General features: G+C 34.1%; 1 non-coding gene across 1 annotated transcript; it reads right to left on the bottom strand.

The window, feature by feature from the left end:
• Positions 1–47,045: 47,045 nt before the first annotated feature.
• LOC141413047 (U1 spliceosomal RNA) lies at positions 47,046–47,209 on the bottom strand. Its single transcript, XR_012437884.1, has one exon. It is a non-coding gene; the product is annotated as a U1 spliceosomal RNA (small nuclear RNA).
• Positions 47,210–72,089: the final 24,880 nt, after the last annotated feature.

Below are 72,089 nucleotides of genomic sequence, written 5' to 3' on the forward strand. Positions count from 1 at the left end.
GTGTACCAAGTTCAAAGACTCACAATGCTACACATTGAGAGCACTGTCAAAATAAATTTATGCAACCTTGTTTGTGAAACTATAAACTGATAAATCCTTTCTGAAAAATATATTGCAGTTATGAATTTAATATATGGATGCCTATTCTAATCATTCAGTATTTCTGTACTAAGGTGGAAGGCCTTGGCAAAATCATCCATATATAAAATTGATAGCTATAAAATTGATCATGGAAATATTATTGGTAATATTGTAAAAATGGAATTATTCTAAATGTTATCAATAAGGAATGGGTATCATGGAAATTATACATAGAATATTATATAGCACAATAAAGTGCAGATCTATGCTACATACAATAAAACATACTCATTAATACTGTACAACATACTGTTCATTTTATTCAAACTTTAAATTGAATATATATTATTGGGGAATCCATTATATTGAAGAAAATTGTAATTGAAAATACACTATAGCTCAACTCAGACAATTATCGAAGGACATATGGAGAGAATAAAAATGTGCACAACTTAATTTGTTTAAGGAGTGACCTACTGAGATACAAGACAAAACAATTCAGATTACAGAAATAAAAAGTATGTTTTGCAAACCAATTCCAAAGAAGATATGTGAGAATTCACAGAGCAGATTTTATTGTTATTTATAAAAAGACTTCAATGAGAACTTAAAAGGTGAGCAGCTTTCAAAGCAAGGTAAAATTTAGGTAGAATTATACTGTACTTATACAATTTTAGGTAAATTTGGACATGTAATTTAAAGAAAATATACAGTAATTTGTACTTGTATTGCCTGTCAAAACAAGAGAAATACTGTGATCATTGATGTAAATAATTACCAAAATGCCTAAATCTATCAAACTCAATCCGAACATCTTAACTTCTATTCTCAATGTTTTCACATTATTTCTATATTGTTCTGTTCTCTCTTTCTCTCTAAATAAATATGTATATATATGCACATACATATTTATGCTTTATTAAACTTCATCTTTTATAGTCTGTACAGCATTTACATCAAATTACCATTGTTGATAAAATGATATACTTATAATGTTCTTCAGTAGATGGATAGATACATTTTTATGAAGTGGCATCATTTATTTTCATTTACTTATTTATTATTGCTATCATTTAATACCTTAACTTACAATGAGTTTTGAGTCAGGTTGGTTTTAAAGTTAAATGCATTTTACCTATATATAAAATATTTAAAGAGTATTATCATCTTTCTTGCATATTTAAACTAGGGGCCCTCTAATGTAAAAAGATATTTTTCTGATCCAATTCACCGTCTGAAAATTTTATTGTAGTACATTCATTTACTTTAATTCTTCTTATTATAATTTGCTACAAAATTCAATTGCTTTTTCCTATATTGAATTTCATTCAGTACATCTAATGAAATAACTGTCTTTATAATCAGAATATTTTAAAAATTTTACTCATTCTTACTATCATTTGTATGCAGATTCTTAACATACAATGCAAAATATTTTTAATTAAGTCATTTTAAGATTATAAAATGATGTTAACTACAACATAATCTTAAAGTTCATACTTCATGGTATTTTCCCTAAGAAAAAATTGTTTTAATTACCCAATAGTAAATATTAAATTAATCCTCCCTCCTTCCCAAAGTATACCTTTAATCACTGGGAAAGCTTCCTAAGTTAAAACTGAAATAATCTTTCTCATTTCCCTGCTTTTCTTGATGTGGTTTCTTAGCTAGAATCTTCCTTATCTCACCTCCCCTAAGGCAATGTTATAACAGATTCTGGTAGAATTTCAGTAATTGCTATGAGGTGCTTGATTCCCTCCTGCTGATTGTCACCGAAAACAATTGAACATCATTTCCTTGAATATATTAGTGCTACAAACTAGCTCTTTACTTTTGACAACACTCAGTTCCAAATCAGTGACTTTTCAATTATTCTTACTCCTCCAATTTTTAATTCTTTTCTGCTTCAAAGAATGTTTGTTGGTATCTCAATTGGTGCTTGGAATTTCTGTAATGTAGGTGAGTTTATTTTGAGGAAGATTTCACAGAAATCTCTCACCTTGACTGTGCTTTGACTACATGCAATGCTAACTATGGATACTCGATTAAAAGTGTATGTGTGGGGCAGGATCTTACTTATACTTTTTAGTATGATGAATGACAAATACTGACTTTAAAAATATGCAATTTAGAATCACATATTCAATGCCTAAGTCTTCCAGTGCAGGAATCTACTCAAATTTGTTTCACAATGCATTTCACAGATTTGTATGTCTATTTGTTTATATATTGCTGGCTATTACCATCTGACAGAATTGACAGGCTGCTTAGGAAACAGGAGTTTCAAAAGTAGTTGATTCTGAGCCAAATATGAGTGACTGTGGTCCAGTTTTGTGTGGCATGTTCTGCCATGGAATAGGTTATGTTGCTGAATTCTGTACAACTAACCATTCTACTGAATACCTGGGTGACAGACATTTGTGGAAAGATGCAGATTTATTTCAGGCCAGTCCTGAAGGAGAAAGGTGAGACTGTCCATCTCAGATCTTTATCTCAGGAGTTCCTGGGGTATAAAGGGCTTTTGGAGGACATATGGGGTTGCAGAAGACAATGGGCAGCAAACCTCTACTCATGCTAGCACCCTTCTCTCCAGGTTGCCACCTCCTTCTTTTCTTGACAGTAGATCTGGATCTTGATCTCCAGCAATTCTATTTCCTTTTTCAAATAAACACATTATTTTCTGTAAGTCAGAGAGGAAGGGGGATTCCAGATGATATCATTTGATAAAGATTAGAAAAAGGATTAAGAGGAAAGGAAAAATAAATGATTAGTGAAAAGATTGGAAGGAGACACAAACTGTAAACTTCCCAGTTTATCACACTAATCCCAGTCCAGGTCTTCTCCCTCACAATAACTGATTTAATGAGTTTGTTTTTCTGTATGTGACATTTACTCTTACATTCTCAATATAAATATGGTTTCTGCATGTGCTATTATATTCCTCACTGCAAATCCTCCATTCCATTTCCATGGGATATGGGTTGGCTCTCCTCTCTCTGCTTCATGATGACCGGAAGACAAACAGGAGGTTTCTGGAATGGAAGGTCAGGGCATGATGTGACTGTCCAGGCAGCATGTAAAGGGAGACCAGAAGTGTCTTCCTTTGACAGTAATATCTCAATGATATTGGCCTTACTTAGCTAGTTAATTAAAAACCTAAAGATTACTTTTTACAGGAAAAAAAAAGTTAGGAAGAGTTAGAAAGCAAAAGGAAGGAAGGGAGTGATGGATAATTTCAAATGAACCCCTGTGAAGTTGCATGAAATTTTACAGCTAGATATCTCTCCACAACACAATGTTCTGCTCAGTCAAGGTCAAACAGCCTTTAATACAGATAATGGCTTCTGCAGAGAACATCTGCTTCACACTATAGTATTATACAAGAGGAGATTGTTAGGACATACCAATAACAGAAAGCTCAGGAATAATAAGTAAAAGTGGTAAACAAATCAAAGATGTCATTTCAAGAAAGTAAGTCTTATAACAGACAAAATTAAATGCTAGTAGTGTAGAAGGGAAAAATATTATGGGACAGTACAATATGTGGTTTATACAGAAGATTAAGTATTTAAGTCAAGTAGAATACAACAACTGAAAAACTATGCCTAATTCTCTATTAAGGAAAATTTGTCATGAAATGTATTTATATAAGCTACGTATTTATATAAGGTATAAATATAGTATTTATATAAGGTATGTCTTTTGATGAACCTTAAATGGCTAAGCTTACAGTGAGGAAGAGAAACACATGTATTAGAAAATATCAAATGTCTAGACTGATTTAATGTAGCTCAGTGACTCTTGGATTTAAAGAAATCACCTATCTGTACATGAATAAAGACTTCTAAGAAATTCTAATGAGAGATGCCAATATTGGTTACCATTTATTAAAGAAACTGGCTTTTAAGAAACTATGCCATTAGGAGGTATTAAGGATAATATTTAATTGTTCAATTTGTACCTAAAATTTTTTAAGCAATCTCATGTAACGTTTTATGATAGATAAAGAAATCAATGTGATTCTTTTTCTTTTTGTTGTTTCCTGAGTATGTCTATCCAGTTTGTTAGATTTAGTGCGGGGAAAAGTGTGTGTGTGTGTGTGTGTGTGTATGTGTATCATTTATACAAAAATAATAAAGATAATGAAGCAGCTAAAAGTCCTATAAGGTGTTTCCTTCTTAATTTAGACATTTAAGTTTTCTATCTTTCTGCACAAATAGATTAGTATGAAAGTAGATGTCACTGTCTAAGAAGAAATCCCAGGTAATGTAATATCCTAATTCTCTTGAATATAATGAGGATATTGTACAGCAAAGCAAAAGAAACTGAATATGAGTTGAAAAGTCATGAAGGAGAATCAAAATCTCAAAGTGAAGAATTCAGTTTTGCTTATCTTTTTGTGCATACATAAAAGGGTCCCTGGGAAAACAGATATGCTTAGCATTCTATTACTAAAATCTGTTTTGATAAGTCTAAATACATACATAAATGATTAAGAAAAATAATTATTATACATATTAAAGTAATTCTGCTATAGTTTGTCATTTTTTTCTTTTAATGAAATACAAAATAACATTATTATCTTAAAATTAAAGATGTCATAGATCCAATGAAATGGAGTAATTGTTTAATGAATGTCCATTGAATTTAATGGACATCCACTAAATAGATATGTTTAATCAGGCTCACCCTTGATTTTTCCCCTAGTTGAATGTCCAAGTAATTTTTGGATTATTCATATCGAAAAGATTTTCTTAAGAGAATGAAAATTTTCGATAAACAACTTTATTTTCCTTCATTTAAAATAAATATGCTGCTAAAATATGATTGTTATTTTTATTCATTTAAATTAAAGTTCTAAGATGTTGATTTTAATAGTAATGTGACACAAATTTTATACTTACTCAAAAGTATGATATACAAATGTAGGAAATAGCTTCAAATTTATTATTAATTAAAGTTTTAAAATATCCTGCATAAAATAAATTTGGAAATGTTTAAAAATATATACATCTAAAAAGGTAGAAGTTCAATAATGAAACAATATAAATTTGGGGATAAGTATTCCTTTTTTTTCAAATTCCATTTGTTCCAACCCCTAAGTATGTATATGTATGTTAGGGATAATATAACAACAAGGGAAAACTTAAGTTAACCTATTCCTCTACTGAGGGAAATCTCGGTTTCTTCCAAGTTCTGGCAATTATGAATCAAGCTTCTACACATAAAAAATATTTAGACTACTAAATTTAGAATCATCTATAAAGACAATAAATTGTTATTTACAAAAGACTAGGAATATAGTGCCTGTTGTTATCTGCATACTATTTTGTATACAAATTTCTTAAACTTTGTCTGAACATCAATGTTTAAATTTCTTAGCTAACCAAAATAATCCAGGTCCATTTTTGGAATGATATTTAAAATGAAGAATAAATACTGAAAGAGATTGATCCAGAAGCATCCTGTATCAATTATATCTGTAAATATCATTGGCAATAAGGGACATAGCTAACCTTCTGGGGATGATTTTAGGGGCAAAACAATATAGTTAATGGCTTTTCAGCCCAGCACTAATGAGGTTGTTTAAGGCTTTCTTAATTTTTAATGGGATTTTAATTTTTAAAGGAACAATGCCAAGGTTTAATGATATTCTTTGCCCTGATGGGCGGTTTTCATCCACGGATATAGCAGTATCTACAAGTACTGTTGTTCTTTTTTTTATAGGCAGACAGGAAATTAAACCCGGAGAAGTGCTAAGTAACTAGCTAGAGGTCATAGAACTCATCGGCGGAATGCCTGTGAAGGTAACTGAGCCACAGATGTCTTTTCTAAGCCTGTCTACCAACTCAAGAAAATTTCCATTCTTGAACTGACTTGTTTTCTCAAACAGTAAGAACAGTGTTCAAAACCTGAGTTAAACAGAAATCTTTATATCTCAGTGAAGTTTTCTTAACAATTTCTCTTTTGTAAGCAAGCTAGTTTCTTATGAACAATTGTTAAAATTCTTTTATATTTAGAATTTTATTAATTCAGAGTGGTATAATACCTGTGTACTCAGTATTGATTCCTTTTAGACTGAATCGTGCAGGCAATGCCCTATCCTATGTCCTTGAATCAGTATTGCAAAAATCCAATTGCCCTACCCTTAACCTTTTTCACAAAGGCTGATTTTAGTTATTGTGTGTGTGAGGCCTGTAAAATAGCTATGTCCCTTTGGGAATCATGATAATGGAAATTAAACAAACAGGATACTGAAGCAAGCTTAATTCAATGTCACAAGCAGAAATATATGTGCAGCTCTAAATTTTGTCACAATTAACTTCCCCCTGTTTGTTTGTCTTATGCTTTAACTTTCAATGTGAAAATTACAGTTCTCCATATTTCCCTTCAAAAATTGTTAGTGATCTATTATCTACTTGCCATGAAAACTTGTAATATTGATTAAAATTGCTTGACAGAAAGCATGTAAGCTAATATGTTGCCAAAGGATCCCAAAAGCAATAGATGATTTTTCTATTGATTTCCCAACCTTAGAAAAGACAAGGAGTTTTCAAACATGCTCTGAAAAATAGTCCTTAGAGAGAAGACTATATCTGTGTTCATACTATTTTAAAAATAATATTAAAGTCCTTTTGTGTTCTACATTGACATTAAATTTATTTCAAACCTTAGAATGCAAGAAGATAGTAGCCTTTTACCATAAATCTACATTAAGTATGTTTAGAGTTGTGTATATATTTTGATACCTCAGAATATGATTAATTTCTCACATGAAACAGGGGACCCCTGCTACTGTTTTCATTAAAATTACATAGTCTGTTGCTTACTTTTCTCAAGATGTAAATTTCTCTTCAATTTATTTCTACTGCCTTTGACGTTTGATAGAGTTACTTTTAATGCTTAAGGCCCAACAGAATAGGACTAAAATCTCTATCTCACTGAGCCAACATAAGCAGCTAGGTCTCAAGGAAAGAAGATCTTATTTTAAAAGGTGAAATTATGTTCTTTTACACAATCATCTGTCTGCTTTTCCTCTTAAAATATTTGCTGAGAAACTGAACGCTATGATGCTGCTAAGAGGTAGAGAAATTGTCAGAGTTTTACGCATCCTTCCAGGGTTGAGAGGAAAAAAAAAGATGAGGTTTCAGGATGCTAAGAGTGGATCCCAGGTCCTTAATAAAAGAGAACAGAAGGGTGCATCTGAATTCAGCATCTACTTTCCCTGGGGGCATTTGCACATTATTCTGTACAGGCCTAGAAGGTAAAGTGCCAAGTTAAAAGAAGCTGAAAAGCATAGCAGTTTTCCAAAGTCTCATGGTACCAAGGAGCCTAAAGTTGGATTTCAGGAAGAAACAATGTGAGGCCTAAGGAACAGTGACCCCTATACTCAGTTATGACCATTGTAGGGTTATTGTGAGCAGCTTTTCAAGAAAGACTGAAGTTGGCAACCAATGAGAAACAGCCTCAGTGTATGGTTGGATTTCAGTAATTTACTCCACACCTCAGCCTCATAAAAGTTAATTCAGATCTTCTCAAGAGGGAGATAACATCAAAGTAGCAGATGCTGTCAGTCCCCACCTCAGACTTAACCAGCTTACTTTATGTCAATCGTATTTTCAAATGGCAAAACCTGAGGACTTTCTATGTCTGCCAGATCCCAGTGGTCCATGATTACCCTGGCTGACCAGCAATAGTAGGAAATTTTTCATTCCCTACTGCACCTAGTTACAGAAACACCAGATCCTTGCCCCTTTGTGAAATATCTCAGATGTGCATGTTGTGAACTCTTTTCCAAACCTTCTCAGTGAGAATAAGCTGCATTTTCTCACAGTAGTGAGGGATCTTGTAATACATCTCTTTTTTTTTTTTTTCTCTTTCTCTTCCCTTCTCCACTTTCCTCAGCATATTATTTGGCATTTTCAGGATCTTTAAAATAAACCGTGCTGAAATCCTTGTTCCAGGTTTATTTGTGGAGAAACCCAAATTAACACAGCAATTCAATGCTGCTCATACTTTATTTGCTGTCTAATTTTCAGTAAAAAGAAAATAACTGAACAACGAAACAGAAAAAAGAAGGAACAATAAAGTTGAAACAGATCAACCTGTGACCATAGATGCTAGATTTTAAAATAAAATCTTTAAAATAACTGTGAACTTTATGTTCATTAGGTCAATAAAACATATATTTATAAATGGGAGATTTATGGGAAATAGTAATCAATCCATTACACATTTTATAATTCCTTTATGTTCAATACTGGGATTGTATAATTATGGAGACATAAAGGTTTTTTTTTGTTTCAAACTAGTGAATTTCCAAGTATGAAGATACCTGAATGTTTTAGCCTTGATTTTGTTTATTTTCACTATTACTTAACTCTCCTAACTTCACACCTATATTACCGTTATTAAACTGTTTCTAAAATGAATGGCATATACACAGACTACTTAGGTATTCTTTTTATGATAAAAAACTTAGGGGCTTTTATGTTCTTAGTACCTCTCTCATTACACCATCCCTCCTCCCTTTCTTCCCAGTGTGTTGAAGAGCAATTGAAATCTCTCATTCAAGAGTAGTGAAAATCTGTCCAATTTATAATATATAATGGATATGGTTTTAATTTATAAATTCCACATTTTGAGAATTCTCAAAGTCCCTACTCTCATCTTACTGTGCTTAGTGATTTATAAGCACTTGATAGATATTTTATTGTACCAGTTCAGCCCCCGTCTCTTGGACATGATGCTCTGTGCCCTGATTTACTTCTCACTATATTTTCTCTCATAAAAACTTTCTTTCAAACACAAAAATTCCATAGAACTAGATATGGAGAGATGAAAGAAAACCTTTCCCATTCAAAGGATAGCCTAGTTTAAATAATTTTAATATCAATGTGAGTGATATCAAGGGCTATTTAAATTTCTTCATTTACCTTAAATTCATGCAGATTTTTTTCTTCCCTCATATGAAAATGTAAAGATAAATTGCTTTAAAAATATACATTTTAATGAATCTAACACCCACACTAAAGTATGTTTTGAACATATTGAATTTGGAATGTATGTGTCAAAGTATTTTTGGACATGTAATTTTGTTTGACTGTTACTTAGGAAATAATTGGAGAATTTTAAAACTTTATTAAATAATAATTAGAAAAAATATGTTTTGTATTGAAATTGACATGCAACTAAAAACTGATTTTGTAAAATAAACTATGTTTATTAAACATAATAATTCATTCTTCTTCCACTATATTTTGTTTCTTCCTATTTTATGTAGGAAATTACTAATAAAGTGATTAATGTATATGAAGGCTTATGAGTTTGTTTCTAAAGAATATGAAAGAAAGCATATTATATAGGCTTTATTTATTCCACTACCAAGACCCTTTAATTTATTACACAAAATCATCTGGCCTGAGAAGAAGGAGAATTAGGGAAGAATTCAAATAGTCCACTTCTGGGTTTATTACAAATCCTAAGAACTGACAAAAGAAAAGGAAAAAATATTACTACATTAAAGCTTCAAGGAGAAGAAATAGGAGATGCTAAAAGCTCCGTTGGAATTGTCTAAAATATCCAATGGTATGTGTAGGATTTTGTTTTCTTTTTCACCTTCGCCACATGCCCTGTGACATTTCAAACTGCTAACCTGATGGGATCTGGAGACACATCTCCTTGACTGACTCCTTAACTTCTTCACTTCCTCTTATCTTACTCTGTACATAGTGCGAACTCTAATAAATATTTGATGGAGAAAGATTTAGGAGCAAGGAAAGCATCCTGCAAGAAGTAAAAAGTCAAATTTATAGAATAGTAATTAGGAAGAAACTCCTTGTTAAATGTACACCCCAGCAAAACCCTAAGGAAAAAGCTTAAAAGAGATTTGAAGTAAACTTTCTCAGATAACAAACCGTGACCTAGTTAAGACTGTAAACAATGGTATAAAATTGGTCCTGTAGAATGTGTTGGTCCATTTACCAAAAATATTTTATGTGACCAATAAAAGCATATGAAAAAAATGAAGTGGAAAATGTTTATACTTGGTATAATATTTTTCTTTTTCTCCCCATAATTGAAACAATTTTCAATGCTCATGCTTACTAACATGAGCATCCACTCGGATCTGTCCCTATGCTCTTCTTCTGTGTTCAGAAACATGTTTGTCCCAAGATTTCCTTCAACCTTTGCTGCACAATAATAAACCTAACATGTTTCATTCTACCCAGACATAATCAAGTGGATTTTTTCTTTGATAAAAATGATTCCATATTTTATACATGAGGGATGCTTCAATCCCACTTTTCATATATTCATAATTTGTTTTGTGTGCAACAAATTCAAATGATTAGATAATAGATATAGATAGATAAATGATACATAAACAATATATGCATTCTTCTAGTTGAATTCTCATTTAACTCCACCCTCAAAATGCAGAGAATAAACTGGAAAGTTGAGTTCTGAGGAAAAACTGATTATATGCGACTACAGCACACATTTTTCTCTGTTCTTCAATGCCAGAAGTCTCTACCTGTTCCTAAATCTGTTAAATTTCAAATTGCAGGGCTAGGAATATATATGCCCTCCAACATATTGGTTATCGGAAAGAAAAGCGGCAATTTTGCCACCATATGTTAGATGTTATCTCTCAGTAAATTCATTACGTATGTTGCATATGAGATTGCCAATGATGTGTTGACCTTTAAAACAAACCTAGATAATAGTACTTCCTAGTAGAAAAAAAGCCTTTTATAATACCTACATTATATTGTTGGTATAAGGAAACAGAGCCTGAGACAAACCAAAAGCTGTTTTCCATACTGACATGAACATATTACTCTAATCAAATCATTTCTAAATCGATCAAATATTTCTGAGCCATACAGTAACACAAAAATTGTTGTTGGCAAAACTTGTTTTTGAAAAACTTGAACCACACTGTTTGCTATCCAATAATTGCCTTCACTTAAGTGTAGTCTTCCAAGCTGTGATATGTTCACATTCTAAACCCAAAGCCTCTTAGACATCTCAGATGAGGACATATGCTTTGTATTTTAATCAAGCCTGAGTTTTAAATTTAAAACCCCTGAGGTTTTCATAAGAAGGATATCATATGATTAATAAAGAACAATTATGGCAGAGGCACTCAAAAAGCATTAATACAGTCCATATAATTATTACACTAATGAGGAAATAAACATCTACTGATCTGTGGTGAACAATGTCAAAAGAATTGATTATTTTATACAGAGTCCTAAGGTTTGAATTCATTGTTGAAATCAGAATGTATTGGCAAACCTTGATTTTTCTTCTATGCTTACATTAAATTCATTTATTCTTATGAAATGTATACTACATTTTATCAGTGAACTCAGGAAGACCAAGGCTACCATACAAAAAGCAATGAACAATATAGAACTGTGTTCAACTTTAAATCACAGGCCCCACAATTTCTAATTTTGTAACCCAGGAAAATGAATAGTTATTTGTCTATATCTTCTAAGATCTACCATTCACTTAAATGAATTTTCCCAATCTTGAATTATGCTAAATATAACATTATTATCTAAGTGACATGAGATAAGTTTAGTATACCATTCAGAATTGCAATCTCATGTGGATTTAAAATATTAAGTAGTTACTTGTGGTACCTTGACTGATAGAGGCTACTTATGATCATATAGATTATACTGCTTAAGACTTTCCATTAAAGTTACAATTTAAGTATATATGTATATATATATGTATATATTAAGTAAATATATATGTATAATACTTCTCAAGTTATTTAGATTATGATGTTATTAGGGGCTTATTTCCTCCTTTGATAATTCAAATTTATAATTGAAAAAGACACACATTTAGACAGTATTTTATTTATACAATATTTTTTTCATTTATTTGTGTGAATCCACATTATATTTAAATATCTGGGAACAGTTGTTCATGATCACCAGTTTGAGAAACTGCAATCTATAGCACGGTGAGATACATATGATATACGAGATTAAATAAATTTAAAGTAAATCTTTCCTTATAAAATATGAATCTCTGACTCTTAATAATAAATAATGTTCCTTTAAGTGTTATAATTTTATTTTTACAAATAGCATTTATGCAAGTGAAACAGCTTTCAGAAGAACCAGGATTTTATACAATCATATGGCAAAGCTAAGATATTCAGATATTAATTCCCCTTAGTAGAAAAAAATTACCACTAATAAAAATCCACTAATAGAGTATAGCAGATGATGGGAGATCAAAGAAGAAAAAGAGATTAAGGAAATCAAATGGAATTTTACTGTGAACAAATCCCAAGTGTTTCCATTGAAATACACATATTTTATCTATAATAATAACATCTAGTGAATTATGAATTCAAATTTTAATTCCACCGAGGTTGTTCTATTTTAAAAAATCTTTCATTTAATGGCATGTGTCTGTCCTAATCTATATAATATTTCTTATCAGGTAATTTGTCTGAATGTAATTTTTGTTAAAATATCCAAAAAGAAATTTAAATAATACTGAGAATAGTAGGAATGTAATCACCATGAATGCAGTGACCTGATTTTAAACATATATTTTAAAATTAATAGTTTAAGGAAAATTTGAAGTTTTATAAAAATAGGGATTTTTCCCCCTAGTCATCTGTGTAATATGTCATTGTCAAACAATGAATTCAGGAAGACAAAAGTTGCATGTTTTTTTCTCATATGTGAAAGATAGATCCAAATATAAGTGCAAGCATTATCATCTATCTATTCATCTATCTATCTATCTATCAATCTATTTATCTGTCTATATACAGAACATGTGTCTAACAGTGGGACTGTTAGAGGAGACAAGGGGAGGAGCAAAGGAAGAAGAGACTGATAGAGTGAATAATATTGAAATAAATTGCATCTGTGTATGAACAAGACACTGAAAACTGTTGAACAGTATGGATAGTGGGAAAGGAAGATTATGGAGTAAGGAAGAGAAATAGGTTTAAACTGACTAAATTGCAATATATTTACAGTTAAAATACCAAGGCAGAAGCCTGCTGAACAATGACCAGACAATTCATGAAGAGCAAAAATGTAAATCAGGTTATGTTGAAGGGAGTGTACTAGCAGGAGGAAGAGGGTAAATGAAGAGAGTAAAGGAGGGTATATATGGTTGATATATTTTCTACACATGTATGAATATGGAAAATCAAAACCTGTCATAAGTCATTGTAAGAGGAAGGAAGAACAGGGAGAATAATGGATGGTATGAACCAAATCAGGGTACATTATACACATATATAGAAGTGTCAAAACAAAACCTCTGTACAACTATTATATACTAATAAAATGGTTAAAAATGCAACTTATTAGCTCAAAATATTTTAATATATTTTCTTGTCATTATCATTTTAATGTTTTAAAATGTGTTCATATTGAAAATTATTTCAGTTACTTAGATAATGATAATTGACCAGTTGTAAATTATTAGCTTTTACTTGTTGTTTCTGACAGCACTGAGAAAAAAAAAATATATGTGCATTTAACATAAGTATAAGCATGTTTTCCTTAAATTCTTTCAAAATATTTGTAATTGACATATGTGGTTATTTATCTGATAAAACTATCCTCTATGTTCAGAGAGAGTGGTTCAATTTACCAAAGATCGTTCAATGGTTCATATACTCTTTTGTTATTGCTATGATGGACTTGGGGTACATTGTGGCATTTACAAAAGTTCTTACAATGTATCAAATATATGTGAATTCACTCCCTCTGCCACTCTCCTTTATCTCTGCTTCTGACCCTTCCTGGAACAGTTTCAACAGTTATCAGTTTTGCATTTACATACATGTTTCACAGTTTTTGCAACCTCTTCACTCACCCTCCTACTCCCTTTCCCCACCACCTCTCCCCTCTCACTAGTTCCGATCCATTCCACTACCCCCTTCCCAGGACCTGTTCCATGCTCCTGTTCTCTGATTTTGTACAAGGAAAAAGAAAAATAGCAATTTTGCTTGCTTGAGATAAAGGTAGCTACACATGGGGCTTCCTTTATATATGTATTTTAACCTCAATTGGTTCATCTCCCCTGTTTTTCTTCATTCTACCTTAGTTCTTTTTTTGTGTAAATTGATTAAAAATTCTATATTCGTTCTTGTATAGAGAGTACATCAACGATATTCATCTTCTTTGTTTCCTTCTATGACCCTACCCCTCTCATGTGTAACCTCCCCTCAGTGTGAACTGTTTTTCATAATACTGCTATATTTGTGTTAGGTCTCATATACTCTTTTTTTTGAAAGTGACTTATCTGGACTCAGATCTGGATTCTATGGCTACATTTCCTCTTCCTGTATCCCCACGGCTGTTTCTACTTAGTGTTTATATTCTTCTATCTTTTTACCTTAATGGCAAAGGATCAGTGCTGAATTCTGTAGTATAATCTTCAGGCAGTGATTTGGACACATAGGGTTCCAACACCCATGCCTGCAAATTGGCTCCTCTTCTGAGTTTTGACCATTCATCAAATTTGCACACTCTGCATTATTTGCCAAGCTCTCTTAAGCATGTGTGCTATTTCCCAGTAATTAGGTGTGTGTGGAAAGCCTTCATTTACCCACTCTATGACTCTTCTAGTTTAGGATCTTCTGTCAAATCTATGGCTGGTTTGTACTCACCTGGATCAAAATCATGGTCTCAGGCTAGAAAGTTACAATTTTTGCCCTCTGTATTTGATCAAGTTCAGTACCAGCAGTTACAAGGATTTGCTGTGCTATACCTGAATCCATGAATAAGAACCAGCCACACTGTAGGATCAACTGTGGGGAAACAGGTGAGGACAATGCTGCCTTTCAGTAAGGTTTATTGGATTTCCATGAGTCAATGCTTCCCAAATTGCTGTCTGCCTTGAGTCTCTTTCTAGAACACTGAAATTATAGTTTTTGTCAGTTTATCCAGTTTTTTGAAAAGATTTCACCAAGCTCTTCCCATTACTACAGTTGGAAGCTTCTTGAATGGAACAGTAATTCCACTGAAACCGGACTTGAAATGCATGTGCTTCCTTTCTCTTCTCAGTGCCCTCATACCAAAAAGCAAAAGGACAGTAAGTCAATGGAAAATTATCAAGAGCTTCAGAGTGTGTTTAGTGGTTGGGATAGGTGAATTTTTACCTTAGATTGAGATCACCTGTGCAAATTTGTATTATCATTAATGACCTTCATGGTACAGAAGGAAACATAAGGAATTATCTTTGCCAGCAGACTTTATAGTCACTGCTTGCTACCAAATTTGTACCTTATAATATATGTGGAAGAATGTCCACTGGTCTGAAAATTCAGATGGTATACTCATTTTCTTCTTGGTCTCTAGATTTTGGCAAAATCATGTCATCACACTATTGAGCAGTACCATGGGGAAGTGGAATTCATCACACCTGTTGAAACACTCATACTTTCTCCAACCCTAATGCAGTCAATTACTGTCATCCTTGCTGCTGTTTTCAGGACTGCTGGTGAAGTTAAAGTTTAATGAGCTCTGTTCCTCTGAATAAATTGCCCAGAATAACTCACTAATATATTTGAAAAGTTAAATGAGATAATTTGCTCATCCTGGATTTATTGCATTAAATTTTATTTCTTCAAAACTTGGCCTGAAAATTTTGTGTATCTTCGGGCTAATGCCTATAATCCCATCCATCCTGGAGGTGGAGAGAAGGAAGATAATGGTTCAAGTCCACTGCAAACCAAAAGTTAGTGAGACCCATTGCAATTAATAAGTAGGGTGTGACCCAACTAAGCAGGAAGCCATAGGTATGAGGATTGGTGTCTGAGGTCATGCCAAAGCAAAAATAAGAGACCCTCTCCAAAAAATAAAGTAAAAAAGGATTGGAAGCATGAATCAAGTGGTAGAGTGCCTGCTTAGCAAGTACAATGCCTTGAGTTTAAAAAGGAAGCCTCTTACACTGCTGGTGGGAATGTAAACTAGTACAACCACTCTGGAAAAAATTTGGAGGCTACTTAAAAATCTAAACATTGATCTACCATATGATCCAGTAATACCACTCTTGGGGATATACCCAAAAGAATGTGACACAGGTTACTCCAGAGGCACCTGCACACCCATGTTTATTGCAGCACTATTCACAATAGCCAAGTTATGGAAACAGCCAAGATGCCCCACTACTGATGAATGGATTAAGAAAATGTGGTATTTATACACAATGGAATTTTATGCAGCTATGAAGAAGAACAAAATGCTATCATTCGCAGGTAAATGAATGGAATTGGAGAACATCATTCTGAGTGAGGTTAGCCTGGCCCTAAAGACCAAAAATCATATGTTCTCCCTCATGTGAGGACATTAGATCAAGGGCAAACACACAAGGGGATTGGACACATGATAAATCGAGAGCACACAAGGAAGTTATGAGGATAGGTAAGATACCCAAAATCTAGATAGCATTTGTTGCCCTCAAAGCAGAGAAACTAAAGCAGATACTTTAAAGAAACTAAGGTCAATAGGAGAAGGAGACCAGGAACTAGAGAAAAGGTTAGTTCGAGAAGAATTAACTTAGTAGGTAACACACATGTACAGGAAATCCATGCATGTCAACTCCCTGTATAGCTATCCTTATCTCAACTAGCAAAAACCCTTGGTCCTTCCTATTATTGCGTATACTCTCTCTTCAACAAAATTAGAGATATGGGCAGAATAGTTTCTGCCAGGTAGTGAGGCATAAGGGGGGCTAAGGGAGGGAGTGAGGCATAAGGGGGGCTAAGGGAGGGAGCAGGAGGGGGGTAGAAATGACCCAAACATTGTATGCACATATGCATAAAATAAAAATTTTAAAAATAATAATAAATTAATACAACTGACCAAAAAAATAAAAAAATATACCTCATTATAACTAAAATAATGCTGCTTATCTTTGCTAGGCACGGTGGTAACATGTCTACAATTACAGCTAATCAAAAGGATGAAGTAGGAGGATAATGAGTTCAAGATCAGCCCAGAGTTAGGGAAATCCTCTCTTAAAAACAAAACAAAAGCAAAAAGACTGAGAGCAGAGACTGAATGATAGGGTATTTCCCTGATGTGTTCAAGGTCTTGAGTTCAATCCTCATTAACTCCCTCCCAAAAAATTGCTTATCATGATTGCTGAGTTTCGTGACAAAACTTTAAAATTTTCAAGCCAGGTGAGTGGTTCACTTGCCTCATTCTAGTCCTGTCCCTTTTGTAACAGCAAAGACTCTACTATTAACTTCATCTCTTATTTGTTTACATTTTACTATGCTCTATTTTATTAACTTTTTTAAAAGATATCAGTGGTGATTTCTATAACATCTTAAGTCTAATTTTTACCATTTCTTGAATGCTCTTAATTCCAAGGTACAAAAGATGAATTTCACGAAAATTTCTGAAAGTAAAACTGATGGCATTTATGAAGAGTCATTCAACTTCTTGCCTTTCTTTAGTTCTTTCCTAATTATGCCCTTAAGTTTCCATACATTTGTTTCATCTCTTCATTTTCCAACTGCACCATATAGTTTCAGGTGAGTCCACTTTATTGATTGTGATTGGTAATGAACATTCATTCTTACATTTGTTCATTTAGCTCCTGTCTTTATATATCATTCTAAACGTAGTTCCCTGTTAAGAAGATTGGTTATGCATTTTCCTATAATTTTCCAGAAGTTAAAAATAACATTTTATTTTCTCCTCTTTTATGTGTTCATCTCCATTTATTTCCAAACTGTGAATTAAATTTGTTTAAATGTCTCCCTTTGATTTAAATTGGAACAAGTCGAACGCTAGTCTTATCACTTGCTTACAAACCTACCTTCATCCATACTAGCCTGGCAACTTGCTTCTCAGCTGGGATTCAGACTGTCATTTGTGTTAGTCCTGAGGTGGATCTCTGGATTTCTTTTTTAAACACAGATTTGTTTCTTCTTTCTTGGATTATTTCACACATTTTCAGGAACAGCTCATTTGTTTTCATGAAAATGAAAAAAATCAAGTTTTGATAAGCTAACATTTAAAATGATCTTTATTCTGCTGTGCACCATGACTCATGCCTATAGTCCTAGCTACTCAGGAGGCAGGGATCAGGAGGCCATGGTGTGAGGCCATCTCAGGCAAAAAAAAATTGCAAGGCCCCATCTGAATTTATAAGCGGGGTATGGTGGTGTACATTGTAATCTCAGCTACTTGGGTGGCTGTAGGGAGGAGTAACTCAGTCCATGGCCAGTCTGAGATAGAAACACAAGACCCTACTTGAAAAAAAAATGAAACCAAAAAGGGTTTTGTGTGTGCGTGAGACACAAGTGGCAGGTGTGTACCTAGCAAGTGTAAGGCCCTAAGTACTGCTAATTAGTTAACTGATTATTCAGCCTTTATTCTGTTTTCCTTTGTGTGGCTGTGGGATTCTTAATTGAAAATCATGTTTCCTTGGATTTCTGAAGACTTCATTCCATTTCCCAGTTTACCTTTTTGCTTTCCTAATTTTATTTTCCATTTCCAGGAATATTTTACCATTTCATTCTTAATCTATTGTTTCTAAAATTTCTCAGAAATTTAATAAGGTTATAATACAATAATGAAGCTGCCAGAAATTCGATGGGCTTCATCGAAACCTGAAATCTCATGTCTTTTAGGTCTGTAGTATTGTCACATTTTTGACAAGTTACTTGTAGTTTTTCAAATTTCTCATTTCCCAGATTATGGTAATTGGGATCTCTATAATTTTCTTGTCTGTTTCATTTTCGGGTTTTTGATTGTTTGTATTTTGGGGCTCAGTTTTAGTAACTTTGCTGTTAATTTTTCATCCTGGGAGTTTTTATAAAATTTGAATATTTATGATAAATTGTTTTTTAAATAAATTCTAGGATTCATTCTTACTCTGATGATTCTTTTTAAATATCATATTCAATTTTAATTTATTATTAATGTCCCTTGTTTTCTCTTTCCTCCTAGTCTAACATTCTACTTACTTTGCTCTTTGCCATTCACATACTGACTTTCTACTTATGGCTTATGGGTTTGGAGCTTGCTGTCATTGACTAGCTTGGAGCCATCCATTAGCCCCTGCTATTTGTAGGCTGTGTCTTTGGGATTCTTCACCACCAGATAAGAGTACACAGTCCTGCCTAGGGTAATGTGCTGTGTGCTTAGCATAGAGATAAATATTGAACTATATAAAGGAAGCCAATGTAGACATTTACTTAATAACATTGATTTTGCTTTTGTTTTCTCAGTTACTGAATTAAGGGTTTATCTGTGGATTTAGAGTTAATTTTCACTATTGATTTGTATCCTAAATCTCCACACCAGTCATAAGAGGAAACAGGCACAGTTGCCAAAAATATGAATGTAGCTCTGTGACCAATCTTCCCATTTTTGTGTGTTCATAGTTGCTCTTCTCAATTGCTCCTGATGTAACTTTATCTGACATGTCACATGTGCTATGACACAAAGGAAAGAAGAAAAGAAAGGATAAGAAAAAATGTGGAAAGAAGGGAGAAGATATAAATATTTCCAATGAGTCTAAACTTCTACAGACATTATGTTTATCAGTAAATTGTGATTTTATAAAAGAACAATGCTATTATTTATATTTAAATAAAAATCTTTTAAATTCAATTTTTACATGTCACCACTTTGTATGTGTACAAGGGGAACATCTGGATCTTGGATTTTGAACATGTTTTGTCTGCTATGAGATTCTGTATAGAATTTGCATTGCTGTAGAGAAAAAAGGTGAGGTAAATAACTATTTAACTGAAAGTTAACAAACCAATTTTAAAGGTTCTAGATTTAAGGTCGTTACAAAAGCCTATTATCCTTGATTTTCAACTTTTGCTTTTCACTTGATATTAGAACAAATAGAAGAATTTTGTTTCTTAGATAATTCACTTGCTTTAAGAACTTATTTCTTCTAAGGCACCAGAATGTAATTTTTCTTTAACTTTGTTCTCCTTTAATCTCATTGAGGCAGGCAAATTTACCACTGTGATTACTTTCCACAGAGCATATGGTTATGAAACATTGCAACTAATATTTTTATATAACTGAGATAAGTCTAAGTAGTCAAGACTGAATTTTCTCATTTCCATCCTCATTCAGTGTCTTGTCTGTTACTTTTCCATGTAATTTATCAAAAATATGGTACACACTAAATCACTATAAAACCTTGTTAATAATTAAATATAAATCAGGAATTATTTTAATTATTTAATTACTTTGATACTATTTTATTTTCAGTTTTATGGCCAAAGAACTCAAGTTCTAATTTTTGGTCTGGTGTAATCTTGCATTCACTTTCTAATTATAATTAACAAATTTATGAACAGTTTTAATTATTTGGAATTATCATTCTCTTAAAATGCTCCTTAGTTTAAATACTTAATTTCAAAGGTATATGGCTTTATAAAACCATGGTTCTCATAGTGACAATCTCTGTAATTATTTTATGCTAAGAGTGGTGAGATAAATAATTGATTCATTATATAGAGTAGTTAATACTATACTCAAACACATTCAAGTGCATAGTATTCATAGTTTGCCATTTGAACTTCATATTATTTCCAACAAACATGATGATCTCATGAGGACACTCTTGAAGCTGTTAGAATTAGCAGTTTAGAGCTATCACTTAGACACATTTTTATCTTTTTTATAGTGTAAATTGTATACTGTACACTAATAAAAACACCAGTTATAAGATGAGGCCCATCATTCATATTTTTTGATTGTTCTTCAGAAATCAATTCTCTGTGCTTTAAATAATACTATCTTTGTAATGTAAAATTAAAATAGAATTATACTATAAGAGATCTTGAAGACTGTAGCAATTAGTATGTGAAATTAATACTGTTGTGGGTCTATATTTGCTAGGTGTCCTTATTGGTAGAAAAGTCATTACATTTCTTTACACTTTTATTGTCTTAAGATAAGAAGACATTTATTGTTAAGTGATGAAGTTTATCTAGTGAAGGACAGATAAACATACATTGACAAATGTTGAGGCGTTATTATAAAATGAATTACTCATAATTGAATTTTTTAGCATCTTTTGCCTTTATTTTCTTACTAGTCTTTTATAAAGCACTATTAAAAAGTCAAACATTTCTTTATACCAAATAATTTTTTAAGTATTTTGACTATGATGCACTTCTGCATTTCTATGCATTCATTTCAGTGAGGAAAAAAATAGAACCCCTTTTAATTCCCACTCCAGCTTTCCAGGTAACTTAGCTAACTTATATGGTTGAATCCATCCTGTTGAACTTTTGATTGATGATACTTTTCCTGGGAACCAATTATACAGTATAAGATGCTCTGAAAATAAATTCATTCATCAAAAACTAAGAAATATTGGAATATTTTTATCTAAAATGTGGAAATAATATTAATTAAAATTTTATCATTTATAGTAAAATGCAAGCCTAAAACATTCTAATAGTAGTTTATTAGTGTTACTTTAGGCCAAATTAAACTGTTAGTCAGTCACATTCTACCTATTAGTGTAACAGGAAGGCAGAGAGAGGGATGGAAGATTAATGAGTGCTATAGTGAAACAAAGAAAAACCAGAGTTGGGGAATGTTACCTGGAGACCAGAGAAGGGTCAACTCAGAGGTTAAAGCAGCCAGTGAAATAACATGTGGTTATGTATGGGACAAGCTGTACCCCCTCATTTCTATAACGTGCTCTAAACGATACATAAGGATAGCCCCCTATGTTCTCAGGGCTCAGCTTTTGGACTTGAGTCTGCTGAGTCACCACCAGCTTGCTTAATAAGCTTGCTTCCTGAAAGTTTGGTGCTATCCCAGTTCTTGTATGAGCTCTCCTGCAACATTTCTGGGTGACTGCCCAGGATTTGGAGGGTTGTGTTTCCACCTCCTTGTCACTGGCTCAATGTCCACAGCTGGCAGACATGCTGCCCTGCTAGGCACAACTGGATCATGTTGATCTAGGGAAGGCAGCCTCTCCCTGGCAAGCCAGGAAGTTGACTTCCAGTTGCACAAAGGAATCCAGAAAGGCTCATGAACCAACCTGGGAGCCCTGCTCATTAAACTGATAAGGACCCTGGTTCAACTTCAGGCCTGCCACAGGAGGCAGAAGGAGAGTTTGATCAACTCTTAAGGACACCCTAGTAACTACCCGTTTTGTGGTGAAACTGTGTCTTCAGGATCAGGGAGTGGGGTGGAAGTACTGTGGTACTGTGCTGTGTGAGAGTGTGCGAAAGTGCGAGCCTGGAACATAGCCTCGTTATGAAGCAAGTGCAAGTGTGGAGTCCCAATCTATGGGTCCATGAAGAACTCATATGGTATAGGGTGAGCCTTAACAGGCCTCCAGTGAGGGGTTTATATGGACTCACTACGGCCAAGAGATGCCTAAATCTCCAAGAGGTGAAAGGCCAGTGATGGTCAAAGTTAGTGGTGTCATTTGTTTTCCCCTGTGTCCCAGAAAGGAGGACCCCTTACATCCTCTCCACAGCCTTCATCCCTTCTGTCTTTGTCTCTGTCTAAAAGTCTGGGTATACTGGAGAAATGGGAGGAGGTCAGAGTAAGAACATCCCCTAGAAGACCTGTTTAAGAACTTTAAGAGGGGATTTAATGGAGGTTTTTGGGTCAAACTGACTCCTGGCAAGTTTAGGACATTCTGTAAAATAGACTGGCCTGCTTTTAGTGTAGGATGGCCCTCAGAGGGTTCATTATATAAGGTTATAGTTAATAGAGTTTTTAAAGTGGTTGTAGGGGATCCAGAAATACCCAGATGCTTCTTTATATTGACTGCTGGCAGGATGCAGTCCTCAGTCAGCCCACATGGCTAAAGCCCCACTTAGAGAAAGCATGCAGGGTTATGGTAGCTAGGGAAGCAGTAGCTTCCAGGTACAGGGAAAAAATTTAAAAGCTAGAGAAACCCATATTAGTGGGGGACCCTGAGGAGTCTCCACCCCCTTATGTGCCACTGTACAGATTAGAGAATTTCTAGGAATTGCAGGTTTCTGCCAGATCTGGATCCCCAATTACTCTTTCTTGACAAAACCTCTTTATGAAGTCACCAAGGAGGGAGAATGTAAACCCATGGTATGGGGAGAGGAAAAAAGGGCTTTAAAAAATTAAAAAGACACTCACAAAAGCCCATGCTCTGGACTTGTCAGATGTAATAAAGCCCTTCTTCCTATATGTACAGAAAAGCCTCAGGACAGCTGTAGGAGTTTTGATCCAGTTGCTAAGTTCCTGGCACTGCCCAGTGTCCTATTTATCAAAGGAACTTGATACACTATCCTGAAGCTGGCTGCCCTGCTTGTGCACCCTTACAACCACTGCTGCCTTGGTGACTGAAGCAGACAAACTTTCTTTGGGAAAAGAAATCACAGTCTGAGTTCCCCACTGTGTTTTGACTCACATGGAATATAAAGAAAATTATTGGATAACAAACTCCTAAATGGTCAAATATCAAAGCATGTTATGTAAAGATGCACATGTCCTGCTAGAGGTTGTTAAGACTCTGAATCCATCCACCCTATTATTCAGGCCCACCAGAGCATGACTGCTCAGAAATTATGAATGAGGTGTTCTCCAGCCTGTCAGACTTGACCAACTAGCCCTTTAGTCTTCCAAAGATTGAATATTTCACAGATGGCAGCAGCTTTGTCCAGGATAACACACCTTTGCAGGATACACAATAGTGACTCTAGATACTGTCATTGAAACATGACCACTGCCAGTTGGGACTTCTAACTTGGGATAAAAAGTCTTAAATATAGACAAAAAATTCTAAAATTACTAAAAACTGTATGGACTCCTAAGTGAAGAGCAGTCATGCACTGCTGAAGGCACTAGAAGGTGGAGATGTCAGTTGTTTGGGCAAACCAAGAGACTGATAAAAAAGCCAAGTGAGCAGCCCTTACAGGAGGACAAACTTCAGCTTCACTGACAGCTGCCTTGTTCCAATACCCCTTATCTGAGTGGGACCCATGGTATATGTCACAAGAACAAGCTTGGCTTGAGACTGAAAGGGGATATTTTCTACAGGATGAATGGTGAAAGTTTACTGATGGCTGGATTGCCATAGCTGAGTCACTGGCTCCCACATTTGCAAAGAGTTCCAGGAAGGAACTCACTCTCGACAAATAACTCCCAAGACCACCTTAGCCCATCATTGCTATGTCCCCAATCTCTCCACCATAAGTAAGACAGTATGTGAATGGTAAAGTCTGTGTGCCAGAAACAATCCCCAATATTTGCTGGTGTTCGTCTGCACCTTCTCAGGATGGATAAAAGCTTTCCCACTTGGACAGAGAAAGCTCCAAAAGTGGCCAGGTGGCTTTAAAGGAAATCATCCCTCAATTCAAAATACCTGTATCAATTAGGTCAGATGTGGGGCTGTACTTTGTGGCTGAGATTGTACAGTTGATGGCTAAGAGATGAAAAATAACTTAAAAGTTACACATGGTTTACTTCCCCCAGAGTTCAGGAAAACTGAAACATATAAACAAGACTCTAAAACTACAATTACAAAACTATGCCAGGAGACCCAACTACACAGAGATCAATTACTGCTCATAGCCTTGCTCAGGATTAGGTTAAGACCCACCAAATGGACAGGTTTCTCCCCTTTTGAAATTCTTTTTGCGTGTCCACCCCCTTTAGTCAAGGGTCTGCAAGGAGACCTTAAAAAATCGGTGACCTCATCCTAAGACAGCACATTGGGTTGACTCTCTCAAAAATCAATGACTGAGTAAGAGATAGATTCCCCATTAGCCTGGCAACTCCCACACACCCTTATAAGCCAGGGGATGCTGTTTGGGTAAAGGAATGAAATGTTCAACCACTAAAGCCTCACTGGAGAGGCCCTTTTCTATTGGTCCACCCCCACTGCAGTTAATATAGTAGAGATCATTCTCTAGATATACCACAGCCAAGTGGTCAGCTTCCCTTGAATGGGAGTGCATACATGACCCAGCCTCACTATACAAGATCACCCTTCAAAACACCCGCACCCTTCCCTGACAGGACCCTAGTTCACAGGAGACAACAGGAGACCACAAATGATGAGCTGTCAGCCTTGCTGTAGCCACTCTGGAAGCTATGACTACTCTATGAGTGGTAGAAGCTTGAGGAGTTGCACATTTCACCTTTGAGGATGAGTCCATTCTGTGTATTCTTCTTGCTAATCTTGGTTAACTCTCTTACCTCAGGATTTGGACTGTGACTCATGTGTGTACACTACCTGAGCAAAGAATGCTATTATTAAAACTCTGATTTTCCATGCTTATTATTCTTTCCAGGCACCATTGTTGTATCATGCTTTCACAACCATACTGCCTACTCATTGTGCTTTCATGATTATCAGTATATCTGTTTTAACCCCATCTATCACCTTTGCAAGCAATGGCAAGCAGTCCAAAGTTTCACCAGCACTGGAAAGCTCATTAACCACACCCGGGTTAATGACCTCGACAAACCTATGTCCATATAGTTTGATATGTGTACTACAATAGATGAAAACACTGGGCCTTAGAAAACTCTGGGGGCTAATCTGGGAAGGAACCTATAGGTTAAATGACAAATATATATGCCCAAAAGATGACAGTGAGACATCCGTTTGTGCTTACTATGAACAATTCTAATTCCCTTATTGGAGTTGTGAAAGGTGGGCAACTTGGTTTGAAGGGAAAGTCCAGACAGCACATGTAACTGTCACTTTTTTACAAAATGAGGAAGCAAGCCCCAACTGCACTCTTGGTGCATGTAACCCTGTAAATTTCACTATTTTCAACCTGGGAAGTTGAAAAAGTTTGAAATTTTAATCTATGAAAAAATAAAAAAACACACCCCAGTGCTTTGCTACACTTGAAACTCATCATGATCTCTCATGAGAGCTTCTCATACCAGGTCTTTCACTCTTTTTTTCAAGGAGATACAAAGTGAATTTCCCATCTCAGTTATAACCAAAAACTTGTTCCTCTCATTACCTGAGTCCATACACAAACTCTAAATGTAAATTCATGTTATGTTTATGGGAGACCAGTGGCCACGGGAGACAAAAAAGCTAAGACCACAGAGCACTTTAATAAAACAACTCTCACTATCCATGGTGAAAGCATTTGGCTCCTAAAAATCTCTATTATTAAAAATTTCTGTCTTTCCCAAAAGGCCAATTCTCTACCCTGGTAGGGGACTTGATCTGCTTGGGACAAAAGTTTTACAGTGATGCTACTCAGAAAATTCAATGGTAGGGGGCTCCCAATCACAGAGAGCCCCAACCTCACCTGCTGGCTAACTTCCCTAAACTTGCAGGAGCCTGAAATAATCTCAATCTGATTGATGATGAGGGAAAGATATTTAAAGAGATTGCCCACAAAATAAAGGAGCTTGCCCATGTCCCTATACAGACCTGAAAGGGATGGAGTCCCAGTGACCTCTTCAGGGGTTGGTTCTCAATTCTAGGTGGGTTCAATACCTTTTTTTTTTTTCATTTTTCTTTTATTATTCATATGTGCATACAAGGCTTGGGTCATTTCTCCCCCCTGCCCCCACCACCTCCCTTACCACCCACTCCGCCCCCTCCCTCTCCCCCCCACTCAATACCCAGCAGAAACTATTTTGCCCTTATTTCTAATTTTGTTGTAGAGAGAGTATAAGCTATAATAGGAAGGAACAAGGGTTTTTGCTGGTTGAGATAAGGATAGCTATACAGGGCATTGACTCACATTGATTTCCTGTGCGTGGGTGTTACCTTCTAGGTTAATTCTGTTTGATCTAACCTTTTCTCTAGTACCTGTTCCCCTTTTCCTATTGGCCTCAGTTGCTTTAAGGTATCTGCTTTAGTTTCTCTGCATTAAGGGCAACAAATGCTAGCTAGTTTTTTAGGTGTCTTACCTATCCTCACCCCTTCCTTGTGTGCTCTCACTTTTATCATGTGCTCATAGTCCAATCCCCTTGTTGTGTTTGCCCTTGATCTAATGTCCACATATGAGGGAGAACATACGATTTTTGGTTTTTTGAGCCAGGCTAACCTCACTCAGAATGATATTCTCCAATTCCATCCATTTACCAGCAAATGATAACATTTCGTTCTTCTTCATGGCTGCATAAAATTCCATTGTGTATAGATACCACATTTTCTTAATCCATTCGTCAGTGGTGGGGCATCTTGGCTGTTTCCATAACTTGGCTATTGTGAATAGTGCCGCAATAAACATGGATGTGCAGGTGCCTCTGGAGTAACAGTCTTTTGGGTATATCCCCAGGAGTGGTATTGCTGGATCAAATGGTAGATCGATGTCCAGCTTTTTAAGTAGCCTCCAAATTTTTTTCCAGAGTGGTTGTAGTAGTCTACATTCCCACCAACAGTGTAAGAGGGTTCCTTTTTCCCCGCATCCTCGCCAACACCTGTTGTTGGTGGTGTTGCTGATGATGGCTATTCTAACAGGGGTGAGGTGGAATCTTAGTGTGGTTTTAATTTGCATTTCCTTTATTGCTAGAGATGGTGAGCATTTTTTCATGTGTTTTCTGGCCATTTGAATTTCTTCTTTTGAGAAAGTTCTGTTTAGTTCATTTGCCCATTTCTTTATTGGTTCATTAGTTTTGGAAGAATTTAGTTTTTTAAGTTCCCTGTATATTCTGGTTATCAGTCCTTTGTCTGATGTATAGTTGGCAAATATTTTCTCCCACTCTGTGGGTGTTCTCTTCAGTTTAGAGACCATTTCTTTTGATGAACAGAAGCTTTTTAGTTTTATGAGGTCCCATTTATCTATGCTATCTCTTAGTTGCTGTGCTGCTGGGGTTTCATTGAGAAAGTTCTTACCTATACCTACTAACTCCAGAGTATTTCCTACTCTTTCCTGTATCAACTTAAGAGTTTGGGGTCTGATATTAAGATCCTTGATCCATTTTGAGTTAATCTTGGTATAGGGTGATATACATGGATCTAGTTTCAGTTTTTTGCAGACTGCTAACCAGTTTTCCCAGCAGTTTTTGTTGAAGAGGCTGCTATTTCTCCATTGTATATTTTTAGCTCCTTTGTCAAAGATAAGTTGCTTATAGTTGTGCGGCTTCATATCTGGGTCCTCTATTCTGTTCCACTGGTCTTCATGTCTGTTTTTGTGCCAGTACCATGCCATTTTTATTGTTATTGCTTTGTAATATAGTTTGAAATCAGGTATTATGATACCTCCTGCATTGTTCTTTTGACTGAGTATTGCCTTGGCTATTCGTGGCCTCTTGTGTTTCCATATAAATGTAACAGTAGATTTTTCAATCTCTTTAATGAATGTCATTGGAATTTTGATGGGAATTGCATTAAACATGTAGATTACTTTTGGGAGTATCGACATTTTTACTATGTTGATTCTACCAATCCATGAGCATGGGAGATCTCTCCACTTTCTATACTCTTCCTCAATCTCTTTCTTCAGAAATGTATAGTTTTCCTTGTAGAGGTCTTTCACATCTTTTGTTAGGTTTATACCTAGGTATTTGATTTTGTTTGAGGCTATTGTAAATGGAATTGTTTTCATACATTCTTTTTCCGTTTGCTCATTGTTAGTGTATAGAAATGCTAATGATTTTTCTATGTTGATTTTATATCTTGCTACCTTGCTATAGCTATTGATGATGTCTAGAAGCTTCTGAGTAGAGTTTTTTGGGTCTTTAAGGTATAGGATCATGTCATCTACAAATAGGGATATTTTGACAGTTTCTTTACCTATTTGTATTCCTTTTATTCCTTCTTCTTGCCTAATTGCTCTGGCTAGGAATTCCAGTACTATGTTGAATAGGAATGGAGATAGTGGGCATCCCTGTCTGGTTCCTGATTTTAGAGGGAATGGTTTTAATTTTTCTCCGTTAAGTATAATGCTGGCTGTGGGTTTGTCATATATAGCTTTTATAATGTTGAGGAACTTTCCTTCTATTCCTAGTTTTCTTAGAGCTTTTATCATGAAATGATGTTGGATCTTATCAAAGGCTTTTTCTGCATCTATTGAGATGATCAAGTGGTTTTTGTCTTTGCTTCTGTTAATGTGGTTTATTACGTTTATTGATTTTCGTATGTTGAACCACCCCTGCATCCCTGGGATGAAGCCTACTTGGTCGTGGTGAATAATCTTTTTGATGTGTTGCTGAATTCAGTTTGCCATTATTTTCTTGAGGATTTTTGCATCAATGTTCATTAAGGAGATTGGCCTATAGTTCTCCTTTTTGGAGGTGTCTTTGCCTGGTTTTGGGATAAGTGTAATCCTGGCTTCATAAAATGTGTTTGGCAGTTTTCCTTCCCTTTCTATTTCATGGAACAGTTTAAGGAGGGTTGGTATCAGTTCTTCTTTAAAGGTCTGATAGAATTCAGCAGAGAATCCCTCAGGTCCTGGACTTTTCTTTTTGGGGAGACTCTTGATTGCTGCTTCAATTTCATTTTGTGTTATAGATCTATTCAGGTGATTAATTTCCTCTTGGTTCAGTTTTGGATGATCATATGTATCTAGAAATCTCTCCATTTCTTTTAGATTTTCAAATTTATTTGAATATAGGTTCTCAAAGTAGTCTCTGATGATTTCCTGGACTTCCATGGTGTTTGTTGTTATCTCCCCTTTTGCATTCCTAATTCTACTAATTTGGGTTTTTTCTCTCCTCATTTTAGTCAGGTTTGCCAGGGGTCTATCGATCTTGTTTATTTTTTCAAAGAACCAACTTTTTGCTTCATTAATTCTTTGTATGGTTTTTTTGGTTTCTATTTCATTGATTTCAGCTCTTATTTTTATTATTTCTCTCCTTCTATTTGTTTTGGGATTTGCTTGTTCTTGTTTTTCTAGTACTTTGAGATGTATCATTAGGTCATTGATTTGGGATCTTTCAGTCTTTTTAATATATGCACTCATGCGTATAAACTTACTTCTCAAGACTGCCTTAGCTGTGTCCCATAGGTTCCAGTAGGTTGTGTTTTCATTTTCATTGACTTCCAGGAACTGTTTAATTTCCTCTTTTATTGCATCGATGATCCACTCTTCATTAAGTAATGTGTTATTTAGTTTCCAGCTGTTTGCATGTTTTTTGTCTTTACTTTTGTTGTTGAGTTCTACTTTTACTGCATTGTGGTCAGATAGTATGCACGGTATTATTTCTATTTTCTTATATTTGCTGAGGCTTGCTTTGTGCCCTAGGATATGATCTATTTTGGAGAAGGTTCCATGGGCTGCTGAGAAGAATGTATATTGTGTAGAGGTTGGATGAAATGTTCTGTAGACATCTACTAGGTCCACTTGATCTATTGCATATTTTAGATCTTGGATTTCTTTATTGAGTTTTTGTTTAGATGACAAAAACTCAGATCTCAAACTTTAGATAATGGAGTGTTAAAATCTCCCACAACCACTGTGTTGGAGTTTATATTTGCTTTTAGGTCTTTCAGGGTATGTTTGATGAAATTGGGTGCATTGACATTGGGTGCGTACAGATTGATGATTATTATTTCCTTTTGGTCTATTTCCCCTTTTATTAGTATGGAATGTCCTTCTTTATCTCATTTGATCAATGTAGGTTTGAAGTCTACTTTGTCAGAGATAAGTATTGCTACTCCTGCTTGTTTTCGGGGGCCATTGGCTTGGTAAATCTTCTTCCAGCCTTTCAGCCTAAGCATATGCTTATTTCTGTCGGTGAGATGAGTCTCCTGTAAGCAACAAATTGTTGGATCTTCTTTTTTAATCCATTTTGTCAAACGGTGTCTTTTGATGGGTGAATTAAGTCCATTAACATTAAGCATTAGTACTGATAGGTATGTGGTGATTCCTGCCATTTAGTTATCTTAGTTGTTTGAAGGTTTGATTGTGTGTACCTAATTTGATGTTACTCTCTACTGTCTTGCTTTTTCTTATCCTGTGGTTTGGTGCTGCCTGCCTTTTCATGGTTAAGTTGGGTGTCACTTTCTGTGTGCAGGATCCCTTGCAGAATCTTTGGTAATGGTGGCTTTGTAGTCACATATTGTTTTAGTTTCTGCTTATCATGGAAGACTTTTATTGCTCCATCTATTTTGAATGATAGCTTTGCTTGGTAGACTATCCTGGTGTTGAAGTTATTTTCATTCAGTGCCCGGAAGATCTCACCCCACACTCTTCTTGCTTTTAATGTTTCTGTTGAGAAGTCTGCTGTGATTTTGATGGGTTTACCTTTGTATATTACTTGTTTTTTCTCTCTTACAGCCTTCAATATTCTTTCCTTAGTTTCTGAACTTGTTGTTTTAATGATGATATGTCATGGAGTAGTTCTATTTTGATCTGGTCTGTTTGGTGTCCTGGAGGCCTCTTGCATTTGTATGGGAATATCTTTCTCTAGATTTGGGAAATTTTCCGTTATTATTTTGTTGAATATATTACGCATTCCCTTCACTTGCACCTCTTCTCCTTCTTCGATGCCCATGATTCTCAAGTTTGGTCTTTTGATGGAGTCAGTGAGTTCTTGCATTTTCTTTTCACAGGTCTTGAGTTGTTTAATTAATAGTTCTTTGGTTTTTCCTTTAATTATCATTTCATCTTCAAGTTCTGAGATTCTGTCTTCTGTTTGTTCTATTCTGCTGGATTGGCCTTCCGTTTTGTTTTGCAGTTCTGTTTTGTTCTTTTTTCTGAGGTTTTCCATATCCTGGTTGTTTTCTTCTTTATTGTTGTCTATTTTTGTCCTGAGTTCATTTATCCATTTATTCATTGTGTTCTCTCTTTCACTTTGGTGTTTATAGAGTGCTTCTATGGTTTCCTTTATTTCTTCTTTTGCTTTTTCAAATTCTCTATTTTTATTGTCTTAGAATTTCTTGAGTGTCTCCTGTACACTTTGGTTGACCCTATCCAGTATCATCGCTATAAAATTCTCATTGAGTACTTGTAGTATGTCTTCTTTTAAATTATTCTTGTGGGCTTCATTGGGTCCTTTGGCATAGTTTGTCTTCATTTTGTTGGAGTCTGGATCTGAGTTTCTGTTCTCTTCATTCCCCTCTGGTTCCTGTACTAATTTTTTGCTGTGGGGAAATTGGTTTCCCTGTTTTTTCTGTCTTCCCGGGTTCAATACCTTAATAGGGACAATGTTCCTTGTCTTAAGACCATGCTGGATATCACCCTGCCTAATTGCCCTGGTATTATGGTCTTTATCAAGATGATGCTCTTTGACCCAGAAGTGGTCTGAGAATTCAAGAGGGGAATGTGACAAGAAGTCAGGGAGAAGGAGGGGAAATTAATGAGTGTTACAGTGAAACAAAGCAAAAACAGAGTTGGGGAGTGTTATCTGGAGACCAAAGAAGGGTCACCTTGCCCCAGAGGTTAAATAGCCAATAAAATAACATGTGGTTTTGTATGGGACAAGCTGTTCCCCCCATTTCTGTAACATGCTCTAAATGCTATATAAGAAAAGCCCCCTTTGTTTTCAGGGCTCAGCCTTTGGACTCAAGTCCACTGACTTGCTGCTGGCTTGTTTAATAAACTTGTTTCCTGAAAGCTTTGGTACTGTCTCAGTCTCTGTCTGAGCCCTCCTGCAACATAAGTACAGTAAAATATGTTTATTACAAATTCCAAAAGAACCATCATTGATATCTAGCCACTAAGTGGGACACACCTGAAATCCTAGCAATCAGGATATTGAAGGATAAATAATGTGAGTTTGAGGCCAACCTGGGCTGCATTGTGAGACCATCTTTCAAAAAACTAAGAGTGTGTAACTACTTTCACATTTTCTACAAAAGAAGGATCAAACAAACTTTAAAGTAGGAGGGTGCAGGGTAATCTACTTGCCATCATCTTCTAGCACTGTATTATACTTGGTCAAATTCAGTAATATGAGTGTTACACTTTATGCAGAAATATATCTGTCTACTGGAAAACTAAGCTAAGCCATAGTCCCAAGATTTATCAACCAGCTTCTGTCCTACTTGTATTTTAATATCTAAATTTTCTGATTCTTTCTTTTCAAGGAAGAAGTTACCCTATTAATGTTGCTGCAGTACATCCAGTTAGTCTTAAGAGCTATCAAGTCTAATTATTGGCCCACTAGATTGTTACAGTATGACATTAAATAGAAATATCTCCTCTTCAAAACTGTGATATGTCCTGGAGGCTATTTCATATAAATGGAAATGGTTCTTGTTTGTTATAAATGCCAACCAAGTTTATCTGTAATCTTATTGTACATTATTTCCCATGCTGTGTATGGTTGATGCTATTAGGCACATCAGTTGCTTTAATCTTCAGTCTTATGCTCCTAGCCTCCATGTACCAACTATCGTTCTTATGTTCAGATGACATGGTGGAATTAGAAAAGAAGTTAGTGAGAGCCAAAGCTGTCACTTTTATGATTACCTTGATCATAACAGTGACCTCTTACTACTTCCTAGATTTCTGTATTCTGTGCTTTTATTACAGAGAAGAGAAGAGGAAGTTTCACAAATTCACATTTAAAATACCCAATTAAAACTGAGTGAAGGGTAGACTTAGCTTAAGTCCAATTAGAAAATAATAAAGACAGACTCCTCATTTTCTATATAGTAGCCACCTCAGTTAGAACTCTGGCTAGGCAACACAATCTCAGATGATTTTTCTCCAGTGACATTTTCCAATTTATAAATTAATTAAAAATGTGTCATTACCCAACACAGTATTACTGTATACTGTAAGCTAAAGTACCCCTTCATCTTAATCAGTGAATATTGACAGCCCTATCTTGTAATTACTAATGCCCTCAGGTCTATATCATTAAAAAGGGCCTTGGATGTCACAGCAAGGTGTTGACTGAGGCCATTCCAGTCTTTCATTCAGTTGTTTTACATTCCCATGATTTTCAATGAGGTGGTAATTAAGCTTAATTTTCAATTATTTTTCACTTCAAGTTTAAATCTGCATAACTATATGGAATATCTCTAAATTTGAGCTGACTTTCCAAAATTGTGAGTCTTTTAGAGGTCATAGTGTTACCCACTATGCTTTCAATTTGTTCTTTCCCTGTTCCCTTTTTTGAAACCTACATAACCATGTCCAATTATCAATTTTACTAAAATCTTGTCTTCTTGGAATTTTTTATTTTTCCATTTTACAATATCTTTAGATATGAATCTATTTTCTCCAAATTTCATTGTTGTGTTTTATTTGATATAGTATTTTTAAGAATTTTTGCAACTTTATGCCAAGAGCAAGGAGGAAGACATTATTTTGTTCTATTGCCTTTCATCCATCCACCTGTCCACAAAACAATTCATGCTATAGGTTCCATAGGAGTAAAAGACAGTAATAAAGCTTCCATCAATAAATAATGTTAAAAAGATCAAACTGTTTTTAAAAAATCACTTGAATTATATTAATTATCCAACAAGAAAATGTAGCTATCCACAAAATAAGTAGTCAATAACAATCAAACAACAGAAACCAATACCAGACAGGAATATGGTAGATGGTAATCTTTTCTGGAGGAGACCTGAGAGTCTAGACATAGGCTCTCAATTCTCTTTCTCTACAACTATGAGAAGAGTTTATATGTAACAGGTGATCAGTCACTATTGAAGGAAACATTTTACATCATCTCAGGGTAAGTAATTCAGTGTTGGGCAGTCTCAGTTTTTTATACCTGGTTGGGCATACAGTAGGAAAAGAAGAGAAAATATGGCTAATTTATGCTTTTCAAATATATGCCAGATATCCACAAATCCCAGAAATATTTACAGTAACCATTCAAAATATTATATTAGTTTCATGTTACAGCATTTTTGAAAAAGAAACTTCTGGGTTATCTACCAGGTAGTAAATGTCATTGGAGTGTTTACTAAGGGATCTAGACATTGTAAACTGTCTACTAAGCTATATGTATCAGCTATCCAAAATTCTAAAATTCAAAGGAGTTTAAACTCCACAACAACGAGTTGAGTTATGTGCTGTCTATATATTGCAATATTATTTCAATACCTTAAAAGCTGTGATTTGTGTAGCATTTCTTTCTTACCACTGGAAGGGAACATAGAATGGACTTAATTATTTTTAACATAATCAAAGAAAATTACTTAAATACAGATGTTTCTTCATCAGTTTATGTTTACTTTAGAAGCCATAACCTAATAGAAATAAAAGTCATTATGAAGCCAGAGAAAATAGTAGAATATGTATTTCACATAACATGTGAAATACATTAGGGAGTAGTCACAGCTATGTCAAACAATTATAAATAAACTATAGAATAATAAAAATATAATTACTGTGTAAGTTTTCTGAGACAGAACAGAATATTGCAGTCTGAGTAGCTTAAATAATCAAAAATTGTTTTCACATTAATAGAGGTTAGAATTCTAAGATTAAGTTATTGGGGGTTGGGTTTCTTCTGAGGCATTTCCCTTTGCTTCTCCTTAGGTCCTCACATGTTACATCCCTCAGGTGAACGTCTGGTGCCAACTTGTATGTCCAATCTCCTCATTATTTAAGTACATCAGTCAGATTGGATCAAGATGCCCTGTAATGTCCTTGGTTCAGTTTAATTACCATTTTAAGATCTCTTGTCTCCATATAGGATCACATACTGAAGTGTTGGATTTTAGTACTTCAACATGTGATTTTTTTTTATTGTTGTGCTGCTTGAGGGAACATTGTGACATTTAGAAAAGTTCTTACAAAATATCAGATATATCTTAGATTCACTCCCTCCACCATTCTTCTTTATCTCTTCTACCCCCATTCCTGGAATAGTTTCAACAGCTTTAATTTTTCCATTTACATACATGTGTGCACAGTATTTGCACAATATTCCACATGTGAATTTTGAGAAAACACAATTTAGCCAATAGCAGCTATTTTATCCTATCCAAGCATACCAAACCCAGTTATAACATATCCACATACAACTATGAGACTATTTGAATTTCTGTTCCTCTGGTGCAAATATTATGAGATCAATGTTATTCTTAATCTTGGAGTAGAGTTCATTAATAATGTAATTTATGTAAATCATAAAAAAATTTTAATGCATCTCTTTGGAGCTAAAATCATGAAGGTGTTACTTTGCCTTTCTTTCTAAAAAATTACTTTTGTTATCAATTTTTGTGCTATTTAAACACTATTTCAATAAATTCTGATTATAGTCATATGAAGTAATGAGTTTTGGCTTTCCTATTAACTCCATTGTACCAGAAAATGCCTTTGACTAAAATGATGACACTTGATACAAAATACCACTAAATAAGAATTATTCAAAATTAGCATTAACACTTTAGTGTTTTATTTCTGAATACTAGTTGACGTTATAATGTACAACATGTTTCATTTAATCCTTTTGTTTATATCAATGTACCTTTGCATGACTAGCGTGAATAGAGATAGTGATGTTAATAGATTTAAGATGTGGTTTTAATGAGGTGGTACTGAGAATGATGCAGATGAAGGAAACAATGATAGAAAAGGCAGATGATAGAATTTATTATAATAACTGTAAAATATTATTTGTTTATAGAGACACATTAATTCAGGGTGTATCATAATACTTCAATCAAAATTTTAATAATTATTTCATTTTGACAAAAAGAGACTTGTCTGATTCCTCTAAATATCTCCTTACAAAAATGTATAGATAACTAAAACTTGCCTATTTCCATATTGAAGTTTGAAAGTTTATAGTTTTATTTCTGAATCTCCATTTTTGTAGTACTGGAGTTTGGCATTTGGTATTTCTTTCTGTGCATTTCAATACTAACACTAAATTTTATGTTTATGCTTCATTAACTTTAAAATTGGCTATTTCATATACAGAAAATATATAATCATAGAACCTTGTGTCAGCTACTCAGATTAGAATAGATTATAACATTAGTCTCTTCAATTCTCTGTTTCCCTTAGATAGTTCTGTGAAGAACCAAAAGTGTGTCCCATTCAGTTGAAGTCTTTTGCTCTCTCTCATCTCAGTAGTCTGTTTCAGATGTCTCTGTGCTTTTTTGCCATCATTTAGAAATACTTTTTATCAACAATGCATGTGTACATACATGTTTTAAATTATCTATACATAATGCAATTTTTCCTGAAAGTTGAAAGCGTTTTTAGACATATCCATGCTCATAAATGATTAATCAGTTAATTCTGTATAATTGCTATTTAATACTGTGTGGTATAATTGATGACTGGCCCATATATAACTAAAAGACAACATTTATCATTGCTAAGTTTTTACTGCATAGAATTCATCCACTAGCTCATTATAATTTAACATGAGACACCAAATAATAACACCCATCCCATCCACATTGAAATGTGCATATTCTGTAGATGATAAAACTGCAAAGCACTCTACAACCCAAGCTTGTGATTGGGAGTTACTCCCTAAACATCAGCATTGTCTTTCAATAGATACTTTTAGTTTGTTCACTGGTCTATATTTGCTGGTTTCTTTTCTACAGAAACAATTGACATCACATATTTCTAACATTTTATACACAGTGCTCTAGTTTTATTAGATTTTTACAGACAGATCTATTTATTAAATAGTTTAAAAAGAAATCTCTGTGAAAGAAAAAATTTTAAAATGTGTTGTCCTTTTCTTCCATGCAGAATGTTAAAGGTTTTCTTTCAAAAATTGTGTCATTGTTATATAAACAATTCCTTGACAAGTTGCAAATTATCACAGATGTGGAAATACTATCATATTTGATTATCTGATCTGAAGCTATACTCAATTGTCTTTAAATTGTCATAGACCATTTTTTTGTCTATTTTCCATGATTTAATTTGTGAATCTAACCTAGGATTTCTTCTATGCAGAGTGGAGAAGTAGTCCCTAAACACAATTTGTGGTGCAATAAAAATTATGTATTTATTTAATCTACTTGATCCAGACTTTCTTATTCTCTAAAAAAGTAATACTTTTGAGTAAGTATATATTTAGTAAAGACTACTGTAGTGAAATCATAGTGGTTCACTGTCATTTAGAAATGAAGTCATCAGGATTTAAACTTTTCAAATAAATCTTTTTCTATACCACCATAAAATATTTTTTCTGGTCAACCGTATATATATATATATATATATATATATATATACATCTTAATTCTCATTAATTTTTGTAACTGAAATTTTAAGTCTTAAGCCAAGCTCCAGGGATTCACATGTCAGATCCAGCCACAAAACCCAACACACCAAATACAGAGAAGACTAATGTTAAAGGGCAGAGAAAGAAGGCTTTTCATGGGCATGCCACAGGAAGAAGCTAATTAAGCACTTCATCCCATCCTGGAATGCAGGCATGAACTTTAGGTTTAAATAGAGAAGTAATTGGAGCAGATGACAAATTCAATGAATAATTATTAAACAATCCTGGTCAATGTATGGCATGGTTGATCATTATTGAGGGTTCTGGAGAAGTTTTTTCTGCTGTTATCACTTGAGGCAAGCAATCTGGTTAGGATGAGCAAGTCAATGTTGTTTGGAGGGCGGTCTGTTCTGTTAAGGCTCTGCTGCTCCATTCTTTGGGAGAAAAACCATGACTCTTCTACATACCCTTCCCAAGCAGCTGGAGTTAACCAGCACATGCTATCATGCCTGATTATTCAAAGTTCTAATAACTAAACTGCGATCTTTATTTAGGCTTCACTTTTGTCTGTTTTAGCATCCAACTTAGGCTATAATATCTTCTTAAGTGTCTTTAACAATTCATTGAGCTGTACAATTGTAAATTTTCCTATGTAAATCATGCATTAAAAATTCTTCAAAGTCTGATTGTAAATATATTTAGAACGAACAAAACAAGAGATATGATTTCACTATAAGAATGCTTTATCCCCATAAGAGTTACATCATTCTTTTACCCTGGTAGATTGATGAGACCCATGATCATGGAGTCCATTTAGACTTCTCATTAAATCAGTGAAATCATACATTTCCTCTTCTTTCTTTTCAATTATATTAAGGTGAAATGCTCAGCCAGCAACTGTAAAATATGCACTGTCTTATAAGTAGCTGCAAATTTTTCAGAGACAAATATGTGGATATAGATACAAATACTGGTATTAATACATAAAGTCAGAAATTGCAGAAATATAGTAGAGATAATAATTTGCAATGAAAATTCCAGTGAAGAAAATCTATACTTAAATTACCATATACCCTACCAAACCCACATTTTAGGAAAGAATACTTTAAAACAAACTGAACTTTTCTCCTCTAAAGCATTAGAGATTTAGAGCAAGAATCACAGATATTATGCCTTGTTTTTTCTAAAAACTAATTTTTACAAGTGGCTTAACTACTAAATTATAATAAGGATATAATTGTATCATTCTCATATATTAAAGGAGTCCTGAAATACCACTAGCTATATCATATGCATAAAAATTATTACTTTTAAAACCAATATTAAAAAGTGTTACTTTGAAATGAAATGAGTTTTCCATGTTTGGGGTATTCACATAGGACTCTCGCCACCTGCTAGAGTCTACTCTTCTTGTACATATTCCATTTCTCTTGTCACCTTAGATTTCTCATTTGCACACAGTCTCAGTTTAGTATTGACCAACTAATTAAAATGTGACTTGACTGAAACATAATCCAACTAGTTTAGACGATCTTTTTGTATAATATCCTTTTCCCTTCTGTCATTGTTGGTTGAATTTCAATTAGTATAAGGATTTCTCTCTCATCTTTGAGGACTAAAGTCTCTTTACTTGTATTGACCATGTTTTATTGGTGCTTTGTATATCTTCTGCATTCAGCTTATTGTGTTGCAGAAATTCAATAGACAGTGAATACTTGTTTAGTTAATAGAAGAATGAAAGAATGAAATTGTTTATTTTCAACTTTTTTCAACAATTGAAAATAGACACCTCTATCATTATATTCAGATACTTAAAGAAAATGATTTCATTTTATTGCCTTTAGCCAAATTTAAAAAACAAATATACAATATCCAGTTAAACAAGTTAGCGTGTGTGAATTTTCTTTATAACTTGAACTTCTCAGAGCTGATACAACCATATTGACATATCTGAAGAGGGCTGACAACTACTTTACCACTGCTTCTTTACTTCTCTACTTTAATATGGACACTGCAGTTGTATTAATTCCAAGTCAAAATTGCCTTCTGACAGCCCTGTCATGACGCTGACTTATTTTCCACTTGTAGTCAACTTAAACTCCAGGTCTTTTTCACTTAAACTGTCAGACATTCACAACTCACCTGTCCTACACTTTTGCATTTGGTTTCTGAATCTAAGTAAAATCATAAATTAGGAAGTGAATTATTCAATATTACCAGTGGCTAATACTGCAGTTCTTGTTTTCTATGCAAATACACCTAGTGATACTTGTTATTGTTGAATGGAGTTTTCTTTCACTTTCTTTTCTATTTCTGTACATGGAACCACCATACTATTCATTTCTGCTTTTGCATTATCAAGGAAAATATGCTTGCTGACATTTCAAAACTGCTCAATTATTACAAGACTCTTCTGCTTCCTTGAAGAAGTCCAGGTGAAAAAAAGAGTAGTTTTCAATAATTCCCACAGGTCTATCTTTAATCTAAGGAACATTCATTGCAGATTCTGAAACCGCTCTCCTTACAACTTACATTTTTTGTTAAAGAACTGTTTTTTTAATTCTTAAAGTAATACTTTTTAATATTTGGTTTACAAAAGCAATAAATTTTATACATATGATATAACTAGTGGTATTTCAGGATTCCTTTAATATATGAGAATGATACAATTATATCCTTATTATAATTTAGTAGTTAAGCCACTTGTAAAAATTAGTTTTTAGAAAAAGCAAGGCATAATATCTGTGATTCTTGCTCTAGATCTCTAATGCTTTAGGGGGGAAAAGTTCAGTTTGTTTTAAAGTATTCTTTCTTATAATGTAGGTTTGGTAGTGTATATGGTAATTTAAGTATAGATTTTCTTCACTGGAATTTTCATTGCAAATTATTATCTCTACTATATTTCTGCAATTTCTGACTTTATGTATTAATACCAGTATTTGTATCTATATCCACATATTTGTCTCTGAAAAATTTGCAGCTACTTATAAGACAGTGCATATTTTACAGTTGCTGGCTGAGCATTTCACCTTAATATAATTGAAAAGAAAGAAGAGGAAATGTATGATTTCACTGATTTAATGAGAAGTCTAAATGGACTCCATGATCGTGGGTCTCATCAATCTACCAGGGTAAAAGAATGATGTAACGCTTATGGGGATAAAGCATTCTTATAGTGAAATCATATCTCTTTTTTTGTTTGTTTATTCTAAATATGTCTACAATCTGACTTTGAAGAATGAAGGAAGAGACAGAGGAAAAAATACTTACTATCCAAGTACTGTCTAAGCACAGGTTTGAAGATTCCTTATTATTAATGAGTATTTTGTACCTTCAGATATAGTAATGCTGAGTATTTCCATATTTTCTGGAAATATGCTTGATTAATTCTCAGTTTAAGGGAACCACAGAAGACCTGGGCAGGATAGACTTATGGAAAGTTTGGGACTTAATATTGTATTTCATGTTGATCAATCTTCTCTTTTCAAATTGCAAATGTACATGCATTATTCATACCCTAGTATGGGGATAACTCAAGGTATCCCCACCTGGCCCTCGGACCATCGATTATTGGTGGTTAGGAGTCACCAGGTTTTTCCCTTCCTTTAGGTTAATTTGAGTTTTAAAAACACCTGGAAAAGAAAAAGACACTGTCTCTGGTTCCAACTTCTACCTGATCCACCATGGCCTTCTATAACTCCTTTCCTTAATCTTTAATAATTGCTATTACCTTGGTGTCCTGTCTGGATGCTTCCACTAGGACACAAGGAATTTGGAAATCTTATGATTTGACAGCAGACCCAGTACAGTAGTTACAAATTGCCTTCTATGTAGAAATGGAGAAGTCTGTGCCTAGCTATCTTCCTCTTCTCTTTTTTCTTTTCATTTTTCTTTTCCTCAACTTAGATTTTATCTATTAACTCTCTCTGCTATGAGGACTAGGCAGCTCCAAAATAGCTTTCTTTTGCCCGTTGTCTATATTTAAGATTTTCTAATATTGACCTACCAGCCCTCAAACTTGCTACTAATACTGTTAGTGAACCTCCTAATAAGAAAATCTGTTTTTATTTTTCATTGAATTTTAAAAAATTTTTATACATATTTTACAGATTTCATCTTATACACGTATTTTAATACATGTAAAAACAGTATACTTTTATTGTATTAACTCCTTACATGTTTATAACCTTTCTTGGTCAGAAGAAAGATCAGAGTTGGAGGGTGCAAAGTGATTTACAATAAATCCAATTTGGATTTATGTGATATACTTATTTTGTAGCCCTAGATGAATCCCTTATTATAGTTGAACCTCATTTTCATTATTTTCAAAAGAAGGTAGGGTTTAATTAGCTTTTTGGTTAAAATTAAATACGCTTATTACATAATTGACATTGAAAATATGTAAATTCTATCCTGTTAAGGAAACAGACCTTAATAGCACATCCCCAGGTGTCTTTAAACTGAAGTTAATGAGGCCCTAGAACTTCAGCACTCTCATGTACAATGTCCTCTTTTTGTGCATATAATATGGTTACATGCTTTTATAAATTTGAACACATATCTATCCATGTATGCATATATTTATGTATATTTTCATAACAGTTAAGATTTATTCATCTTTCTTTTTCTGGTTTCAGTAGAGTGGTGGTGATGGTGTTCTAATAATATAGGTTCTTTGGGTGCAGTGTCTAAAATTAGAACATATTCCCAGCAGCAAGAAAAAGGAGAATAAATTGGTAAGGGAAGTACAGTAGAAAAAGAGACTTCTATTGTGAAAGAGGATTTCAGTAGAACTGAGAGTATGACCCTGACTATAAATGTAGGGTGGGCAGTTCAGATAAGGACTAACATCCCTGGAGTTTTCTGGGCCTGGGGCATTATTATTCAATAGATGAAGTTTCTAGGTGGTATAAAACTGAGATGCTCTCTTTGTGGTCCTTCCCCAAATGGTATGAAAACTGCACATTGATTTACAGGGTGTGTGAATTCATATTCCTTGGTATGGGGAGTGCACTTCATAAGGAGACTGTTAATTTATGGTCCAGTGAGTAGGCCAACCAGGGTTTTATGGGTGTGGGCCATCTAAGGTTTTTTGATTCTACCTCCTTGGAAGGGAATGGAATCACGTAGTGCAGGCATTTCCTTGTTTCTGCTTGTATTTATCTATTTGCCTGTGCTAACATTGCTATTGAAAATTTCCTTTCACAGAATCCCCTTCCTGTGCATTTGACAACAGAATGAGAATGAAAATTTACAGATTAAATTAACGGAAGTTCCACTACAACACAGTTTAGATTTAATGAATTATTTTTATATTCCAAAGATATATAGAAATCGTTTCATAGAAATGGGCTTTGAAAGTGTTTTGATGTCTAAATAAATGCCATAAATACTACTAAATTTGAAATCATTCTATGATGTAATAAGAAGGTACAAGGTCAATGGTCAAATATTGTTATGAATGTGTTATTAACTACCAAATGTCATGGAAGTGAGATAAATTTTGAAATATATGAAGTAGAAATTAATCTGTTAGAAATTATTTCAATTATCTTGCAAATTCTCTACACAATAATTTGCCATATAAAACATGTTAGGCAGAGCATCCAATGGAAAACCCAATATAAACTGAAAACATAATTTATTAAGGAATTAGAATGTTTCTATCTTTCCCCTTTTCCTACAACATGTATAGATAGATGTATGCTCATGCACACACACACACATACACACACATACACGCATACACGCCAAACACATATGCATAGATGTATATGTGTGTGCTTGAATTTTTAGACCTATAGTGGAAGAGTCAGTTTTTTCTTAGGAAAAACTAATGCTTTTCCATTTTTGACTGGCATTTGCAAAAATATTATGCATTAGGAAGCACATAGACAGATATTACAGAAAAAGCAAGTTTGTTTATTTATGAAGTCACATGTCTTCACACTGAGTCATCAAATTTTGTCTTATATTACCTATAAAATCTTGTTCTGAGTATCCAGGCAAAATGGTAATGCAAATTTGTTATTAATATCATCAAGGGCCTGTTTTCTTTTAAGTCATACATGAAAAACAAATATAAACTTTTATTCTACTGTTCTCTTTTGAGTAGACATTTGCCCCAATTATTTTGCTTAGTATTTTCATTTCAATATTATACTTCACATTAGATGTGCTTACATTTATTTTTTAAAGTTGGATTGAATTCTATAATCATTATTTATTAATTGGAATATAAGTCAAAGTAGTGAAATCCATAAGAATGCATGTGCTGCTTAGTTTTTGTCAATTTCTTGGTCAAAGACAAACTATCAAATATCTGTATCTATTTCAATGTATCTATTGATCTGATAACATATAGTTAACAGAAACGGAAATATGGAAACAAAGTCAAGCAAAATTGCACTGGTGAACAACTGTTAAGTAGGAAAGGAGACTTTAATTATTCAAGGCCATGGCAATAGGGAAGAGATTCTGGAACTCAGTCTGATTTCTTAATAACAAAATGTAGCATCATAACTTGGAACAGTGTTCTTGCTAAAGTTTGTCTCCTACCTGTAAATAGAAACCTATCCATGAAGGAAAAAAATCCTCCCTGACAATTACATTTCAAAGGGTTTAAGAAAGATACTCTTGTGTCATAGAGCTAATAGAAGTCTTTAAATCACATCTTAAAGAAACAGAGACCTAATGTAAAATGCCAAGAAAACGTGATTATTGTTTTTCTGGGTCTGGCTTATTTCCTTTAACATGATGATCTCTCATTCCATGCATTTTTCTGCAAATGAGATAATTCCATTCTTCTCCATGACTTCATTATACTCCATCATGTATTCATACCACTTGTTTTCATCAATGCGTCTGTTGATGGGCTCTAAGTTATGCTGCTCTTAGAACTGAACTCAGGGCTTTGTGATTGGCAAGTAAGCACTCTATGATCTGAGCAAAGCCTCCAATAGTTGTTCAGTTAGCCTCTGATCATAAAACTCATACATTTATGTTCAGAGTAGCTTGGAATACAGAGATGCACCACTGTTCCTGGGTCTGAACATCTTTCTTTTTAAAAGAGTCATCTTTGCCTAAACCTTTTTAGTAGGTACATATGACTGTTTTAGAGAATTAAAACTATTTTTAAATGATAGACCCCTTTAGTAATCTGCATAGCAATTCTGTATGAACAATGCCACAATGATCACGCTTATGGAGGTATATGGAGCCACTGTGTTCCTACATACACCTTTTATGATTGTATAATTTTAATGTACATGTTTATTATAGAAAATTTAAAAGAATTGCAAAATGTAAGTACTTTTAAAAGAAATCCAATGTGCCTTGAATGCTTCAATTAACTATTATATTTACTAGCAAATAATTTTATCATTTTTACTTTTTTCATATTATAATTCTAAAATTGTTATACAAAATTTTGCCAATTCTTGTTTACCAGATTGTGAGATATATTATCTCCAAATTCTTTTCCAAGAAACCACACTAAAACTTCACAGCTATTCAATTAAATAAACCTTTTCAGCTAATTCCTATATTATAATTCAAGCAGTTTAATGTAAACCTTTCTGAAATCCTGTCTGTTGAACCTAGCTTTTTTTTTTTAACCTAATCTTTCAGAATGGAAAATTGAGGCAGAAAAGGAATGTTAGTTTGATGTTGAACATTTTAATTTAGAACTTAAAACTTTTATTCAAAAATGATTTTACATGTGCATAGTGTCATCAATATATTTATGTTCATAAAAAGTAGAAAAATTTAACAATTACTAATTGCACATTCTAAAAAAAGAACCTCATTATCTGTTATAATTTGGTACTTCATTAAAGCTTTTTTTGTATCGTATTTTTTCTCATCATCAAAGAGTATCTGAAGCTCATTAACTATCTTGAAATGACAAATTACTTTTTCTTTGACTACAAGTTTCTCTCCTTTTTATCAGTAAGCACTTTCTTTTCAAGATTACATTTAATCTTTTTTACCCTTCAAATGATTTACTTTTTAACTAACATGAACAATTTTATAATTAAATGTTTTGATAGAAAAAAACCTTAACTGTTTTGCTGAAGAGCATGGATAAAGATTGGCTCACTGCATAAAAACTCTTTATCCTTAAGAGGGTGGAAATGGGATCACAAGGAATATTATGAATAAAAAAATTTTTAAACTTGATTAGTTAAAGATGTTTTTAAGAAATTAAAATTTTAATGTACTTAAGAATTTCATATTTATTTCACTATGGTTAAGTCACAGTTGAATTTTCTTCCACTGATAGATGTAAAGAATATTACTGTTGCTGAATCATTTAAAAATGGGAAAAATAATTCTGCTGTAGTGTTGGTTCTTTGCAAGTTTTTGCCTGATTGACATTAAAGTTTGAATTTTGTCTGGATCTCACTAGCTATGTAATCAACAGAGCATATCTATCAAATGGGAATGCTGTCAGAGACAACCACAAAAGTTACAGTCCTCATAAAAAGCTATGGGATGTAGACTGACCACTGATGAGCAAGCCAATCTCTTCCATATTTATAAATTGAAAAAAATGAGTATAGAAATACGGCAAGACAGTGGGAAATTATGCATGTCATTGGATAATGTGGGTCTTAATTTTACAACTAAATTTTATGCAATAATCTCTATTTAACAGATTGTTAAGCATGCAAACAATCCAGACTTTAAGAGACGGCCTACAGATAACAACTAGTTGACATAGGATATCAGCAATATTCAAGCAAATTTTAAAAAATAAGGTAAACCAAATGTTCAAAGTTATGTGTTCCTGTCTGATGATGTATGACCCAATGTCAGATGTTAATTTTCCATTTTGCATACATACATTCACTCACAGTACTGCTAGGATATAATATAAAATAAGAGTTTATTATTTTTTTATCCAATAATTACTCTTTTTTAAAAATTTTTTTTCAGGGGAGAGCACAAACGCAGTCCCCTACTACCACAAATTATGCAGTTGAGTTTCCCACATTTGGGGAAATCGCAGGGGTCAGTACATCTGGAGGGCAATGGACAACCCTCGTCCTGGGAAAACCACCTTCGTGATCTTGGTATCTCTCCTACCAGGTAAGTATCAATAATTACTCTTTATAAGAGTATGTGATATGAAAAATGTTGCTTTCCTTCTAACCTTAATGAAATAATCCTAAGAATTTACATATCAGTTCATATTATGGTATACTTTATAACTTTAAAATTGATGTAAGACAAGATATGATAGGCTAAAAGAATGTAGCAAGCAGATTTTCAGCAGCAACTGGTTTTACAATTTTCTGAGAATGTTTTAATCATTGAGACTTTACATGTCATTTAAATAAGTCTTTCGTTGGTGGAAAACACACAGAAGTCTTGAGCAACAAATGTCCTGTTGTAATAGTACCCTGATGTCCTCAAAATCAGTTAAACATGGGAAATAGAAGCCAGTATTCTCTAGTTATCAATGCTCTCTTCTGCTAATTCTTATTGAAATGAGATAAATTGTATGAAGTAAGTGATTTGATGATGACACTTATATACAAACATATAGTACAGCTTGATCATATGTGCCCCCCTCTATTGTTCTTCCTTCTCCCTTCTCTTCCCTTGCTCCTTTCTCTTTTACCTCCCTAGTTTCTCCCCTGTTACCATAATTTCACTGAGGTTTTTCTTATTGTTATTGTTTTGTTTCATTTTATTTTCCTTTACTTTCCACAAATGAGAAAAACATATGATAGTCATCTTTGTGTGACTGGCTTATTTCACTTAACATGGTGATCTCTAATCCCATGCATTTTTTAACAAATGACAATTTCATTCTTCATAATGACTGAGTAAAATATCATTGGGTAGATATACCACATTTTGTAAATTCATTCATCTGTTGCTAGTTATCTAGGTTGATACCATAGATTGGCTATTGTGAATAATGCCATGATAAATATGTGTATTCAGATATATCTGGAGTAAATTGACTTTGATTTGGGGTAATATATACATAGAAGTGGAGTGGCTGGATCATATAGAAAATCTATTTTTGAGGTTTTGAAGAGCCTCCATACTGATTTCCATAGTGACTGGACCAATTTACACTCTTAACAATAGTGAATGAATTCCTTTTCCCCTACATCACTACCAGCACTTTTTAATTTGTTTTCTCGGTAATCTCACATCTTATTGAGATGGAATTTCAGAGTACTTTTGGTTGGTACTTCCCTTATTGGTAAGGATGTTGAATATATTTTCATGTGTCAATTAATTATTTGTACCTCATTTGGAAAGTGTCTGGTCAGTTCCATTGCCCTTTCATGTATTGGATTATTTACTTTTTGGCTATTTATTTATTCTAGGTATTAATAATATGTTCAGTGAATATCTGTACATTGTTAATTCACTTTATAGACTGTTTCTTTTGCTTGCAGAAGCTTTATAACTTAGCACAATCCCATTTGTCAATTCCTGTGTTTATTTCCTGAGCTTTTGGAATCCTATTCAGAAAGTCCTTGTCTATACCTATACCCTCAAGTGTTTTACTGATGTTTTCCTCTAATAATTTCAGAGCTGCAGGCCTTAAATTAAGATCTTTAGTGTATTTTGAATACATTTTTGTACAGGGTAAGGGAGAGGGATCAAGTTCTAGTCTTCTATATGAAGAAAACCAGTTTTCCCCCACACCACTTGTTAAAAAGACTGTCTTTTTTCCAATGATTTTGACACTGTTATTGAGAATCAGATGCCGATACCTACTTATTTCTGGATCTGCTATTCAGTTCTATTGGTCTGTGTGTCTGTTGTCCCAGCACCATGTTCTTTATGTTACTATAGTTTTGTAGTAGAGTTTGAAGTCAAGTATTGTAATACAGCTGGCATTGCTCATCTTGCTTAGGATAGCTTTGTCTATTTGGGGGTAAATTCTATCTCCATATAAATTTTAGGATTGTATTTCTATTTCTATGAAGAATGTTGTTGAAAATTTGGTATGAATTGTATTGAATTTTATGAATTTTTTATCACTGTTAGATATCATAAAACCATTTTGGGAGGTGCCCCTATATTTGTTTTTGAATATTATTATATATGAAAGATAATACTCTAGGACTTACTTATTTCATTTTCAGTCATACTTAGATTGTCAATAAGTTTTGTTCAAATTGCTCATATAAAGTTCTTTCATAGCTATATTTAATATTACATTGCATAAACATTTTGCTCTCCATTTTTTGTTTCATAACTTTTATCTATTAAGAGCAGGAATAAAATGAATATCATTTTCTTTTCCTTACATGTCTTTACGGCGATATTTTTTTTGCTTGATAATCCATTATACAGCTGAATTTTTAAAACTCTTTTGTGAAAATCTGTCTCTCAGAAAACATACTTATTTTATTGTATGTATGTATGCATATGTATAGGTAGAAACAGTGTGTATATATCTATGCCTGTATATATTTATGTGTATGTGTTTGTTCCCTCACGTTACAGAGTTAATCTCAGCTCTGGTCAACCATATATTTGTTTCTAATTATATCTGGCTGGACATGCAAATTTCTATTAATTGAGTTTAAAGCAAGTAGTTTTTGCAATGAATCCTCTGGGTAAATACCCAATGGAATCTAAGTCAGCTTACACTAGACAGTCATAAACACCCATGTTTATTGCAGGATTACTTACAACAGCCAGGTTTTGGAATCAGCTTAGTAGAGCAAGCTCTTTTACTCCTGTTACTACCGACCTAACTGCCATACCTAGGAGTGATGGGAGATGCAGAAAGGACAAACAATAGACAAACAGACATGCAGAAAGTTGGGGCCTAGTGTGTTGAGCACTTGGCTGGAGATGTACAACAGCCTCTGTGCTTCCTTTCTTCTCTTCTCTTTGCTCTGACTCTTTTCTCTATCATTTCTTTAAGGCCTTACTCCTTTACAATTCTTTAAAACCTTGCTTCTAAAGTCTTCTTTTCTGTTCTTTAAAGTCTCTTTCCTTAGACTTGCTCTACTCCATGTTTTCTCTTAGCTTTTCTTCAACATAATATCTCAAAGTCTTTGCCCCCAGACTTGCAGACAAACAGCAGCAGCCACATCTAAAAACTGCATTAACATAAGTCTTAAAGTCTCAGTTCTTAGATGTTCTCTTTAGTTTTTCTTTAGCTTAGCTTTTCTAAAGCCTATGTACAAAGTTCTCAGTGCATACTTGCACTGTCCCATGTTCCCTTTAATCTCTAGCATAACTCAGCCACAGCAGCAGCAGCAGCAGCAGCAGCCCATCAATCAAAAAACTTCCCAACTCTCTCCAGCAAGTCTTTTATATCTAGTGGTAAATAAGGAGGTGGAGCAACAGTTCTTGGGGAGGGGCATGAAGTTGTAACAAGAGAAACCTACATTCTTACTTCTTCCTTAAAGGAAAATAAAATTATGTCATTTTATTTATCCTAGAAAATGGATGAAACTAGAGATCATCATATTAATTGAAATTAGCCACATTCAGAAAATTATCACATATTTTTCTCAAATGAAGAACATATTTTTTAAAAGAAAAAGATATTAAAATAAAAGAGGTGCAATTTGGGAAGAGGAAGGTGCTAAGTGGCACTGACAAGGGGATTGGCAAAGGGGTGAATTTCATCAAAGCACATTCTATATAAGCAAGAAAATGTCAAAATAAAACCCATAAAGTTTTTTTTTTAAAGACTAAGAACAAAATACAATGTTTTTGAAGGGGGGGGAATTTCAAAATATATAAATAAGAAAGGAAAAAAGAGATAACACCTTTCCTCTCTGAACATCTTTTTAAGCAAAAAAAAGAAGAAAGCCTCATAATAGAGAAATACAGCATTTCTTGTTCTTTGATATATTCTTAGATTGACCTTGGTCTGTGACTTTTTATATAGTCATTCTTTTTAGTGCAATAGTTCTTTCTTTGATTTACCTCAGATTTTTTCCCACAAGATAAAGCTTTAAAAGGATGTATGGTTTCAAAAAATGCTTTTTCAATTTAATTTGTTTCCTTTATTGTTGTGATGGGTGTGGATACATTGTGGCATTTACAAAGGTTCTTATAATATATCAAATAAATCATACTTGAATTCATCCCCCACCACCACTCTCCTTTATCCTCCCTCCTCCAATTCCTGGAATAGTTTCAACAGCTATCATTTTTACATTTTCATACATGTGTACACAGTTTTTGAACTGTGTTAACCCTCCTATCCCCTGTCCCCACCACCTCCCCACCCCCCACACTGATGCAGCAAATCCATCTCTTCTATTACTTCTCCTACTCTAATTTCCCAGTAGGAAATGAGTGATATAAAACATTCAAAATACTGAATTAATAAAATAAACCTATATCAGGTGCATGATTTTATTTATAGTTTTCCCTGTCATTGGTCATGGTTAATTTATCTAAAACCTTCTACCTTTCTCAGCTCTGTAGGAATTTTACTTCGATTTTCCTGACAATGTTATATAAGTTATTATTCTGATAAACTTTTCAAGAATATTTGCCTACCTAGTATCTTTCAAACTAAAAATATCTTCTTCTGAATATCTCCATCTGATTCAAAATGAAAATTTCCTTCCTTCCTTTTTTCCTTCCTCCTTCCTTCTTCCCTTCCTCCCTCCCTTCCTGTCTTCTTTTATACTTTCTTTTAGACAGGATCTTGCTATTTAACCTAAACTATTCTTGAACTGGTGATCCTCCTGTCACAGCCACCTTAGTGCTCAGATTACAGTGTGGGAAAAGGCAAATATTCTTAATATTTATAGTATTAGAGGTATTTTTCCTCCAGCACAAAATTACAACAAGCCATCAAACATCCTCCTAGTTGCTAGTTTTGGTTTCCAAAACTTGCAATTACTCTGCTGTGACTCAAATCTTCTATGTGTTTCCTATGTAACTAGTTGTGCTTCTATATTATTCCAATGAAGGGTAGGAGTGAGGCACACTGATGTGAACATTAAGTTCATTCCATGCCCTGTGCCATGATGAATACATCCTGTTGTTGTTAACACTGAGGTCTTTTTAAAAATCTTCCCTCATACGTGAAACCACAGGAGTTTAATTTGCTAGCTTGTAAGAAGACTTAAATTGTGGCTCCTTAAAAATGCTTCACAAGATGCTTCCTAGCTGATCTATCTCTATAATGAGTCACTATTGAGCACACTTTTTCCAGAAAAACTGCAATACTTGGTTCCTTTTCCCAAATTGTTCAGACCAAGGAAAATCTTAGCCCCACAAAATTATGATGGTTTAGGTTTTTCCATTGCTACTTCTGTTTTTAGCTTGGCATAAGGATGTTAGACATCCACCTGCAGACTTCCTCATGTAAAATTTAGCGTCAGGTTCTATGACCTTTGATCTCCACATGGCATCTGTCAAGTTCTTCAAGAACCCTTTAATGCTCATCACTGAGAAGTGGTCAAAATGTTCAGACAGCTTCCAATAGCTCAGAAACAAGCTAGCTTTTGGTGTTTTTCTGAGATAATAGTCAATTTAATGGTCCTACTTAAAGTAACCATTCAACTAATTATTTGCTACAGGTCCATGACATTAGAAACTTGTGACAGTTATCAGTGTATTTCTGTCCTGCTCCTGTCATTCAAAACAATTTTCTGTGAAAAAATAAAATGACTATTGACTTAAATAACATAATGGAAGATGTATTTGATGCAAACAACTTATTTCAACATGACCTCAGAAGTTTTGCTGATTAGCAGTCAGTTTGTCTTTTGTCTCCATACATATATCTATTGTAGGGATATTATTACTTTCTTCCTGAGAAGTGGGAAAATATTTTGGAACTCTTTAAAATTTTACAAATATCTTTAAGTAATTACTTTTCCATACTTCATTAAGTCTTTTCTTATATCAACTGTTAGAATTACTGGGCACTAACAATTTTTTGTCTTCTTTTTTTGCAAGTCCCTTGGTTATGTGTTTTACTATTCATCTAACCCTTTTCCTCAACCTTGAAGTCATGCTGAGCACATTAAAATGTAAATATGTGCAATGTGTGGCTAACTAGGCTTCACATTCAGATGTATATAATCGCAAACTACAAATTCATCATAATTACACTAAGAAATTTTACAAGGGATCCAAGTGTAGAAACAAGTGATATGGGGGAGATATAAGGAAGAATCTATATCTGATCTATCATAGTTGAATTAATCCAATATGCAATTTCCAAACATCTGAAGCAGCAGGTCTTAGTTTCTGCTTTTATTTCTAATTTCCACTCTGCAGGGGATCAAATCTTCCTAAAACCACAAAACCACTTAATTACTCTTTGGAAAACTCAATTTTAAAAAATCATGTGGAATACATGATTTTCCTCAGTAGGATAAATGACCCACCATAAAGCAGTGTGTCAAATTGCTTATACTCTTTTGCAATATTTGTTATCAATTTCTGGAGTAACACACTATGGAGAGTAATCAACAATTTATGAAATGAAACATGTGTGGACAATAATTTGTGCATGGTTTTGAAAAAAATCATGACTAGTAATACTAAATATGACTCCACATTCTCTCATCTTATATAGACTATTCCAAAAAGCAAGGTTTCCAAATCAAGTGAACTGATTTTTTTTTAAAGTTAGATTATATCATTATAATTTGGACCTTTATATTTCATCTTCCAAACCACAGTGTTATTTTTGTAAGGGCTAATTTAATACTTATTGGTATGTTACTTTTACTTCATGGCTCATTAATGAAATGTTATTAATTTGCTTATATATATATTAAAGTTTAATTTCTGTATCTGATACTGCTAACAGACTGGTTTTTTTTTTTTTTGATATCTATACTAATTCCTTCTTGTACCAAAAAATAACATCTTTTCAAAAATTCTATTAAAGTATAAATTGGATGTTGCAATTCTGGGTTCCAAAAGACATCTTCTGTTTTTAAAATTTAATTTGCCAAGATGTATTCCAATTTGAAAGTAGACATTTGTGGCTGTTCTCAGTATTCTCTAATCAAGTTTCTTTTTCCATTAGTCAAAAATCTTTTGGGAATTTGTGAGATCTTCAGTGGTTAGATAACTGGTTTGCACTAATGATTGCTAGTCATTTGATTCTGTCTGAAAAACTCTAGATTTAGTTACAGTGCTATCAGAACATATAAAATATAATTCATCTTTAGTAATATTAATGAGTATTTAAAATTGTTTTGCTCTTTTCTATTATTCTTTCACACTACCATCAAGGATTTTTTGGTTATTATTTTGTAGTTTCACTTCGAGTTCTGTAGCTAAGAATTGAATTTCATTTCTTTGTCACATTTCAAATAATGAGGATGTATCAATAGCACCAAGATAGTTATTCCAGATTTGATTAAATCCTTGCAGATTCCAGCCAGCTTTCTTTTATATATGTAACTACTATCTCTTCCCACTTAATTCTCCTATGCCATCTCATTTTAAAATGTGATTGTCACTGAGAAATCTTTTACTTTCTCATTCCCTAAGGGACTATATACTTTTCTATCATAAAATGAATAAGTTAAAATAATAATCTCTTTGTAGTGTATGTGGCATATGACTTAGGTAATAAAAAGTCATAATTATTTTGAAAAGTACCTGTTGCTAAAAAATATAGCCATGAAAAGACAAATTCTGCTTAATGATAAAATGAATATTTTCATTCAGGTTTTATGTTATTTCCATATAATATGTCTTAAAATTCCATTGTTGTTATTCTAATAATATACTTGCCAGTCAATTAATATAGAATGTTATACACTTCTAAATGCATGGAAAATAAAAATCACATTGTATTAAGTTTACAGCTATGAATTTGCTTGTCAATTTGTGAGTTTGCATATGATTTGGAATTATTTGTAAACATTCAATCCATTACACATCTGCAGTTAAATCAATAAATAAGGTAAATTTTTAGAATGACTCCTGTCAACCCAAGAAAATAATACAAACATGCAGTTAACTTTAGGAAACGTATATAATACAACAAATATGCCTATTTATTTATTTGGTTGTTGTTTTGCTTCTAAGATTTCAGTAGCTCTTGAATTTTGGTCAGAGTATGATGTCCCAAAACTCAATAAAGCAATGTGAAATAGAAATAATCAAAAAATTTGCATCTGTTCTGCTAAGAATTAGGACCTGGAGACTGAACCTTGGTTTCTCAACTGTATGGTTTCTGTTTATGACTTTAGCTCCTGAGTGAAAAAAAAAAAAAATGAAGAATCTCAATGAAACCACTGATTTCTGCCATAGAACTGAATCATTTCCCATGGAGCCAACTGCATTATAAAGACTACTGCTGGGTTTTCTGGGCTCTGACCATAGCTTTCTCTTATTCCTATCAATTTTCTGACACTGGTTCTTCAATATTCTCATGAACTGTGTGAACTCTAATTTGATACAACAAATAAAAAAGACCTCCATCATAAAGTAAAATAAACATCTACCCCAAAAGTCTGGAGTTTAGCACTCCATTCAAGGGATGGTGACTCTAATCTAGTAAGTCCTCAGAAGACTGATACCTGTCAGCTTTTATTTCCATGGTATTGCCTGGACCAAATGGGAGGTTCATTTTTCAAGCATTAGAAATAGGAAGGAGGAAAGAAGGGTAAAGTGTCTTAACATATTTCTGTCTCTGACAAAATGCCACGTCTTCTGCTTGCATTCCAGAGCAGTAGTATTTCTGTCTGTACTACTATATAACTCTCCAGTCTATATAAGTCTATACTAGAAGGTGAGAGTCAATAACCTGAGTTCATATCTATCAGGATTTAACTCCAATAATCAAGAAATGAATTCCACAGTTATAGGCACAGATTCTTTCTTATATCTTCTAATGCTACAACCTTGTGCAGACATAATTAAGTTATCAATTTCCTAATCTTTGGTATCTGAAGTTTTCACTCTTTATTTCACAGTCTGCTTGTCCCCTACTTCAACTTAATGCTACATATTTAGGGTGTTTCACTTTCAGCATACCACTTGGAGTTACTTATGATTAAATTCAAGGGTATAAAAATGGCAAGAGATTACATCCATATGAAATTATGAATGTATGATGCTTGTATGAATTACTTCCTTTAAAGCTTGAGAGTAGTCTTTATTTGGAAGATCTTTAATTTTACTTTCATTTTCTTTGTTAAGTGTATTATAGTTTTTTATTAGGTATAATTAAATTTAAACAGTGAATTTATATTTCTAATCATTTATCCCATAGTTTATGTTAATAAGGACAGTAAATTAAACAAACATTAATAATACAATATATTATCTTTAGCAATTTATAATAACTGAGGCATTTTAATTTAAATTCTCTCTATTAAAATCATGATTGGCACTTTAGAGGTTAAGCTTCCACTTTTTATTATATTCAGTTTTCCAATGAGACCAGATAAATGAGAAGGTACAGGAAATTTTTTACAAATGTTAATTGGATTTCAACATTTTCCTGTCTAAAATCCACCAAAGTCTTAATGAATTTAATATAAATATATAGCACTTTACAATGGCATTTGAGAGTTCACATGATCTAACCTATGCTTCTTTCCTCATCATTTCCGGTTACCATATCCAATACTAACCATTATCCACATTTAATTCTCTTAGTTCCTCAAGCATGACAAGCTCATTTTTGCCTCAGAAATTTATCTCTCATTCTCCTTTTTGTCTGAAACTCTCTTCTTCCAGATCTTTGTGGACCGTTGACTTATCTTCTGCTATGTTCTAATGACCATTCTATCAATTGCTTCCCACTTATTTCACATGTAAGACATTCTATAATATAAGAGAGTATTTTTCATCATAGAAATATGTTGAAAGATCTTTATTTTCACCTTTTAAATTCCTTCGCTCTATCTTCTCCTAGAATGTACACTCAATAATTGAAGGGATTTAGTTTTGCCTTAGTGCTTAGGTAATTGGCAGGCACATCATGGAGAGTCAATCAAATATTTATGGAATAAATAAATGAGTTCTATTTCTGAGTAGGTTTTTTTGTTTTAAAAAGAAGTCAAGGAATTCTTTCTCCCACACAATTTTCCTTACTTAATTTGCTACCATCCAGACCTTGAGAGCTGTGTTCTCTTTTACCTCAATCTAAACTTAATCTATTTATATAATCACTTTAGAGTAGATAGCTATCAGATTAGCTGATGTTTATTACAGCACCTAATTGCATCCTAAACTCTCAGTAACTGTTAATTATCAATAATAACAAAACATTCAACCAGAATTGGCCTCTAGCTCTTTTGAAATGTTATTCACAGAAGCTGCAATTCAAGGTTGACATTACTGAAGAGGATACAAGAAAGTGCTGCAGTAATTATTTTTATCTGTTTTATTAACACATGTGGTGTTCTAGTAATATTATTGCTGTCAGTGTGTTGCATAACATTTCACTTCTTCAAGAACATATTTCATATTCCTTCTGAGGTTGCACACATTAATTTTGGGGAGCTATTGTTATTTTAATGTTATTTATTAAAATTGGAGTTTTTCTTTTTTATTATGGTCAGTATCCATATATTTATATGTACACAGAGTTTTGTAGCCAAGCTATACCAAAGGAGAAAAATAGTTGAATTAATATGACTTTTTGAAAAAGAAAGATAATGAAAGAGTTCCATTAATTTTGTTCATGATTTTAAATAAGAATAATATCTATGTAACATGATTTGATACATATCAAGTGGAAACCTAAAATGATTTTGTCAATGTCATCAAGTTAGTTCATACAGAAAATAGGAAAAAGATTGACAATATATGACAAAAACAAGGGAGACATGTCATAGGATGAAAAATTGAATAAATTTAAAGCTTGGAAAAGATGCTTGTATTCAAAAAGGTTTTCTTATGTCATTATTTTTTATGCTTTCTTTGTTAAAGGAAGAAATATCTATTTCGTATTAAATACATTTTAAAGCGACAGAGGTTATCATGAGAAGGGGATCAGTAACTAGTGTAAAGATCAGTTAGAGATGAATCAACATGGGTCGTAACACATGTGTACATGAAAGCAATGCTAGGAATATTTTTGTATAGCTATCCTTAACAAAACTAGCAAAACGCTTTGTCTTCCTTATTATGCTTGTGTCTTTTCTTCAACAAAATTAGTGATAAAGGCAGAACAGGACTTGCCTGCAACTGAATGGAGGGAGAGGAGAGGGTGGGGCAGGGGGGCAGTGGAGAGAAATGACCCAAACAATGTATGCACATGTGAATAAATGAATAACTGTGAAAAGAAATTTTAAGTCCTAAAGTAAAGGTAAGATAAAATCATCGCTGTAATTAGAAAGAGTTAGAAGTTTTTCAGCAACATATAAAATTATATTTCCTAGTGACTTTATATTTTTCTTGAATATTATTACTTTGCCAAACACTGCATAGTATAGGGGACATGTAATGATGTTTATATGAGACTATTGCTTTTATTACCTTTGTTTATTAGCCTACTACAATTTAATGAGAACATTAACATGTATAAGATGATTTATTATGTTCATTTGTATGAATCACAGTAAAGACAAAGGTTGATTATTTGTTATAAATATTTTGAACTTAGAAAAAGTCATACAATAGGAATTAGTTTTGCTCTTTTGTCTTCCACAGTGAGGTTTTAAAAAACTCTGTTTTTTTAACCAAGTTCATTACCAAGCTCTTTCACTTTGAGCTTAGGACACCCATTTCTAGTATAGAAACAAGGATTTTTTAATTACTCTGAGTAATTTTGAATTTTAAAACAAAGATGATTCACAAATAGGTCCGACGTAGAAAAAAAACTGAAATTTTTAATTCTTACTATTTTGTTAACTAACATATTAAACCAATCAAAGACATGTTCTTTACTTCATGGAGGAAATATTTTACTAAGAAAGTCTATCAGTGTTTTAATTGTCACCTAATTTCATTATTCCAGAGTTAAATTTTATCGTAAACATGAATCATTTCTTTATACATAATACATATATACATATATATTTATATACAATCACATAAAAAGTACTTTGGTATTTTTAGGAATCCCTTTTATTTCTACTATTTCAAGGAATTATTTCAAAGCATTCTTCTCAAGTTTATTATGACAAGCCTATCAGTATATATATACATAACCATCACCAACGTCCCAGAACTCATGTACACATTTACTATATCAACCATACTGCCACCACCACCATCAAACACTTGTGGAATTTTCTATGTGAACAATCCAGACTGTCAGACTCTCAACTTCCTATATGTTGATGTATTGTAAGACAGATGCATGCATACTAACATTTCTTCCTCTAGGATGGGTACATGAGATGTGGGTAAATAATTGAACAGACAGTCCATAACTCAGTTTTTCACACATTTTAAAAACAATTTTCTTCGTTCTTGAAAAAAGGTATCCTTTTCAAAAAACGTTACCCTCAGTCTCTTTATTGACATCATTTATATTTATAATGATAATGTTTCATAACTTAAAATAGTTTTTCCTAAGTTCTAAGTTTCAAAAACTTTTTAAAGCCACTTCTGTGATTATTTCAGTCATTTTAATGACTTCAAACATCTGTACACTCACCCTCACTATATTAGGTAAAGTTTTTATGTTTTATTTAGATCCATATATGAATTATACTCAATTCAACATGGACAAAAGTTAACCCTCTGCTAGATATTAATGTCCTTAAAATTTCTAAGTTGTAAAATTTTATCAACACTCACAGATTGAACAATCCTGATGCCAAATACAGTTAGACAGTTGTGTGAGTGCATGACTGTGTATATGTGCATGTGCATGTGTAGAATTCCATACAGTATTGACAAAGACATGAATGACAGCCTCTTTTCTAGTTATTCCTTGATCTCAGTAAAGAAGAAAATTGTACCATAGTGTCATTTGCCATTTGTTATAACAACACATTCTAAAATATTTGTTAATGAATTGAATTAATACTTCATGTAGGATGACAATTTAAAAGTGACACATTCAAGCTGAACTTTCAAACTCAGACTCTGGTAGTTCTAACGATTTCAAAGCTAGAGGCTTTAGGTGCTTAGGTCAGAGGCTTATTGTTTTAGTGCCAGTGGTCCAGCATCTAGCAGTTAGTGCTACAGCATCTGAGGTTTGGGTATTAATTCTTAACACTTTGCAGCTCTCTGGAATGCTTCCAATGACTGAGGCTTGCAGTTCCCACCATCTCACATCTTTGCAGTATCTCTTCTTTTGGCTTTTCATAGCCTCTTGCCTATCATAGTCTCAGTTTTCCAGTTTTCTGTTCCCAGCTGCTCTCCAGAGCTCTTTAGCTACTGTCACTGCTGTTGCTGCTGCTATTACTGTTGCTGAAAGCTCTGGGGTTTTCTCTGCTCTTTGTGCAATGAGCTTAGGCCACTCTACCTATGATAATGACCACAAGTAGGAAAATAAAGGACCATTCAGGAGAGACTTTTGTTGTGGGCTAATGTTGCAACACTGAGGGATAGTACACAGGAAGGCAGCCTCCCTGACTGATTCAAAGAGAATGAGAATCAGGCTGCTTATATATCTAGAAAAGGGGCATGACATGCTTGTGCACAGCTTCCAATTCTACCGGTCACAGTCTTTCATGTATACTCCTTCTGGTTTCACCAATCATAGTCTCAAATGTGCACTAACCAGGATCTTTTCTCTGAGTCTTCTGGGGAAGTGCTTCCACCACTCTGCCCTGGCATGAGTGAAAATAGTTTCAACATGCACAGAGTCGTGGAGAGGTTACAGAGGCTTTTCTTGTCCTAAATAGTCTCTGAGAACCCACTAGAAGCTGTCTATAGCAGTAATGACCGGAGCAATGTCTCCTGAAACTAATGCCATGGCTTTAAACAGTGAAGGTTGCGATGGTTCTTACCAGCTGGAATGCAGTTTACTCAGAGCATCCATAGATTATTCAAAGCAGCCATCCTGCTTTGATAGCACTCTGACTTTAACCAGTCATAAAACCAGTGGCTGCTTGATTGTTAGCTCCCTGCTCAATACAACAGGGTAAAAGTGAAAGGTCTGATAGCAGTCTACCAAATATCTAAGCAATTTGACCATTACACCTCAATCATTTAAAACAGTAAAAAATTAAAGGATGTTTAAAAGAAAGATCTATCATAATTAATATTATCAAAAGTACTTAAGTATGATTCTCCTTCAGTCAAATACCTTTAACAATAGCTGGGTCCTTCTGATCTGTCTCAATGTGAGGTACAAGAGCCTCCAAACTAGGAAATAACGATTAGAAGTTATCTCACTGAAAACAAACTTGTGGATATGGAGTTTAAATTATGCAGAAGTAGACATGAAAACTGAGGAACGATTAGAAAAGCAGAAGTGGTAGTACGTTTTCTATATTTTTTATTAATGGCTTAGTAATTTATAGGAGAAAGTTACATAATTATAAACAATAGAAAAATTGCATTTATATTTATTAAAAGAATTCAATAATCTAAATTAGGTGTGATAATTTTTAATTGCTAGGAAAAATACTTAAAACTTGAACAGGGATAGAAACTTGAAAACTTAAACAATGATAGAAAGAAAAGAGCTATTTATATTTAGAACCCTTCCAAACTCTGTCCTCTGTACTCCTTCCTTTGGATGATTTTTCTGTACTGTTTCTATATAACAAATTTAACTGTGACTATAACAGAATTCAATGAGTTCTGTGAATCTGTGTAAAGAATTATCAACACTGGTTCGGTTGGGAAACCCTAAATCTAGTGATAAAATGGAAAACTGTGCTACTATTTCACACCCCTTGCTGTTTAATAGAGAGACTTCAGTCTCACAGGTTTGAATATTCAGGACAAGGTTGAAGGGAATGGAAGAGCCTCTCACAGAGACTGAAGCATCAATATTTGGAGTAGAAGAAGGTACAACTGAAGGAGAGAGCAGACAGACTTTTCAAACAGATTGTGTAAATGAAAAGTGCTGTACTGGGAAATTGCAACATTAACACCACAGACTGCTTTCTTAAGACTTCATTTTAAGATGGAATATCTTGCCCCTTCCAAAATTCACTTCATCCTTTCCTGTAATTTTCCATTAAAATATTCATTGCCCTGGCCACTTGGCACTGACATGGAACATGGAGAGTTCATTGTATGCCTTGGGCTCTTTAATGTGCAGCTCTGATATGGTGCTGTTATCAGAAGTAATGTATTCAGACAACCTAACAGGAAACAAACGTGATCCTGCAGCTCCTAGTTAATATGGTATAGGTCAACGAAATGTGTAGAGACAGTTCATTTGAATCTGAGGAAACTGTCAATTCTAGTCAGGTCTCAGTGGGACTCCATAGACAGAAAAATTGGCCCAAAGTATTGTATTAGCCAAGACTATGGACTGTCCCTCGCAGTATTTGTAACCTTGGCCATGGTCTAACAGGTGGGGTGGCTTTCCCATACTGTGATGGTATCTTTTAATGATGGTGGCCATGCATGCATGTAGGTCCAGTCTAGGATGGCATTATTTTTGTTCATTGATATTTTATTTACATAAATATAGGGGTGTCCATGGTGATGAAGTTGTCAGAAATTCTGATTCCATAATGTAGGTAAATTTAGCTTGCCAACATGCACATGAGGGGAAAATGTGGTTAAATATTTGTATTGGATTAATTAATGAATATCCAAGACTTAAAGATATTTTTAATAAAGTTATTTTGATATGATATTTATAAAGAAAATAGTTATTCTGACATTTCTTACAATTATTATACATAATAGGCTATTTATCATGGCCTTATTTGGGGTTGTGGAGAAAAATGAACTCTTCCCACAGTATGTAATGCTCCAGGGAGTTAACAAAGATTTACTCATGTACAGCCACAGTTTGTAAGGACAAGAATAAAAATATTCAAACATATTTGAAGCTCAGACTTGAAAACCCATCCAGAAATGTTTTTGTTGCGTTGTAATGGAAAACATTGTGAAAAGGTCATCCAAGGTTGGTAACAGTTTATATATGTGTGTATATATACACACATAAATGTAATATGAATATATTCATATGCACGCATACATGTACATATATACATATATGTATACGTTTTATATGATCCATCTATACCTTATAGAAAAATGTATGGCCAGAGAATTCCTTTTTTTTTTTTGATTATTTACTTGAGAACATAACTTTTTTTAACTTTTTTTTTATTGTTCATTCATTTAATCACATGTGCAAACATAATGTGGACCATCTCTACCCCTTTCCTCTCCCACCAACCCCCGTCACTTCTAGGCAGAAACTGTTCTGCCGTCTTCTCCAACTTTATTGAAGTGAGCACGTGAGCAATAGTAAGAAAGACACAGCGTTTTTACTAGTTTGAGATAAATATAGCTGTACACAGAGATTCCTAGGTTTGCTTCCATGTACATGTGTATTACAACCCAAACTGGTTCATCTCTAACAGACATCTTCACTATTTCCTGGTCACCTTTTCATAGTGGCCTTTGTCAGTTTAAGATTACTTTATTAGGTCCTTCACAGTGGGCACATTAGAGACTTTCAAGTTTTGGGTTTCCTAGAGCCCTATTCCTCCTGTACATGTTTTCCCCTTAGCATGTGACCCATGTCCAACAGTATTACCGCATATGTTTTAAGTCTAAAGTCCTCATACGAAGGAGAACATACAATATTTGGCCTTCTGAGCCTGGCTAACTTCACTTAAGTAGATGTTCTCCAGTTCCATCCACTTACTTGAGAATGACAAAATTTCATTCTTCTTTGTGGCTGAGTAAAATTCCATTTTGTATAAATACCACAATTTCTTAATTCATTTGTCAGTATTGAGGCATCTTGGCTGTTTCCATAACTTGGCTATTGTGAATACTGCTGCAATAAACATGGGTATGCAGGGGGCGGTGGAGTAACCTGAGTCTCATTCCTTTGGGTATATCCCTAGGAGTGGTATTGCTGGATCATATGGCAAATCTATGTTTAGTTTTTTAAGAAGCCTCCATATTGTTTTCCAGAGTGGTTGTACTAACTTACATTCCCCTTTTTCCCCTGCATCCTCACCAATATTTGTTGTTGGTGGCATTTTTGATGATAGCTATTCGAACAGGGGTGATATGGAATCTTAGTGTGGTTTGCATTTCCTTTATGGCCAGAAATGGTGAGCATTTTTTCCTGTGTTTTTTGGCCATTTGTGTTTCTTCCTTTGGAAAAGTTCTGTTTAATTTAGTTGCCCATTTCTTTATTGGTTCATTGATTTTGGGGAAGTTAAGTTTTTTGACCTCCCTGTATATTCTTGTTATCAGTCCTTTTCTGATGCATAGCCAGAGAATATTTTCTCCCATTCTGTGGGTGGTTTATTTAGTTTAGAGACCTTTTTTGTTGTTGTGCAGAAAATTTTAATTTCATGAAGTCCCATTTGTTCATTCTTTCTCTTAGTTGCTGGGCTGCTGGAGTTCTGTTGAGGAAGTTCTTGCCTCTACCTATTCTTTCCAGAGTATTCCCTGCTCTTTCCTGTACTAACTTCAGAGTTTCAGATCTGATATTAAGGTCCTTAATCCACTTTGAGTTGATACTAATACAGAGTGATAGCTATGGATCTAGTTTCAGTTTTCTGCAGGCAGATAACCACTTTTCCCAGCAACATTTATTGAAGAGGCTGTCTATTCTCCATTGTATGTTTTTGGCACCTTTGTCAAAAATGAGGTGGGCTCAGCTGTGTGAATTCATATCTGTGTCATTGATTCTGTTCCACTGGTCTTCATATCTGTTTCTGTGCCAGTACTGTGCTGTTTTTATTGCTATATCTCTGTAATGTAGTTTGAAGTCGAATATTGTTATACCTTCGGCACTGCTACTTTTGCTCAGTTTACTATGGCTATTCATGATCTCTTTGTTTCCAAATGAACTTTACTGTAGATTTTTCAATCTCTGAGATTAATTTAATTAGAATTTTGATGGATATTTCATTGGATATGTAGATTGCTTTTGGAAGGATAGGCATTTTTATCATGTTGATAAAAATGAGGATGGGAGATCTTTCCATATTTTGTAGTCTTCCTTGATCTCTTTCTTCAGTGGTTTATAGTTCTTGAAGAGGATAATTATGTACATTATTAAGTTTACTCTTAAGTATTTGATTTTTTTGAGGATTTTATAAATGGAATTGTTTTCCTATATTCTTTCTCACTTTGTTCATTATTGGTGTGTAGAAAGGATACTGATTTTTGTAAGTTGATTTTATATCCTGATCTATTACTGAAGCTGTTTATGGTGTCTATAAGTTTTTGTTTAGAGTTTTTTGGTCTTTGAGATATAAGATCATGTCATCTGCAAATAGGGATATTTTGACAATTTCTTTACCTATTTGTATTTCTTTTATTTTTCTTCTTGACTTATTGTTCTTGCTAGGTTTTCCAGGACTGTGTTGAATAGGGCTGGGTAAAGTGGTCATCCTTGTCTTATTCCTGAGTTTACAGGGAATGGTTTCAGTTTTTCCCCATTAAGTATGACGTTGGCTATAAGGTTGTCATATATAACCTTTATAATGTTGAGGTACATTAGTTTTCTTAGAGCTTTTGTCATGAAGTGGTTCAATCTTATCAAAGGCTTTTTTTGCATCTATTGAAATGATCAGGTGGTTTTTGTCTTTGCTTCTATTAATGTGCCGTATTTTACTCATTGTTTTGTATATGTTGAGCCATCCCTGCATGCCTGGGATGAAGCCAACTTGGTTGTGGTGAGTGATTTTTCTGATATATTGTTGGAATCAGTTTGCCATTATTTCCTTAAGGATTTTTTCATCGATGTTCTTTAAGGAGAGTGGCCTGTAGTTCTCCTTTTTGGATGGGTCCTTGTCTGGTTTTGGTTGGAATGTAATACTGCCTTCATAGAATGAGTTGGGCAGTGCTCCTTTCCTTTCTATTTTGTGGAAAATTTTAAGGAGAGTTGGAATTATTTCTTCTTTGAAGGTCTAGTAGAATTCAGCAGAAAATCTGTCAGATCCTGGACTTTTCTTTTATGGGAGACTTTATTGCTGTTTCAATTTCATTTAATGTTATAGATCTGTTTATGTGGCTAATATTCTCTTGGTTCAGTTTTGTATGATAATAAGTATCTAGAAAATTGTCCATTTCTTCAAGATTTTCCAACTAATTGGAATGTATCTTCTCAAAGTAGTTTCTGATGTGTCCTTGGAGTACCACGGTGTTTGTTATTATTTCCCCTGTTTTGTTTCTGATTTTGCTAATTTGGGTCTTTTCCCTCCTCATTTTAGTCAGATTTGCCAGGGGCCTGTAAATCTTGTCTATTTTTTCAAAGAACCAGCTTTTTGTTTCATTGATTCTTTGTATGGTTTTTTGGGTCTCTATTTCAATGATGTTTTTGTCCTTATTTTTATTATTTCTCTCCTTCTGCTTGTTTTGAGTTTTGCTTCCTGTTGCTTTTCTAGGATATTGAGATGTAGTATTAGGTCATTTATTTGAGATCTTTATGTATTTTTAATATATGCATTCATGGCTATAAACTTTCCTCTTAACACAGTCTTTTCTGTGTCCCATATGTTCTGGTAGGTTGTGTTTTGATTTTCATTAGCTTTAGGGAAACTTTTCATTTTCTCTCTTATTTCTGCTCTGACTCACTGATCATTGCACAATGTATTATTCATCCTCCAATTATTTTCATGTTTACTGAAATTGTTTTTGTTGTTGAGTTCTATTTCAATGCATTGTGATCAGATAGAATGCAGTGTGTTATTTCTGTTTTCTTATATTTGCTGAAACTTGCTTTGTATCCTATGATATCTATTTTGGAGAAAGTTTCATGGACTGCTGAAAAAATGTAATGTGTTAAATGAAATATTCTATGGACATCAGTTAGGTTCATTTGATTTATGGTGTCATTTAGTTTTAAGATTTCATTGTTGATTTTTTGTTTGGATGACATATCTATTGGTAATACAGGAGTATTGAAGTTTCCCACTACCCCTGTGTTGGGGTCTAATTTGTGCTTTTCAGTCCTTTAGTGTATATTTGATGAAATTGGGTGCTCTGACATTGGGTGCCTATTGTTTGATAATTGTTATTTGCTTTTGATGCATTGTACCTTTTATTAGTATGAAGTGTCCTTCTTTATCTTGTTTTAACAATGTAAATTTGAAGTCTACTTTGTCTGATATAAGTATTGCTTCTCCTGCATGTTTTCAGGGGCCAATGGCTTGATAAATTTTCTTCCAGCATTTCACCCTTAGCCAGTGTTTATTCCTATCAATAAGATGAGTCTCTTGTAAACAACAGATTTTGAGGTCTTCCTTTTTAATTCAGTTTGCCAAATGGTGTGTTTTGATGGTGGAATTGAGTCTGTTAACATTATGTGTTAACATGAATAGGTATGTAGTAATTTTTGCCACTTAGTGTTTTTGATGTTTAAAGATTTGATTGTGTGCAGTCAAATCAATGCTACTCTCTGATAGTTTGTCTTTTCTCTTCCTGTGGTTTTTTGCTTACCATTCTCTCATGGTACTTTTGCTTTCATCTTGTGTGTGCAGAATTCCTTGTAGAATCTTCTGTAGCAGTGGTTGGTGATCATATACTGTTCCAGTTACTGTTTATTGTGGAAGATTTTTATTGCTCCACCAGTTTTGTATGATAGTTTTCCTGGGTAGAGTATCCTAGGGTTGAAGTTACTTTCATTCATTAACTGAAATTCCTCAGCCCTTCTTGCTTTAAAGGTTTCCATTGAGAAATCTGCTGTTCATTTGATGGGTTTAACTTTATGTGTTATTTGTTTTTTCAGTCTTACAGCCTTCAGTATTCTTCCTCTGTTCTCTGTGCTTGTTGTTTTGGCGATAATATGCTGTAGGGAGGTTCTATTTTGGTGAAGACTGCTTTGTGTCCTGGAGGTTTCCTGTACCTCAATGGGCAAAATTTTCTTGAGATTTGGGAAGTTTTCTGTTATTATATTATTGAATATGTTATGTGTCCCTTTGGCTTGACCTTCTTCTCCTTTTCCAATGCCCATGATTCTCAGGTTTGGTCTTTGAATGGAGTCACTAATTCTTGCATATTCCTTTCACAACTCTTGAGTTCTTTGACTAAGATTTCTTCTGTTTTTTCTTTAATTTCTGAGATTCTGTCTTCCACTTGTTCTAGTCTGCTAGAGTGGCCTTCTGCTGTGTTTTTGTTTAACTATAGGGATGCATCTCTCTTTTCATAGTGTCCCTTGTTTCACTTTGGTGTTTTGTTGAGGTCCTCTCTGTTTTCTTTTATTTCTTTCTGTCATCTCATGTTTTTTATTTTTGGTGTCTTGAAATTTCTTGAGTGCATGTTGTACATTCTAGTTAACCATGTTTAATATTTTCTCCATATCTTCTCCATGAATTTCTCAGAGAACTCTTCCCAGATTTCTTCTTTAAGTTTTTGTTGTTGTTGTCTTTTTGTGATCAGATCATTGCTCTGTTCCTTAGTTACACTTATTGTTTTGTTGAGGTCAGCAACTGGATATACATTTTCGTCATTTCCCAGTGAATCCTGTATTGAATTTTTTTTGAGGAGAGTGGTTTCTTGTTCTTTCCACCACTTCATTTGGTGCTGTGCCACTGTATTTTTGGTAGGAGAGTTGGTGGATTTGATTGCTTGATTTCTTTCCTTGATTTAATATTTGTGTTGTGGCTGACTTGGCTTTTAGCTAGGTTGATGTGTTCTATCTAAACCTGGTCTGGAGGTGTAATTTAGCATTAACAAGTTCACAGGTTCAATGCCAGACCAGTTGTTAACATATTCTATGTGTTATCATCAAGAAACCACTTGATGATAATGCATATAAACACTCAGAGTTGGGGGGGGAGTAATGGCACTAAAAAAGGGGGTGGGAAAAGGAGTGGGTGGGTGATTTGAGAGGTTTTGTGGCCCTAGGGTTGTGTGCAGTTGGTACAGTAGGCTAGTCAGCAGGTTGTGAGTGTGTAGGAGGGAGTAGTAGTAGTGGTGTGATAGGTTGGTGGAGGATGGGAGATGGAGATGAAGACAGGAAAGTGGATGAGTAGCAGCAGAAAGAGCAGTTAGGAGGGAGAACAATGGATTGTAGTACAGGAGAAGGAGGGAAAGTGAACAGGATGAGAATAGAGATAAGAGAAGAGTGATTATCGAGTTAATAATGCAGGAATAAAAAAGGAAAAGAAAGGAACAAAATAAAAAACAAAAAAACATCAGGTTCAGGTACCTCAGAACGTCAGTCTATTAACAAAAGTTCTGGAGTTATTCCTTAAGTGTCCAATCCTGGTATTGGTGTTCAAGCAGAAGCTCTGATGTGATCTCATCAGATGACTGGCTTGTGAGTGGTATTTGGACCTTCTGTCTAAAAGATTAGTTGGAGTTGTGAGGTGAGGTGAGATGGCCAGCTCATTCAGGGTGATCAGAACTGTTTTCAGCAGGCAGCAGCTGTGTTATTCTTCAGCTGTAGCTCTCTTTGTTCAGCTCCCCCCCCTGCAAAGTGGGGCAATTCAGCTTTAAATGCTTCCCTCTGTCCCAGAGATCATCTCTGGGATCCACCTCCTGCCCTACTTTGGGAGGTTATTTTGTCACTCTCCTCCCTCTCTCAGCCTTTATGCCTCTCCCAATCTCTTCTGGGTGCCAGCAGCTTCTCTAAACAGTTGGCTTGTTGGCCCACCCCCACTCTCAGCCTTTGCTGCTTTATGGCACATCACTGAATGTTCAAACCACACCCTTGACAGTTCTACAGTGAGAGATTGAGTTTTTGTCCCTCCCCTGTTTTCCAGGGCTGGTTCAGAGTTTTACCACCAGCTCCTCTGTTTGTGTTAGATTACAGTTCAATGTTTATGGCTTTCAGTTTTGCTAGGGGGAAGAGGTGGTTCAGTCTGCCCAGGGTCTGTGCTGGATATTTTCCCAGGGTGGGGTGGAGTAGGGTGGGGTGGGGGATGGGTAGGGAGGAACTTTGTATGGTGCGTGATGCCCACCTGTATCTTCTGCAGTTTCAAGGAGACAGCTTTGGAGCCAGTTGCTGGGTAGAAATGACACTGTTGTTTTTAGTGTGGTGTGGCATAGGGAGGCTTTCCATGGGGTAAAGGACCAGGATGTCACAGTATTTGATTCTGATTTGTGTTCTGTATTCTGCTTTTTAAATCCTTGGCTGTCTTTTCCAAGTATTGTTAATGGCACTAGTGCAGTCTGTGAATTCCAAATTCTTCATATTCTGCTGGAAAGAATTCACGGCAGGATACATGGGTATAAAGAGGGCTTATTAAAATATAGGGAAAAGAAATACAAAGGAAGGGTGGTGGGGCCCAAGTGGAAGCTGGGAGCTGAGCCTGGTAGCTATTTCTTTTAACATGCACAAACTTTTTAATTTGATAAAGTCCCATTTGTCAATTCTTGCTCTTATTTCCTGTTCAATTAGAGTCCTATTCAGAAAATAATTACCTATGCTTATGTCTTCAAGAGTTCTCCCTTATTGTTTCTGTAGTAGATTTGAATTTTACATTTTACATAAAAAGCTCTTATTTGGAGTTGATTTTTTTACAGGGTGAGAGATATGGGTCTAGCTATAGTTTTCTGAATATGGACAACTAGTTTTCCCAGCACCACTTGTTGAAGTGGCTGTCTTTTGCTCCAGTGTATATTTTTGGCTCCTTTGTCAAAGATCAGGTAGCTATAGCTGTGTAGCTTTATTTCTGGGTCTTCTATTCTATTTCACTGTGCTTTTTTTTGTGTGTGTGTGTGCCAGTACAATGGAGTTTTGACACTGGCTCTGATGCATTGCTCTTTTTTTCCCCTCAAGTCTGCTTTGGCCATCTGGAGTCTTTTGAATTTCTATAGGAATAACAATATGCAGTTTTCTACTTCTGTGAAGAATGTCATTAGAAATTTGAAGATTGCATCAGATCTGTCAAATCTGTGAATGGTGTTCAGTAATATGACAATTTTCATATTATTCATTTTGGTGTTCCATGAATATGGGAGGTCTTTCTACCTTCTAGTGTCTTCTTGAGTTTCTTTGTTCAGTTTTGCTGCTGTTGTTTCTTTGCTTATTTGTGTTGCCGTACTTGTAATAGGCAGGCACTTTACCACTTGAGCCACAGTGCCAATACTGTTTTGCTTTGGTTATTTTGGACATAGGGTATCACTTTATATCTTGGAAGCTTATACCACAACCCTCCTCTGTGCTTCCCACATAACTAGGATGACAGGTACATACCACTGTACCCATCCATTGGTTGGGATGGAGTCTTGTGAGCTTTTGCCCTGTCTGGCCCTGAACTACAGGCAATCCTCCCAATCTCCACCTCCCAAGTAGCTAGGATTATAGGCTTAAACCACCATTCCCAGCTCTTGCATGTTTCATAATTTTCATTATATAGATGATTCATATCCTTGAGCAGTTTATTCCTAATTTTTATTTTTCCTGAGACTATTGTAAATGAGATTGTTTCCCTGGTTTCTTCATCACCAAATATTTGTATAGAAATATTACTGATTTTTTTATGTTTATTTTGTATCTTTCTACTTTTCTGAAATTGTTCATGAGCTCTATGATTCTTTCAGTGGACTCTTGAGGACATTTTTACTATAGAATCATATCATCTGCAAATAGGGATAATTTGACTTCTTTTCCTATTTATGTCCTTTTAAGTTATTTCTGTTGCCTTTTTGCTATGACTAAGCCTTTTTTGCTATGACTATTGTAAGCAAAATATCAAATAATAGTTGTGATAATGGACAACCTTTTCTCATATCTAATTTTAAAGAAAATGCTTTTAGCTTTTCTCCATCAGTATACTGTAGACTTCAGGTCTGTCATATGTAATCTCTATTATATTGATGTACATTCTTGTATTCCTAGTTTCTTTAGGGTTTTATCAGGAAAGGATATAGAATAGTATTGAAAGCTTTTCATGCATTTGTTGAGATGATCATCTGATTTTCCCCCTTAATTCTATTTATGTGCTGTATTAAATTTATAGATTTGTGTATCTTAAATCATACTAGTAATCCTGAAATGAAGTCAACTTGGTCATGGTGCAT

Source organism: Castor canadensis, chromosome 10 (assembly GCF_047511655.1).
Source record: "Castor canadensis chromosome 10, mCasCan1.hap1v2, whole genome shotgun sequence".
NCBI lineage: Eukaryota > Metazoa > Chordata > Mammalia > Rodentia > Castoridae > Castor > Castor canadensis.